Source organism: Silene latifolia, chromosome Y (genome assembly GCF_048544455.1).
Source record: "Silene latifolia isolate original U9 population chromosome Y, ASM4854445v1, whole genome shotgun sequence".
NCBI lineage: Eukaryota > Viridiplantae > Streptophyta > Magnoliopsida > Caryophyllales > Caryophyllaceae > Silene > Silene latifolia.
Genome location: NC_133538.1, coordinates 344,513,886 through 344,585,974, shown reverse-complemented (window position 1 = coordinate 344,585,974; position 72,089 = coordinate 344,513,886). Strand labels below are relative to the sequence as shown.

General features: G+C 36.9%; 2 protein-coding genes across 2 annotated transcripts; one reads left to right on the top strand and one right to left on the bottom strand.

Moving 5' to 3' along the window:
* Positions 1 to 17,026: 17,026 nt before the first annotated feature.
* LOC141626489 (protein indeterminate-domain 4, chloroplastic-like) lies at positions 17,027 to 55,217 on the bottom strand. The gene is made up of 3 exons (XM_074440269.1): positions 55,025 to 55,217; positions 53,636 to 54,035; positions 17,027 to 18,458 (listed from the first exon to the last, which is right to left on the bottom strand). Exons 1-3 carry the CDS (start codon positions 55,215 to 55,217, stop codon positions 17,105 to 17,107), a joined length of 1,947 nt encoding a protein of 648 aa, XP_074296370.1. The 3' UTR covers positions 17,027 to 17,104.
* A 582-nt stretch (positions 55,218 to 55,799) lies between these two features.
* LOC141631539 (uncharacterized) lies at positions 55,800 to 57,533 on the top strand. The gene is made up of 3 exons (XM_074444198.1): positions 55,800 to 56,426; positions 56,501 to 57,025; positions 57,132 to 57,533. Exons 1-3 carry the CDS (start codon positions 55,800 to 55,802, stop codon positions 57,531 to 57,533), a joined length of 1,554 nt encoding a protein of 517 aa, XP_074300299.1.
* The last annotated feature ends 14,556 nt before the right edge of the window (positions 57,534 to 72,089 follow it).

Below are 72,089 nucleotides of genomic sequence, written 5' to 3'. Positions count from 1 at the left end.
ATCGCTCAAGTGCGGCACCAACCGACCCCGACGCTTTAGCCCCCGGGAGCACCGTCGGCCTTCAAACAATGAGGAAGGTGACCAACCCCACAACAAAGAGGCTGTGACCTCTCCAAAGGAGGAATAGCAAGGAAAGCGAGAGACATTGGGAGTAGGGTACTCGGTTTGAGAACTCTACTCATCAATCGCACACATAAGAGGTATGACTTATTATTTTCATTTCATTTTCTCACTAACAGGAAAAACATGCAGGTCAAAGAAAGAAATCAAAAGACTCACCTGTGGGAAATAATCTGTATACTTCCCTTAAAAATGAAGGATTATAACGAATTTAATTAAGACGATCACTAGTCATAAAATAAATACATAAACAAAGTAAAAGATTCAGAAATAACCTTCGGTCCTAGCAAAAACGGCCTAAGAACAATATCAAAATTGATATTCGCCTATCAGTTGCACCCAAGACGATATGAGATATGCCCTATTGATTGTGCTAGAATCGATCTAAAATTTTCTGTAAATTTAGTTGTTTTGTGTTTTTCTGATGAGAGAGGAGGCTAGGTCAAGAAAAAGAATTAGGGTAGAATAATTCTCTCCTTTTCATTCTTATACTGACCGAAATTTGGAGTCAATTAGGAAAGAATAAATCTTTCCTAATTTCGGCCTAACTGACCGAAATAAGGAGTATATTCTCCTTATTTTTGGTCTTTCCAAAAATATATAAAATGTGTTGAATTGTCATCTAGTGAGGATCGAACCCCTGACCTCTTGGTATGTGTACTCTCACTATTACCACTATGACACATTCATCTTGTTGATATTAAATATAACTGATTATATTTAATTATGAATTAACAGATTAATTCGTCCAAGCTAACATTACATATATTTAATTAAATATAACTTATTATATTTAATTTACGAATTGACAGTTAATTCGTCTCAACTTATATTATTTAATTTTCATTAAATAATTATCTCATCAACACATTGACTAACTTTTTAGTCATTTTGGGCATCAATGTGATTATATTTCTATAACCACATTTCTCAAACACATCCTATAGGTGTGACCTTTAGGGACCAGTTGATCACCGCCATCTGTATGATAATAACGTCAAACTTTCTAGCAAACCAACCGTTATTAGGTAAACGTTAATCAACTGATTAAATATACGAAGTATACCCTTGTGAACCTGTAAGAGATTTACAAATGTTATCACACTAATTTGTGGAGGACACAAGCTCCAACAAACTCCCACTTGTCCTCACAAGTGTATGTGCGATAACCGATTCTCATATCCTAAAATTTCTCCCACTCAATGTAAAACAATTTGCAAATCCGTATTCACAAAGGTCGTATTTTACAAGCGATCAATACCAAGAGTGGTTTCCCCGACTAGAGAGTAACTTAACTGATAAACGAATCAACATTCGAGCATGGCCATGCATTTCAGTTACAACTCCTCGAGTGGCCCTGAGAAATAACTATACCTGATAAGGGTTGGATATTATCCTCAACTCGAATCCTGCAGATGTAAGCACAGTATGAAATGACCCAGAGAAAATCTACTTAGCCTCCAGTTACGGCAGACCGTGAGAAAGAAACCAAAGTCACCCAAAAACTGCCTTAATCTCAAGAGACAGTCAATAGTCAAAAGAATCGACTCTAGGAACACAATGGATGTCCTATCCACGACCTGGCACCGAATGTTATTAAACATTTAGGACTCCATTACGTTGTCACAAAAAGTTGTCCTACGAGTTATCGTTATAATCTCGCATCTCTGATCGATCAATCAACCGTTTGACTTATGGCTCGTTGAACCCACCATCAATCGATCGCACAATATAATAGCCGAGTTATCACTCACATTGGCGATTACGGATCAAAACAAATATAATGTAATTCAGTTCACTTTGTATGCGTTCAATGTTGTCAAGATAATCCACATGAAAAACAAAATACTATAATAAAACGATGAAGTTATAAATAGTATATGAAAAAGATAATGTATCAAATCCAGAATCAAGTACTACAACTCAGGAACACGTTTAATTCCCATGGAAATGACGTGCCCTACATGCTTATCATAATTCAACGATTCAGTAGTAGAATCTGCTACAACACACTAAGAGTGAAGACGAACCGGACTGAGATCCGTTTGGAATCTAGCATCTGCACAGAATCAATTGCGCATAGCTTAGTATCTCCTCCATAAGTCAATACCCAATCCTTAGTCCTCCGTAGGTACCTGGATTCTTTTGGTACCGACTCGTCATACTCAATGCATGTACCACGTCTGGACGTGTGCATATCATGGCATACATGATTGATCCTATAGCTGATGCATAAGGAACACGATTCATGCGTTCAACCCCTTCAGCCGTCGTGGGTGACTTGAGACTTGCTCAACTGTATCCCACACGTCATTGGAAGGTTCCCCTTCTTGGAGTTGGTCATGCTGAACCTATCAAGAATCTTATCCAAATAAGACTCCTGACTAAGTGATAACGTCCGTCGTGATCTATCTCGGTAGATACGGATTCCCAAAATGCGTTGTGCCTCACCCAGATCTTTCATCTGGAAATGGTTCTTCAACCATCCTTTAACCGAAGATAGGAGAGGAATGTCATTCCCAATCAAGGGTATGTCATCGACATACAATATCAAGTATACAATCTTGCTCACACTCGACTTGATATATAAGTATGGTTCCTCGACCGATCGAGTGAAACCATACTCTTTTATCACTTGGTCGAAACGATGATTCCAACTCCGAGAAGCTTGCTTAAGTCCATAAATGGAACGCTTAAGCTTGCATACTTTCTTAGGATGTTCAGAATCTATGAAACCTTCGGGTTGCACCATGTACAACTCTTCCTCCAAATAACCGTTTAAGAAGGCGGTTTTCACATCCATTTGCCAAATTTCATAATCATGAAATGCGGCAATCGCTAAGATTATCCGAATGTAACGTAGCATGACTACAGGTGCAAAAATCTCATCATAATGCAATCCGTGCACTTGAGTGAAACCTTTAGTCACAAGTCGTGCCTTATAGGTATCTGGTTGCGCGTCTACAGAACGCTTTATTTTGTAAAGTCATTTGCACTGTAGAGGTTTTACCTTATTAGGTAAATCAAGTAGATCCCATACGTCATTCTCATACATGGAGTCCATATCGGATTGCATGGCTTCGAGCCATAGCTTTGAGTCGGAACAGGTCATAGCACCTTTATAGGTAACGGGTTCATTACTCTCTAGGAGTAAAACATCATTCTCCTCGACCATACCAATGTATCTGTCCGGAGGATGAGAGACTCTACCCGACCTCCTAGGTTCCACAGGAATATTAACCGTATCATCAGTTGGAGGAACATCTTCCTCCATCCGTTCCTCGGTTGTTGATTCTGGAATCTCCGACAGCCCGAAGGTTCTATTACTCGTCTTGTTCTCGAGAAATTCTTTCTCTAAGAACGTCGCACTAGCCGCAACAAAAACTCGATGTTCGGCAGGCGAATAGAAGTAATGACCAAATGTTCCTTTTGGATAACCTATAAAGTATGTCTTGACCGATCGCGGGCCGAGCTTATCCTCGTGTCTCCACTTGACATAAGCCTCGCAGCCCCAAACCCGAATAAAGGACAAGTTAGGGACCGTTCCCTTCCACATTTCATATGGAGTCTTGTCGACAGCTTCAGTCGGACTTTGGTTAAGTATAAGAGCAGCTGACAAAAGAGCATAACCCCATAATGAATCAGGCACTACTGTGTGACTCATCATGGATCGAACCATATCGAGTAAGGTTCGATTTCTCCATTCGGACACACCATCCAATTGAGGTGTTCCAGGTGGAGTTAACTGTAGAACGATTCCACAGTCTTTAAGGTGTTGATCAAACTCATTTGAAAGATATTCGCCACCCCGATCTGAACGGAGTGATCTTTGTCACCAACCTTTATTTTCTTATTATTCACGTGTAATACTTCTGTGGTTTGGTCTAAGATATAAATTCTATTCATGGAAACTGCTTTGCCATAAATCATTTCATTGAAAGAGAAAATACAGCTATTATCCTTTATTGAAAATGCAAAACCGTGTATATCAAGTACGGAAAATAGAAATACTGTTCTTATATAAATTGGGTACATAGTAACAGTTATTTAAAAATAACTCAAAACCACTAGGGAGTTGGATTACATATGTTCCCTTCGAGACTGCAGCAACTTGTGCTCCATTCCCGACTCGCAGGTCCACATCACCCTTTTCGAGAGGTGTGATGTTCTTAAGGCCCTGCAAATTATTACACAGATGAGAACCACAACCAGTATCTAGTACCCAAGTTCTGAAACTTTCATGGTTAATCTCAATCATATGAATATAAGATGACATACCAACAGGAATGACGCGGCCTGCTTTTATGTCCTCACGGTACACAGGACAGTTCCTCCTCCAATGTCCAATCTTGTGACAATGGTGGCACTCAATGTCACCGCCCTTGCTCTTTGTCTTACCCTGTGAGCCACTAGTCTCACCAGGCGCACTCTTACCATTTCCTGGCTTTTTAAACTTTAGCTTACCTACAGCTAGGTCGCCATGAGCCTTGCCCTTACCTTTACCCTTGTTTGAAATCATGAGAACATCCTGCTTCATGCTCCCACTCAATTTCATACCCTTCTCGGTCTGTACGAGAAGGGAGTGTAGCTCATGAGGACTCTTTTTCAAGTCATTCATTTAGTAGTTCGCCCTGAAAAGGGCAAAACCATCATGAAGAGAATGAAGCATTCGGTCAATGACAATGCTCTCACTGATTTTACAATTAAGAGCCTCCAGCTTCTCGACATTCTCAATCATGTGAAGAATGTGTGGGCTAACCGGTTGGCCCTTCTGGAGTTTCGCATCAAAGAAGCGACAGGTATGCTCATATGTAACGATTCTCGATGCCTTTGAGAACTCGTTAGTGAGCGTGGTGAAAATCTTGTTTGCACCTTGGGCAATGAAGCATCTCTGCAAATTGGTTTCCATTGCAAAGATGAGTACGTTCTTTATCGCATCCACTTCCATAACGAAATCACTATAAGCGAGTGACTCGTTGGCTCCTACATTTGGGCCTGGGTTGACCGGTATTGGCTCAGTTAAATACCTGAGCTTACCGTCAGCAATGGCAGCATTCCGTAGTGCCGCCTCCCAGTCCGCAAAGTTGGACCCGTCATTTTTCAGACGTGTGAACTGATTCATGTTGTCCATAAAAACTTTCAGCCAGACGCGCGATCAAGTGTGGCACTTGGCATTGGGATTTCGTTATTTCCACATTTGTTGTAACAAGAAATTAACGTGTTCTACACTGCGAAAAGAAAATTGAATAATAAGCCTATGCATCGATTTGATTTTTAAGTCTAATGCAATCACAGTATAACGCAAGACTCATGCATTTATACAATTGACCTCCCTCAAGAATTATATAAATGATCCCAAGACTCAATTCTCTGTAAATTGATAAGCTAACCTTTTAGCTAATTCTACCGTTAGAATTCTTGGTCGATAAATTTCTGTAAATACTATCTTTAGTCCATCATAATCACGAGAAACTCTTCGGACTATGATGTTAAGGTAAACTAAGTCAATACAACTACTTACCCAATGTAGAAGGGGTCATATTAGGCCTACCGACGAAGAAGGGATTCATAGATGTTTGCCCTTATAAAGACTAATCTCAATTTCCGTTTTAGAGGAAGATCCCATCAACTTTATTTTAATTCATTTTAAGTGAACTAATATCTAGCATGCGAGAATGAATAAACTAAGGTGATGGCTTAATAAGACTGTGACATCTGTATGTCCATGAAAACTAACATACAACCTAAATGAGTCAATTTTCATGCATTTTAGTAGTAGGTGGTTTGGTTTTAGGCGGAATATGATGCATAAACTAACATGTGAATGAAAAGCAATAGAATGAAAAACGTAAAAACAATAAAAGTCCTAGTGTGGCCTATCCTATCAAAATGAACAATAAATACAAGTTTGGAATCCATCCTTGGACCCGAGAAGCTTGTCTTGATGTTCCATCTTGATCCATGTAGCGGGAGTGAGCTCCAATCTCCATCTTTAGTCTTCTTTGAAATTACAATAAATAAAATTACATAATAAACCTATTTATTACAATCTAATTTTAAAACCCAAAACTAAAATAAAGGAGATTCGAGATCTCATAATTACATAAAAATCATGTTTCCTTCATTACGAAAACATAATTTGACTAAGGCCACACTAAGTATTACAATTTACAAGCGATTGCAAAATTAAATACGTAAATAAAATTCATTCATTCGATTTATTCAACAAAATTAAAAAGCATCAACTAAAAAAAATTAAACATACATGAAACAATTCCTTAATTATGTTGATTAATTTATCCAAACCACCTATTTAAAACAAATTAAGTGACAATTCCTCAATTAATCACATTAATTTCATTCTTAATCCATATTAAACTTGTAATATGAATTCTATCCGTCAAAATTTTAAACTGCTTTATAATAATTCGGTATCTTTAAATTGTGAACCGTTTCACAATAACTAATTGGCCAAAATCAAAGTTAAAAACCTATTTTTCTTCCTTTTGGGTCTCGGCAAAAGAAAAAAAAAAACCATCCTTTTTTTTTCTTTTCCGCAAAACAACAAAACAAAACAAGCCTGTTTCTAATTTTATACACGGTTTTATCTGTAAAAACCGCAACAAATTTTTTTTTTAAATATTCTGTCCCCTGTGAACAGTAACACGTGAACAGTAACAACAAAAAAAAATCGGATGCTTTTCAAATCGGCATAAACAAAACAACCGCAAAAAAAACTTTAATCGGTTTTTCTTAGAAAAAACCGAGAGGAAAAAAAACAGCAATTTTTTTTTTAAAACACTGTTCATCCGTGAACAGTACTGAAACAGCAGAAAAAAAAAATTCACGGTTGCCTTTTTAATTTTAACTTAATCTGCATTAAATCAAACATGACGATTCGATTTTTGTTTTAACTTAATCTGCATCAAATCAAACATCTACCAATTCTTCATATGATAATTTTAACTGATTAAAACAACCTTATGAAAAATAAAAAAGCAAATCTCGCATCAAAAAGACAAACACCGGCTGCAAACAAATTTTTTTTTTTAATCGGCATTAACAAAAAAAACAGCCGTGCCCTAATTTTTTTCGAAACCCTAAAAGTTTACATACAATTTTACGAAAATCATCAAAATTAAAATCCGTGGCCTATGCTCTGATACCACTTGTGGGAAATAATCTATATACTTCCCTTAAAAATGAAGGATTATAACGAATTTAATTAAGACGATCACTAGTCATAAAATAAATACATAAACAAAGTAAAAGATTCAGAAATAACCTTCGGTCCTAGCAAAAACGGCCTAAGAACAATATCAAAATTGATATTCGCCTATCAGTTGCACCCAAGACGATATAAGATATGCCCTATTGATTGTGCTAGAATCGATCTAAAATTTTCTGTAAAATTTAGTTGTTTTGTGTTTTTCTGATGAGAGAGGAGGCTAGGTCAAGAAAAAGAATTAGGTAGAATAATTCTCTCATTTTCGTTCTTATACTGACCGAAATTTGGAGTCAATTAGGAAAGAATAAATCTTTCCTAATTTCGGCCTAACTGACCGAAATAAGGAGTATATTCTCCTTATTTTTGGTCTTTCCAAAAATATATAAAATGTGTTGAATTGTCATCTAGTGAGGATCGAACCCCTGACCTCTTGGTATGTGTACTCTCACTATTACCACTATGACACATTCATCTTGTTGATATTAAATATAACTGATTATATTTAATTATGAATTAACAGATTAATTCGTCCAAGCTAACATTACATATATTTAATTAAATATAACTTATTATATTTAATTTACGAATTGACAGTTAATTCGTCTCAACTTATATTATTTAATTTTCATTAAATAATTATCTCATCAACACATTGACTAACTTTTTAGTCATTTTGGGCATCAATGTGATTATATTTCTATAACCACATTTCTCAAACACATCCTATAGGTGTGACCTTTAGGGACCAGTTGATCACCGCCATCTGTATGATAATAACGTCAAACTTTCTAGCAAGCCAACCGTTATTAGGTAAACGTTAATCAACTGATTAAATATACGAAGTATACCCTTGTGAACCTGTAAGAGATTTACAAATGTTATCACACTAATTTGTGGAGGACACAAGCTCCAACATCACCAGCCACACAGGCCTCATGATTTAAATACGCCATGTCAGGACCCACGGAATTGGTCCTGACAAACATATAGCCAGCAGCCTAGCCCTTATCATGGCCACTATCTAAATTACTCAGGAGAGGAGTAGTTGACGCCCTGACCTTAAAACTTATACGGCCAGGACTGTTTGTTTTAACAGCATAACAGGTCTTCAAATCGTCAAGAGAAAAAGAAATATTGTGTTTTTTTACAGAGATTCTCAATAGAACATACAACTTTCCACACCATCGGCATTAATTGATAAGAGGGAACACCAATCTCGCTCCTTAATAACCTCAACCATAAGAGGAGAAAAAGGAAGCTTACAGCCTGCCCTGAAGGCCCAATCATGGATGCAAAACCAACCAGGACAAGCCCAGTCGGCCCTGATAGGAGAATCCTCAGGGATCCAGACTTGAAGATCGCAGGAATAATCCCCTTATCCTTCAAAATCTTCTCGAACTCAGGCCTCAAGCGGTTTGCAAGAGATCGATCCTCATTTAAAGCCTTGGTAGGCTTGAATTGAAAAGCGCCATGAGATATTGAAATCATCTCCAATGGGGGATCACTTGACTTATCTACTCATGGAGATGGAGCAGCGAGAAGACGCAGCAAAGTTTCAGAAGAAACTTCCTCAGGATTCTGAGGAGGAGGAGTTACAGGAACCGCTGCCCTGGTAGATTTTTTCTTTGCAGCCATTGTTTGAAGAATTATGGAAGATTGATTAAAAAGATTTGGGAAGTTGGGAATTAAGAAAACTGAAGACAAGAAAAATTAAGAGAAAGAAGACGGAGAAGTTGCATTGATGAGTTCAAATTAAATGAAGCACCCAAGTATTTATAGCAAAGAAGATTAGGGTTTCAAATAGCAAAATAATTAAGGAAGTTGCGAAAAAATAAACCACGCGTCGGCGATTGCGATAAAAGAGCCGCCGTTATAGAAACTGATCAGGGAAAATTTAACCGTTGGGTGATTTTATCAAAATTAAAGTTATCTCCTCATTTTTTCGTCCTGGCACTACCAATAAGGAGATAAGGGGCAATTGTTAGGCCTGGAAATCCGCAGACCACCCTGATCAGCATTTCATCTAAACCTGACTGCCAGGCTCTCGGGTGCCAGGCTCTCATGGCACATGAAGTTAGGCGCCAGGCCATGGAGAGGACAACGGTCCAAATATCGTGACAATATTTGACCATATCCGCGTATATTAATGGAAATAAATACGCAGATTAAGTATAAAGATTATGCGTAATTACGGTAATTAAGAGGGAAATATTCAAAGCAATTATTGCCAGAATTATGGAGAATATTCACCTTCAATACTTGATCATACAAATTGTTCAAGATAGGAAAGCTATATAAGAGACACTTTGAAGATATTGGGGACACATCATTCGTACACAAGAAGAAGAACACATATTACTTAGAAATACAAGCATTGTTGTTATCATAAGAATATTCTCTCAAATCATATAGTGAAATCCTCTCCTGGCTTGGTGCCCGTGGTTTTTTCCCATTCAAGGGTTTTCCACGTACAAAATTATTTGTCTTGTTATTTTTGTTATCTTATTTACAGCTTAATATCGTACCCTGTCAACCTGACCAGAAATCTAATTAGAGCTAGTTAACCCTGCACGATATCACCCTGACCTGATTTCGCCTTGCGCAAAATCCACACAAAACAGAGTACATTATTGTGAGTATGACTGTACCTATATAATACTATACTAATTTAATTAGCTATAGTATTATTGAGTTATTGTATTTTAGTCTTCAGTTTCTAACACTATACAAAATTTTATTTGTACTCTACTTATAATTTTGTTGCCAAAACATGAAAACACGTATATATATAGCGATAAGTAATGAAATATTTTCAATTATTATCTATAATTGTTAACTTTTTTCTAGTATATCTTAGTCCATTTGTAGTACGCCCTTTTATCTAACAATTGGCCCCGTCACTACGTACATACAATTATCAAAAATAATTGTAGTTATAAATTATGATAATTTGTCACAATAAAATTGGATTAATGACTAAAATAATATAATACTATAAGGCCACACATATAAGCACAATCAGGAAATAATAATAGTTCTATAAGAAAACAGATATGAGGCACTGGTTTTAGGAAAGGAATATGAGTTCTTTACTTATTCCACGTAAACTCTATTATGGTATCTGATACTATATAATAAAGGGTTCTAGGGTGATGGAAAAAGATGATGAAGTTTTCCCATAAGAAACCACAAGGGAGTAAACATATTACTCTTCATATATACCGTTTGCCTCAAGCACCCCTAAAAGTAAGAGAGTGATATTGATCATTCTCTTCCGTTCTAGCAGACGTGGGTTTCTGGATTGTGTTTGTGGACTGAGTAGAGGAGCAACAAGTGGGGCTCTCAGATCTCTTCTATAAGCTATTTGTGGAAATTACTCTTCAAGAGGTAAATATTCTTTTCGCCTTTTATTATGTTTCATATTGATCCTAGGGTAGATGTTAAGAAATTGTAATTGTTTACTAAAATTTTGCTTTCGCATATATATAATCCTACAGTGGTATCAGAGCCACTTGCATAAGATTCTATGATCATAATCATATGCTAGTTTATTATTTTTATTCAATTATGGAGTAGACTTTAAACATGGAATAATTTGCATAATTAATATGGTTATATTAATTGATTGGTAAATTTTTGTTTAGATTGGAAATATTTGCATAATTAATACTGTATGTTGATATTAATTGGTTGGTAAATTTTTTATTAGGATTTAATTTAAAAAAAATTGCTTTTACTATTCACGCGGGTACTGTTCATGGGTATAATTCAGACCTAAATTTTTATCATCAGGTCCGAGTGTCGGTTTTTGTTGAAAAAGTAATATTTTTCGAGTGTAAACGGCGTTTTAAACAAGACTGCAATGCAAGGTTGACGCTTTTAAGCCAAATTTGAACATTTTGATTGACTTTCAAACCGTTTTATGTTTAAAAATTGTGTTTTTTGACTTTTTAAATTTGTTTTTGAGATTTATTCAATTTGATTGATATTTACAATGGTTAAATTGATTCTAATTTGATTAGAATATCTTAGAAATCCTAATTTAATTGGGAGAGTTATTTAAATCATTTTAGTTCTATAATTTGATTAAGTACAAAGCTAAAACAAAATAAAATTCCAATTGTGCAAATTATTGTTAATAATAATGATTATTCCATGTTAGAGTGATGATAATTGAATTAAAATAATAAAAGATTCATTTAGTTTATTACTTAATTGTTAGGTAGTAGAACCATATTGTTAGTATTGTCTAATCGTTAATTAGATAATGTTTGCATTTATCATAAGTTAAGATTAATATGATTATATTCTTTTTTATCCGTCTTTATTGTGATTCAATTATAATCTTGAGTTTATCATGGGAAAATATGCATGACTAATATGGAGATATTGGTTGATTGATTTTTCTTAAGGAAACCGTAAATTATGAATTTTACGTCAAAGATTAAATTTTTCTTTTATATCTCTATGATTATAAGATAATTCATAGTAATTCTTGACTTTATTAAAGCCAAATTCTATAAAAGAGTTTTGTATGAATTTGGGTAACAAATCTGAAAAATCGTTTTTCTTTAGTTTGTTATAAGTTAATGATTAATGATTCATGCTAATTCTTCCCCAATAAAATACTGGTTTGTGTCAATTAGATAAAATTGTTTATCTATTGGTTACAAAAATGAGTTTAATTTGATTTTGTTTCTCTCATCATTCGGTTTTGAGAAAACCGATTAATGATTAGGGAAGGAAGGGAAGACATGTGTTTTATTTATTTAGCTCACTTTAATTGATTAAATTTGATTGTCATATTGAATAGGAGAAGTGTTCTTTTATCAAGAAGAAACGTGGTTTTTCCTTAAAGAAAAAAAACAAATCTTTTTTTTCAATTATGTATTTTTTTGTAATTTAATTTCTCCCACGATAAAATATTAATGATTGAGTCATAATAAATTCGTTGTTTAGTTTATGACTTAATCGTTAAGTCGTGTTACTATTTTTCTTTTTAGTTTTATTCTAAATCGTTAATCGTTAATCGTTAAGTAGTATAATGAATGGTTCAATATTATTACATATTTTGAATGCGGCGCTTGAATATATGCCGTCATATTTAATATTGTAATTGCTTGAGGTGACTAATATGGCCCAAATTAGGATGGTTTACGATCTGCATATCGTTATTTTTTGTAATGGTTTACGATATGCGTAACGTTAAGCGTTGTAATAATTTATTTTTTGTCTTGTTATCCAATTAATGTGTAATTATTTTAGTTCATACGATTGCGGGCGGATCGTATTGCAATGTAATAATTTATCGCTTTATTACAATTTTTATTAGCTAGTTATTAATTAGTAAAAATTAATGTAATTCGAAGATAAAGTCCAAAGAAGATGGCGGATAGAGATCCAGAAGATTCGAGGGAGGTTTCTTGAAAGATGGAGATCTAGAAGAAACTTTTGGACCTAGTTAGTTTAGGGGCCATACTAGATCACTGTTTTTTATACTTGCATTTAATTTTGTTTTATGCTTGCTTTTATTTTGTGAATGTGGTTATTCTGTTATGTGTTCACCGTAGTATGACCGACATTTGATCCCCAAAATTGAAATATTGAGTCTTAATGTTTTCCAAACAACACTTATTAAGCCTTAGAACATTACTGATAGGTTGCCAAAGCAGAGTGTCACTTTTATTTCCATGGATAATAGGATGGGTTTATGAAACCTATAAGTTAATGTTTGGTTTAACTCAACAAAACTATCGAAAGACAAAGTTTTGGGTTTTGAAACAAAGTTGGTGTATTAACAAAGAGTTAATATATCAATCAAGAGTTACAAATTGTTATAATTAGTAAATGGTTTACTTACCTCAAACACCATTTATTAAAGGCAGGGCCAAAGTCCATTTGATGAATAGTGGGAGAGGATATTGGTTAAATGCTTTTTTAGAGGATAATTTTTAAAAGGCGTTTAGTAGTTTAAAAAGTTGTTTTAAACTGCTTTGATGAACATTTCGCTTATACTCACATGTTCTTATATTTATGTAGATATAATGACTAATACCAACTTTTTTTTTAATCTGTACTTTATCCTTAAGTAGGAGAAATTGAATGCTAATAATATCCTGGAATGGGAAAGAAATCTAAGAATTGTTCTAAGATGTGAAGGAAAGGAGTCTGTTTTGAGCACTCTCTCTCCGGTGAACTCCCCGAAACAAAATTAAATGTTGAAAGGAATGCCATAGAGCAAAGCATTGCGATAGTCGTGCAAGTTACGTTTCTAATGCTTGTATGTATATATGGAACTAGACTTTCAAAAATATTTTGGTGAAATGGATGCATTCATTATTATGGCACAACTGAAAACGATGTTTCAAGAACAATGTGATATGATTGCATGAATGATATGGTTCTTGATAGGCTCTTGTATGTTTTTAGTTTCATATGTGTATGAATGGATTTGCATGTCTTGACATCTCTTGGAAAATGATACTCCCATTCCGTTGATGTATGTTATGCGGTTATCTAATGCTTGATAGGGTTTTTGTTGGTATATAGATGGCAACATTTCTCACTTCCTAATTTGTAATAATCGTAATTGAATTGATTAATCCAAAACATAACTGGATAGCTGAATGATACTGGAGACACAATGACCATTTCTCAATTTCTTTAACATATTTATTTAAATATTTAATTTAAGAAGGTCAAATATTTGACCCACATGCAAAACTTTCTAAACTTTTAACTGTCATAGACAGTTAGAAACATGACGAATACGTGCATGAAATAAAACATACGTAATGGTAAAATTTTGACGTACCTTTACTTGGATTTTTGATTGCTGTAATAAAAATTTCTCTCTCCCAAAATCTTATCTTCATAAATACAAGATCATTTAAAGACTTTCTGTGCGTCCACGTCATTTCATACAGCTTTTTTTTTTTTTTTAAATTGTGAAATGCGGGACCCATATTAAAGTCCCACGTTCACTCATCCTCTTTAATTACTCTCTCTCCTCTACTTTCCTTAATTACTCTCATCTCTCCTTTTCTTAATTAAAAATTAATTTCCATAACTAATTAATTTTTTTTCCAGAATCACATTTAATTTAATTCACTCTTATCTTATGATTTGAACATCCAAAAAAAAAATATTTTAAGTACATCCAAATATTATACTCCATAAACTACAAATTACATTCTCTAAAACTATAAATTACAGTCCAAATATTACAACTACACAGATTACAAATTTCATTACGCCCCCTTGAAATTTTAAAAAGAAATTAAATCACGACGACAATGGTATTAAATAAAACAATCTCCGAAGATTGGAGAAAAAAACCATATCATCGAGATTAGACGAAGACCGGTAACCTTAACTCAAAATGGTGACACAAGCCATCCGTTCATCTCGGGATATATTGCAGACTCGGTAACATTCTTCCGGCAGTCATACATGTACCAACAACACGATAACGAACATTAACATAATTAACATAAAGAAGAAATAAATGGCAATATTTGATTTCAATTGAATTGAAAATTGAATATCTTAGAAATTTTTTAGACCATTCAAACAAGTCGAAAAATTGCTGCATTAACAAAAAAACACCAGTGAACGAAACAGGTGATTATCAAAGAGTCACATGTTCCTTTAATGAATACATGAAATTATTGATCACAAAATTATACAGATCAACAGATAATTTCATGTTTACATTAAACGGGTTATTATCAAAAAGTATCTCAAATTCCGTTTCATCAAATTCCATTCATCATTCAAATACATCAATTTTAATACTTGATTGTACTTATAATCAATGAAACGGGTGATTAATGTCTATAAAAATTTAAATAAAACTAAACTTATGTTATAGAGTTCATATATTGTTAACTCAATCAATGATATAATGTCTGTGCAAAATTGTACGGGTTATGTAGGATTAAAAAGACGAAAGAAATATGTTTATAATTAAAATACAAATTAAAATGTGTATGTATAACCCATGTGAGTCGGGTCCGTTCAGACCAAACAAATAAGCAAAAATGCGACTTGCTTATTGAGATTAATTAATTTCATAGATCAAATTAAAAAGTAATATTTTTAAATGACTTCAATCAAATGAAACTACAAATTAAATAGCCTATTTATTTAAATTAATTAATTAAAAAGTCCATTTGTGATTAACTAAATTAAACAATTTACTAATCAATAATAACCCCTAGATCTGTTTATTGTGAGCATTAAAATCGACAGAAAAATTAAAACAAATTCCGCAAATTTTTATTTTATTTTACTAAGCAACAATAATACCCCAAATTTGATTATTGAGAGCATTAAAATCGACATAAAATTAAAAAAAAAAGACGAAAATTTATTTTAAATTAAAAATAAAATAAACATAAAATGTGTTCATCATAGATCTACTTATTTCTCAACTAAAAACACTTTATTGCATAAAAAATCATTAATTTTACATAGTGGAAGAAAATTTGTTTTAAATTAACAATAAAATAAAATAAAGAAGTGTACACCATATATCTACGTATTTTTCAGCTAAAAACGCTATATTGCATAAAAAATCAAATTAATTTTATATAGTGAAAGAAAATAGGACCCTATTTATTTGGTAAAAAATAGGACCATGCTTTGAAGGTGTTATGTCGGAAATTCACCATGCATGTCGGAGTTATTTGTAATTTTAACCGAAGGTGGATGATAAATTTATGGATAATTAATTGCATGTCATTAAAAAGAGGGAGAAAGTAAGTTTGTTTACCTTATTCATCTTGAATCTTGATCTCCATTTTTCATCGCACTTCAATTCTTCACCATCATATAATCGACCTCCATCTTTAAGCATTTGAGGACGACATTTTGTATGGGTTAATGATAGATCCATTTTTTTTAAAGCTACGGGATGAGAGGGAGGCGGAGTGATCGAGGGAGAATGAGATGTTGATTGAGAGGATGAGAAATAGATGTTATGATTGAGAGGATGAGGGAGGCGGCCGAAATTTGGTGTTAGGGTTAGGATTGTAGAGAGTGTTAGGCGAGGATGAGTGTGTGGTTATATATACAACGAATTTAGGGTTAGGATGAGTGTGTTTTGGTCGAAAAGTATATGGGGTGTTTCTTTATTTTTTTTTGTTTGTTCGGCCCATTTCACGCACTTCGACATGTTAAACATTATATCATGCTTGGTCCATTTATTTGTAGGGAGTTTATGGTATGATTGTTAACATTAGTTATTAATGTTATCGGACCATATTAGCAAATTTGGTTTAGTAATGTAATCGGTTCATTTATCAATACTAGCATATTCGGGCTGGTTTTTTGTTTCATAAAATTTATCGTTTAATTTAATTTTGATGATTATAGTTGATTCGAGCCAACAAATAAGACGGGTGATTGGTGACACAACTCAACATCCAATGTCAAATTCCCGTCCTCCGCTCTCTGACATTACGAACGATACTCCACTCATTTTTTTAATGTTAAATCATTATATTTATTTATGTTTCTAAAAACATTGACGTGCATTCATTATAGTTGAAGCTTTTGATTTGCAACAGTATACATTTTCTACTATACTATGTGTACATTCTATTTGTTTTATTTTGTTGTGAGGTATTTTTTAGGATTTTAGATTTTGCTAATTATTGTATTTTTTTATAAATAACATGTATTTAATTCAATATAGTTAATAACAATTTTAAGTAGTAAATCCGCGCAATTTTACGCAGGTTAAAACTAGTTTCACTGAAAACTATTTCCACCGTTGTTGTTATTGCCCCCACCATATGCTTGGCTATTTGTTGCTCCACCAGGATTAATCACATTATTACTATTATTGCTACTTCCATTATTATTATTATTATTATTATTATTATTATTATTATTATTATTATTATTATTATTATTATTATTATTATTATTATTATTATTATTATTATTATTATCCAAATTTCCCATGCTAATTCCTTGATGGTGTTGTTTTCTTGTAGCAAACCCTCCTCCACTCATGCTCCTCACGATTTCCCCTACTCCCAGGAAATCCCTCGTCAGACGATCCGATGAGCCAGCTCCAATCCCGCTTTGGACGCGTTTGCCATTCGGGTTGAACCCGCCATAGTAGTTGTTGATGTTGTTGTTATTGTTGTTGTGGCTGGTTCCAATATTATCAAAGAGTGAGGAGTTCATTAAAAGATTATCTCTTGATATGTCTCTAATGAGCAAGTCATGGAGGCTGTTTTGGTCATTTTCACCATACAATCCTCCAAATCCATCGCCGCTTGTCGGAAGTGGTGGTTGTTGTTTTTGTGGTGGCTTGGATTCGAATCCCTTTAGTAAGGCGGTGGAACTAGCATTGGTGGTGGAGGTGGTGGATCCCATTTGAGCCGCCTTTTGAAGAAGAGCGGTTGCTGACATGGCTGGCTGCTGGAGGGCATGACCGGCATTGGTGTTGGTGTTGTAGAGCGAGGAGAGGCCACCGCTTGAGCCTATTCGTGGCGGCCCACCAAACATGCCACCATTAGGAGAGAACAAGGTGGAGTGGTCTCCACTCCCAGTACTTCTAAAGTTCATCGTGTGGGTATCAGTAGTACTATTATTATTGTTACCGGAGAAAAACCCCAGGTTAAAAGGGTGATTCGGGTTGCCCTGGAGATCGTAGAGTTGGTTTAGTTGCCCATGAAATAACCTATTAGAGAACATTCCTCCTCCGGAATTTTGCCCTTGGTTTTGATCTTGCTCACCGATATCATAACCAGCACTAGCACCACCGCCTTGGTTTGCCCCAGTTTGATCAGATAAGTAAAAGTTGGATTGAGATTGTTGGATATTCTGTTGTGGCCGAAATGGTGTACCAAAGAGATGATCAAATTGACGGGAACCACCACCAAGGCGGAGAACATCAGAAGACATCTGGTGGTCGGTCAAAGAAGAAAGGTGGCTAGCCACTTGATGAGAAAGTCCCACACCTAAGCCCATGTTGTTTCCAACTCCGGTCCCAGTTGATCCAAATAAATGGCTAGTTAAGGTGGTTGGATGTTTAGCACTCTCTTGAGCTAGGGCATCGCAAAATGCTCTATGAGTTATGAAACTATCTCGCCTGTCACATTAATAAAATCACACACAATGAATCATTAATACGATCAATACAATGATAATTGTAATGCTAACAAAATTATTACAATAAGATACGGAGTAGTAAATAAGATGATAAATAGGAGCATGTAATAATTAAAGTTACTTAATGGTAATATTATGTAGTAGTCCCTCCACTTTTTAATACATGACGTTTTATTTTTTCTAGGCGAGCCTTTGACTTTAATATTTACAACAAAATATTTGGTACAAAATTATAAAAATTATACCATTAGATTACTTATGAAATACTCTTTTATATGAGTATACATATCACTATATTTAAGCATATAATTTGAGAAATATTGAAAAGAAAAGTGTGTGTCTCAAAATGTGAGAAAGTCATATAAAGAAAAATAGAGGGAGTACTAGATTGCATGACTAATTGATCACACGTGAGTGTGGTACCAATGTGAATAATATGATTTCATGTGAATATACGTACGTACATCTTATTAATTCGCTGTCTAGGTAGTATCTGAATTCAGTCACTCGTGACCTCTATGTTATCAGGCTGTTCCACAAGATTTACAATGAAAGGTGCATAGTAATATTGCAGAATTTGGATTGTCAATTGATTGAATAAAACAGAAGTTTACGATAATTTTACTGAGTTTCGTATTCAATCTGGTTTTAAATCACAAAAACTTATTCTCATATTTTGGATTGTTTCTTTTGACTAAATATGTGGACAAATGGTTTAAAAAAAAAATATGTGGCCAAATATGAAAATATGTTTTCTTTTTCTTTATCATATACATTACATTTCATTTCTCTACATTTATTTAAAATCTATATATATATATATATATATATATATATATATATATATATATATATATATATATATATATATATATATATATATATATATATATATGTGTGTAAGGGTGGACTTGGGGTGCGCACAAACACCCCACGTGCGCACCCTCAGATCTTTTTTTTTATTTATGTTTTTCAAAATGCTTAAAAGGTTCTTATATAATAATTTGTTTGTATAAGATAAGGAATTTGATTGAAAGAATTGCTTAATTAAAGATGAAAAACTACAACATATATATACTAGAAGGAAAGCTACTAGAATTACATAAAAATAGAAAACAAAATAACTAATCCTTATTCTAAGCCTAATACTAAGGAAACAAATTATCAATCATATATTATATTAAAGCAATAACCGTCCACCCCGTTGATTGCCACGTGCCACACCCCATCTTATTGCCACGTGTATGCAGGCCCAAGAATATTTGACAATAAAAAATAAAAAAGTCAAAGTAAAGATTTTAGTATATATTAATTATGGTACTCCCTCCTATTCGGGGTTTTCTTCCCCTTTGATGTGGGCACAAGATTTTAGAAGACGATTAAAGAATGAATAAAGAAAGATGGTGGGGTTTGTGAATTGTAGAGAGGAATGAATAATTAGGAATTAAATAAGGAGTTGTGAGTAAGGTAGGGTTTAGTGATAGGAGAGAGGGATGAATAAAATAAGAGTAAAAGTTAGGTGGGGTTTGGTAATAGGAGAGAAGGATGAATAAAATAAGAGTAAAAGTTTCCAAAATAAGAAAGGGGAAGAAAACCTGAATAATCCGTTTAAGGAAATAGGGAAGAAAATAGTGAATAGGAGGGAGTATATAAATTATGGAAAAGATATATTCCAAGATTTAAAAATTATGCAATTATACATGGGTTTTTAAAGAGGAATCTTATAAAGTTAAAAATATTCTACCGAAATTGGTGTCTCAAAAAAAAAACATTCTACGAAAATTCTCTACAAAAATAGGACACAAATTTGATTGACTGAAAATCATTCTGATAAAAAAAAATTATTAACTGTCATCTATAACAACTAATTAATTGTCTTTAAAAAGGAATCTTATCAAGTTAAAATCAAACAAAAACGACTTCACTTTTTGAAAGATATTTACTAACCTAATTAATGTCAATACCATTACCTAATTAATGTCAATAACTTCCCCTAATTATATACTATAATTTCCCAATCATAAATCTATATTCATAAAGATAGCTTCCTTTTAAAGTTTTAATCAAAATTCGAGCCTTAAATCTCGCCTAAAATTGAGCATAATACTACTTAACTTTACTTTTTTTTCCTCTATACACATTCTGTAAATCATAACATTTAAAATATCAAGCTTCCAACACAAATTTTTCGTATTTTACATTAAAACAACTCCATTGTAGTAAAAAAACAAAAAACAAAAAAAAAACACTCCATCCACTTTCATTTCAATATGTCCAAAAGAAGTATGCTACCAGAGTTAGTGAGTTACCATTATGGGCACTATCATCGAAAACATGCATCAGTTAGTGGGAAGCTATGAGTCAAACAAAAAATTGTGGTTAATGATCTTATAACAGTGTGCAATTCACATAAGCAAAGTAACTACGAGTACTATGTAACATTCTATAATGCTAAGACGTCACATTTTTTATGTGTAAATACGATAATAATAAAATTAATAATGTATTGGAGGTGTCAGTGGGGGTTGTTCAGGTCATATATGATTATGGCTACGTTCAGGTTGGATTAATTGGATCGATTCTTAGCTTGGGTATGGGTTGGATTCAAATCATTGTCGGGTAAGATTGTTTAGATAAATTTGTCGGGTCGGATTTGGTCGAGTCAGTTATTATCAGGCAGGCTCATTGTTGGGACGGTCGTTATCGGATCATGTAATTATGATAATTTGAAGGGTTTGGGACCGAGTTTTACTTGGTTTCGGGCATCAATTCATTATAAGGTCAATTTTCTTTTTGATTATATTAACATTTTAAGTTGAGTTATGGTCATTATTGAACGAGATTATAAGGTAAGTTACTTTTAAGTACTTTATAAGTCGTTCATAATGCTGATTTATTTTTTTCTTTATCAGCTTGACTTTTCGTTTGAGTTATATTTCGAGTAAATGTCAGATTAGATTTCGAATCGAGTCAACTTCGGTTACCTTTTGAGTCAATTTCGGGTTCTCTTTCGGGTCAGGTCAGATGTCAGATAAAGTTACGTATGGTAGAGTCAAAGCATTTATCGGATCAATTCGTGAATCGTGATACATGTCATCTCAGATCGGGTAGGACTCGGTTTCGGGCCGTACTCAGTTTCGGGTCATCGTTAATCGGGTCTTATTGGGTTACGGGTTATCATCGGTTCAAGTCGGGTCGATTTCATACTTTCACGGGTTACTGAGTATCATCGGAAACGCTCGGGTCGATTTTAGTTTGCAACATTTTCAGATCCTATCAAATCGGGTTTGCTCGGGTTCGAGGTGGATCTCACTGGAGTACTATTTATCAATTTGGTGTACTTTCAGCATTTAATTTTTTATTGTGTTATACTTTTATTTTCTTATCTTTGGATAATTTAAGATTATATTAAAAAAAATTCTTCTAGCAAGATTTAACAAGTTAAAAAAAAATCACAAAGTACTATAAATAAACTTACGAAATATAACTTCACAAATATATGCATAAACAAAATAACTTTTAGAAGTTTATTTAAAATCTACTAATGAACTAAACTTTGTCTTTCACAACAAAAAAAACATACGCAATATCTACTTCGATCAACACATTTCATAGCCACCCGTGCAGTGCACGGGTACAAAAACTAGTAAAGATTACAATAAGATACAAAGGATAACAAGAATATTAACAATAATATTACAACTAATCAGGAGGATCATGTATCCTTAATACGGCCCCGCAAGTTGGACAAACCGGAGGATAAACCAATCTTGTATAGCAACGAGACAAAACGTAGTCGCGGGAGAGGTTTATTTAGAGCATCTGCCAATTGATCATTAATATGTAGATGTTGAACCCGAATAGGGTTTGTTTGACAGTATATTCATCTTCCATAGCCGCTTGCCAACGCGGATCGAGTAGGATTTGTTTGACAGTATAAGGGAGAGTATAAGAGGAGGAGTGAAGAGTGGCTACCTTGGCGTACTTGGGGTTCGGTTTAACAATATTGTTTGTTAGACGAGTGACTATGGAGCAGGAAGGGGGTTAAGCAGGAGATTCTGGGGTGGTAAGGGATTTGGGAAGGTAGGATAAATCTGATGAGGGAGATTCTTGGGAGCTAGACGAAGTACTGGAGAGATATGAGTCTGGAGTAGAGGTGGCGGGTGAACTGGGGGACTGAACTAATGAGGCAGAAGATATAGGCGAGACAGGGGATTCAGGTGGAGTAGGAGTACGGGGTGTGGGATCAGAGGAGGAAGTGGATAAAACAGTGAGCGAGAAATCGCACCATTGAGAGGAGGAGGGAAGGATGAGGGAGTCGTGGTTTGTAGGGTGTGATAGGGAAATTTATTTTCAACAAATTAGACATCACGAGAGGTATAAATCCGATTTGTCGTAGGATCAAGACAATGATAGGCACTTTGCGAAGAGGAATATCCAACAAATATACATGGAATAGAGCGGGGATCGAGTTTATGAGAAGTGTAGGGGCGAAGCCAAGGGTAACATAAGCTTCCAAAGCTTCGCAATTTAGCATAATTAGGTTGAGTTTGAAATAATTTGAAAAAGGGGATTCATTATTGAGGGTGGGAGTAGTCATTCTATTAATAAGATAGGCAGCGGTTGCAAAGGCGTGAGGCCAATGAGTCGTGGGTAGTTGACTGTGGGATAGAAGGGTGAGCCCGGTTTCAACGATATGCCTATGACGACGTTCGGCATAACCGTTGTATTTGGGAGTGTGTGGGGGGAGAGGTGAGATGTCCTATAACATGGGTGCCAAGAGTTGGGGTGAGTTTTATTTATTCACCCCCATCGTTGGAATAAAGTTGAAGTGTGGAGCGATTAAAATATTTTTCAACGAGGGCTTTAAATCGATTAAATGTAGCTTGAGTGTCGGACTTAAGTTTGAGAGTATATAACCATATATACTTTGTGTATTGGTCAACGAAAATAATGTAATACTTAAAGGAATCATAAGATAAAATCGGAGAAATCCATACATCGGAAAAAATAAGTTGCAAAGGAGCAGTAGAGGATAATGAAGAAATAGAAAAAGGGAGCTTATGGCTCTTATTAATGGCACACGCAGGACATGATTCAAATGAAGAGTCTTTAAATGAAAATTTAGCTAAAAGACTAAGATTATTAAGAACTTTGGAGGACGGATGGCCTAGTCGATGATGCCAAAGCTCAAAGAGACGGTTGAATTGGAGTAGACTTTCGGTGGGTAGGGTGACCATTCAAAGAGACCGTTTCGGTTAATGGCTTGATGAAGGAGCGTCCCGGTCTGAATATCATTAATAAAACAAGAAGAAGGTGAGAAGATAGCAACTACATTATTATCAAAGCAAAGCTTAGGAGTATAAATAATATTACCGGATATAGTTGGAACATGAAGAACATCGTTGAATTGTAAAGGAATAGTAGAGGAGGAGTAAGAGAAAGAACCTATATTTTCAATAGATAGAGAGGACCCATCCCCGATGATAAGATCATCGACGCCATCATACAGATTATATAGAGCAAGGTTGTTGAGGTCATTGGTAATGTGATGTGTAGCACCGCTATCAAGGAGATAGCTGTGACGGTCTAACGAGGCAGCAGCTGCGGCGGTGTGGGCTTGGGGTTGGTTGGTATGGTGTGGCATGGGAGGAAATTGTATATTGGGGAAATGACGTTTAAAGTCACGACAGATATCAACAAAGTGGCCAGGTTTATGGTACCATTGGCAGCATCCCTTAAAGTTGATAGTAGGGGGATTGGTGTGGTTCTGGTTGTAGAAAGGAGGGGCAGATAGTTTGGGGAGAAGACCAGGGGAGTTGTTGGGTGGTGGAGGACGGCGGTTATTGGCAGCATAATGGGCAGAGGTAGGGAGAGAGGATGAGGGAGTTCCGGTTTGTAAGTGAGATCATGATGTAACAATTTCTCATGAAAAGCATCAAAGGGGATAAGAGTGTCGCGAGCACTTACCGTGTCGATTACGGGTTTATATTTGGCGTAATCAAGTCCTTCAATTACCTGTGCGATGATATCTTCAGCGTCCATCGACTTTCCTAAGTGAGCAAGGTCATCCGTGCACGTACGAATGACTTGCATATAGTATGTGGCAGATTGGTCACCTTTAGAAATAGACTTGAGTCAGTCCTTGACTTGAAGAATATAACTCCTAGACGGATTGCCATATGTGGAATGGAGAGTAGTCCACATGGCATTGGAGGTCTTATCATTGAGGAGAACAGGGGTTATGGACGGATCAATCGTGCCTAGTATGGCACCCTTGATAAGCCTATCTTGACGAACCCAAGTGTGATAAGCCGGGATCGACACTTCTTTCTTTTCTGCATTAGTTGTGGTTGGGGATGGACATGGGTGGGAACCATCAACAAATTTGAACAAATCGAAACCAATGAGGAGATCTTCGATTTGAGTAGTCCAAGAACGATATATTTGGGGAGTTCAAATTGAGAACGAGGAAAGGAGAGAGTGCTTCAAATGGGTTTGGGATTGTGGAACTAGAAGAGGCCATCGGTAAGGTGTTGAAAAAAAATTTTGAGGAAGAAATGATTATAGGCTCGATACCATATTAGATAAGGAATTTTATTGAAAGAATTGCTTAATTAAAGATGAAGAATTACAATGTGTATATACTACAAGGGAAGCTACTAGAATTACATAAAAACAGGAAACAAAATAACTAATCCTTATTCTAAGCCTAATACTAAGAAAACAAATTATCATTAAAGATTACAATAAGATACAAAGGATAACAAGGATATTAACAATAATATTACAACTAGTCTGGAGGATCATGTATCCTTAATAGAGCTTGTCATGAAAACAAGAAGATTGAGCGTGCTGCAGTGGATAGCACTGTGGGCTTTTCGCGTGAGGGCAGGGGTTCGAGCCCTCATGGGGTGTCATTTTCAAATTAAATTCTTTTCTCATCATCCCCCTTTTCTCTTTCTGGTTCAATTACTCCACACAATGAATGAAATTGAAAAATGCGCCTAATTACAGCGTTGAAAACCTAATATTTTTTGTAATTCAAATTCTTAATTTTAAGTTCTCTTTGCTAAATTTCATCTATCATTTTTTTTGTTTTACTTCTTGGCTGTGAATGTTAATGATTCCGTAGTTGTTAATTTAACTCTTATCCCCAATTACATAAACTATACTTTGGAAATTGGCAATTCTCGAACCCTAATTTCATACTCCTTACGTCTAATAATTTTATTCATTTGTTTACCTTTTTTATGCTTTGTGATGTTATTTAATTAAAGGTAAAAAAAATGATTCAGACGGAGGAAATATTATTGTCTAATCCAAATAAATTATAAATGTTATGTTTCATTTGAAATTAATGAAGAAATACAAAAGTTTAGAGTTATTTGAGATCCACGAAAATTAATATAATATTTCCCATGACTTTCTCCCCTAAAAATGATTGAAACTTTTAAGCTTATTAAAAAAAAACAATTAAGATAAGGATCAATTGTATAAAGGGTACTTTAAGTTTTACTTTCTACTATTCAAATCAATTTTTCGTTGCGGAAATTTCTATTTTGGTTGATTGACTCCGCTAAAAAGTGCACCCCTGGCTTTGAGCTCTTGGTCCGCCACTGTATATGTGAGAGTAATTTTGAAAAATAGTATGCAGATAAATTTAATTGAGTAAATACAAAGTAATACTCAAATCATTTTTAGTTGATTTAATAGTATGATATTGAACTTTGAGGATTACTTAAATAAAAATAGGTCACTGACGGGTCACTGGTTTCAATGAAGGCAGTATGCCTTTTAGATATTTGGGGGTCCCTATTCAGGCTGGTTGGCTCACAAAGAAGAACTGTACTATTCTCACTGAGAAAATGGTTGGCATGCAGGATCAGAAATCTTGTAGCAAAGAAATTGTCCTATGTTAACAGGTTAACACTGATCAACTCAGTTCTGAATACTCTATACAGCTATTGGGCTTCTATTTTCACCATTCCAAAGAGTGTTATTAGCATAATTAAGGCCATTTGTAGGAACTTTTTATGGGATGGCAGCTCTGAGTATCATAGAGTTCCCCTGGTAGCTTGGGATAAGGTCACTTTACCTAAAGAATAAGGGGGGTTGGGGATAAAGAAGGCTGCCATTTGGAACATTGCAGCTGTTGCAAAGCTGGTAAACTAGACATACTGTAAGTCTGATAGACTCCGAATTCGATGAATCAACCAAATATACATTAAAAACCAGGAGTGGCATGACTAAAAAGCCCCAACAGATGCTACATGGTCATGGAAGAGTATGGCCCTGTTCTTTCTGGCTTTTTAGAGAGTCGAACTGAGTGAAATGAATAACCAATGGAGCCGAGCCAATCAAATCAATTGAGCAATCAATCGAATGGAGCTGAGTTGAATCAATTGAATCAATGGAATCGAAATAATTGAATCAATCGAAAGGAGCTGAAATAATCGAATCAATAAAGTCGAATCAACTAAGTCGATTGAGTCAATTGAATCAAATAACATTAATATTAATATTAATACTAAATAATAATAATAATATTATTATTATTATTAAATAATAATAATAATAATAATTTATTATTATTATTATTATTATTATTATTATTATTATTATTATTATTATTATTATTATTATTATTATTATTATTACTACTACTACTACTATTAGTTGTTGTTTTTTTATAAAAACGCAAACTTTTATTATTATTATTATTATTATTATTATTATTATTATTATTATTATTATTATTATTATTATTATTATTATTAATATTATTATGATTACTACTACTATAAGAAGAAGAACATTACTAATAATAATATTACTACTAGTAATTATACTAATTTGAGTGATTAACTAGGTAGCCACCATAAACCACAGTACACCATCAATTTTATTAGGTGAAATAATGGGGCACCGATTTGCTAGATTGTTGTTCAAAGTCTAGCCATGTATCATCCTAATTTGAGTGATTAGGTCGTCACCACAAAGCAACAACAATCCAAATTTAATAATTAGATAAATAAAAATCGACAACCCCTAATTTCATCTTTAACAAACAAATAAAATTTGATTGATTAATTAAAACTCAACAAATAATATTAATAATTGATAAACAAGTAAATTAATTTATTATTTGATAAATTAGAATCCATCTTGTAAGTTTTAAGTCATTTGAGCAATTAAATTAAGTTTTAGGGAAAAAAATTGATTCAAAAGTCCATTTGGTTCAGTTTTAGGTAAAAAGGGTACAAAATAGAACGTTTATAAAAAAGTGTATGTGAAAGACTAAAGTTCATATATGAAAAAATAATTAGGTATTAATAATATTAATATTAAAATTAACAATGTTATTAATAATACTATTAATATTTAATATTCATATTCATATTAATAATAATATTAGTAATAGTATTAATTTTATTAATTTGAATATTATTGATTTTAATAACTATAATATTCAAAATGATAACAATAATGAGAATGATTAATTAATAATAAATTGATGATGATGATGATGATGATGATATTAATAATAATAATAATAATAATAATAATAATAATAAAATAAAATTTGATTGATGGCATGATGGCTCTCTTCGTCCTGCGGATTTGTTGCTTTATTCTTGGGACAGAGGGCGTGATGTGTGCATTGACTTGACAGGGTCTTCTCCTTTGACTCAGACTGGGATGACGGATTTTGTGTCTGGTCGGGTTGTCGCTGATGCTGCTCAGCGTAAGTGTGCTAAGTACGGGGATTTGTGCGCGACAGCGGGTTATGGTTTCCTTCCTTTCTCTTTCTCTTCCCTTGGGGAGTTGGGTTCGGATGTTGTTGCCTTCCTCAAGCGATCCGAAAAATTCTCGGTATCTCGGATACTGAGGCTCGGAGGTGGTCTTACATTTTTACTAGACTTAGCTTTCATTGTTGCTAAGGGTGTGGAGCCCAGTTGTCTTTCACTCCCCACCAATTTCATGTAAACTTTTATTTTCCTTTTAATGAAAGTCACAGATCCTTTTTTTTTTTTTTTTAAAAAAAAAAAAAAAAAAAAAAATAATAATAATAATAATAATAATAATAATAATAATAATAACGAAATAATAATAATAATAATAATAATAATAATAATAACAATAATAATTATAATACTAATAATAATAATAATAATAAATAAATCAATAAATAAATAAATAATATTAAAAATATTAATAAAAATGATTAAGTTTAAGTTTAAGATGTGCAAAATTAAAATGCGCTGAATTTAGTGGAGTCCGAATCAACTAAGCCGAATGAGCTAAACCGAATGGAGCCGAGCCAAATCGAATCGAATGAGCCGAATCAATAGAGTTGAGCCAATCAATCGAGCCGAATCGAATCGAATAGAGCCGAGCCGAATCAAGTAAGTGAAAATAAGCAAGAATGAACAGGGCCTATATGTAAACTGGAAGAAAGAATTAAAGATTGGTATGCTAATGGACATTTGAGTCTCACTCTCAGGGATATACCATCAGTAGGGGATATGAATGGCTTAAGCAACCTCAACCATCACAAGCATGGGCCATAGTCGTATGGAACAATTGAAACACACCTAAACATTCCCTGATTACATGGATTATTATGAATGGTGGACGGAACACCAAGGTAAAAAAAGATAAGCTCTTTAGATTTGGATGCGGCTCAGATAACAGTTGCTGCATCTGTGACATGGAACCCGAATCTGCAGACCATTTATTCTTTGATTGCAACTACAACAAGCACATTTTGGTGATTATTGAGAACTGGCTTGGTAGGAGTGTCCCTACTGTTAATGCTTGGCTACTGCAAGGGGCAAGAGTATCCAGTGGAAGATAATGACTCTGATACTGAATGCCTGTTACTACACTATTTGATCACAAAGGAACAATGCTCGTGTTAATAGTATGCTACTCAGACTAGAAATAGTTGTCCAACAACTTAAAGCAGATGTTAGACGAAGAGTTAAGCATAAGCTTGGTCACAATATTGATCAACATGTCATGGATTGGCTTAGGAATATAGGCTTCTAAATATTCCTTACTTAGTTTATCTTGCTTATATTTGTTGGGTTGTATATGGCTTCTATTTGCTCTAAGCAAATAGCTCTCCTTCATGGACTTCGTAATTATGTTGGTTCTTTGATATATTATATACTCACATTTTACAAAAAAAAAAAAAATAGCGAAAATATCACATTGATTTATATTTAGGATTTAGGAAACATATATTTGCTCCACAAAATGGTATAGTACAAATTTCTTCAGTATCATATTTATATATTCTTATGCTAAAAAATAAGAAGGTTTTAAAAAATGAATACTCTCTCCGTCCCGGTCAATTGTTGTCTTTTGATTTGGCACAAGATCAAGGAAAGAGAAAGGGGCCAATTACTAAATGATATGTGGAACAAATTAACCAAGTGGTGTTAGTCTAGTGGTAGCCGGGTTAAACCTTAAAGCTTGCAGAAATGCAGGAGTTGAGAGGTCCCGGGTTCGACTACCAGCCCCCGAAGGGGTGGCTTACATGGTCCATGTGGTGGTGCGGGAATGCATGGAGGGGGGGGGGGGATTCAACCCCCTCATCATCAAAAAAAAAAAAAAAGAGTATAACAAATTGAGTGTGAATGATTAAATTGTTCATCAAGTTTATTCTTAAAATAGAAAGGACGATAATTGACTGAGACCTCCCAATATGAAAAAGGACAACAAATGACCGGGACAGAGGGAGTACATTATTGTGAGTATGACTGTACCTATATAATACTATACTAATTTAATTAGCTATAGTATTATTGAGTTATTTTATTTTAGTCTTCAGTTTCTAACACCATACAAAAGTTTATTTGTACTCTGCTTATAATTTTGTTGCCAAAACATGAAAACACGTATATATATAGCGATAAGTAATGAAATGTTTTCAACTATTATCTATAATTGTTACCTTTTTTCTAGTATATCTTAGTCCATTTGTAGTACGCCCTTTTATCTAACAATTAGCCCCGTCACTACGTACATACAATTATCAAAAATAATTGTAGTTCTAAATTATGATAATTAGTCACAATAAAATTGGATTAATGACTAAAATAATATAATACTATAAGGCCACACATATAAGCACAATCAGGAAATAATAATAGTTCTATAAGGAAACAGATATGAGGCACCGGTTTTAGGAAAGGAATATGAGTTCTTTACTTATTCAACGTAAACTCTATTATGGTATGTGATACTATATAATAAAGGGTTCTAGGGTGATGGAAAAAGATGATGAAGTTTTCCCATAAGAAACCACAAGGGATTAAACATATTACTCTTCATATATACCGTTTGCCTCAACCACCCCTAAAAGTAAGAGAGTGATATTGATCATTCTCTTCCGTTCTAGCAGACGTGGGTTTTCGGATTGTGTTTGTGGACTGAATAGAGGAGCAACAAGTAGGGCTCTCAGATCTCTTCTATAAGCTATTTGTGGAATTTACGCTTCAAGAGGTAAATATTCTTTTCGCCTTTTATTATGATTCATATTGATCCTAGGGTAGATGTTAAGAAATTGTAATTGGTTACTAAAATTTTGCTTTCGCATATATATAATCCTACAGTGGTATCAGAGCCACTTGCATAAGATTCTATGATCATAATCATATGCTAGTTTATTATTTTTATTCAATTATGGAATAGACTTTAAACATGGAATAATTTGCATAATTAATATGGTTATATTAATTGATTGGTAAATTTTTGTTTAGATTGGAAATATTTGCATAATTAATACTGTATGTTGATATTAATTGGTTGGTAAATTTTTTATTAGGATTTAATTTAAAAAAATCGCTTTTACTATTCACGCGGGTACTGTTCATGGGTACAATTCAGACCTAAATTTTTATCATCAGGTCCGAGTGTCGGTTTTTGATGAAAAAGTAATATTTTTCGAGTGTAAACGGCGTTTTAAACAAGACTGCAATGCAAGGTTGACGCTTTTAAGCCAAATTTGAACATTTTGATTGACTTTCAAACCGTTTTATGTTTAAAAATTGTGTTTTTTGACTTTTTAAATTTGTTTTTGAGATTTATTCAATTTGATTGATATTTACAATGGTTATATTGATTCTAATTTGATTAGAATATCTTAGAAATCCTAATTTAATTGGGAGAGTTATTTAAATCATTTTAGTTTTATAATTTGATTAAATACAAAGCTAAAACAAAATAAAATTCCAATTGTGCAAATTATTGTTAATAATAATGATTATTCCATGTTAGAGTGATGATAATTGAATTAAAATAATAAAAGATTCATTTAGTTTATTACTTAATTGTTGGGTAGCAGAACCATATTGTTAGTATTGTCTAATCGTTAATTAGATAATGTTTGCATTTATCATAAGTTAAGATTAATATGATTATATTCTTTTTTATCCGTCTTTATTGTGATTCAATTATAATCTTGAGTTTATCATGGGAAAATATGCATGACTAATATGGAGATATTGGTTGATTGATTTTTCTTAAGGAAACCGTAAATTATGAATTTTACGTCAAAGATTAAATTTTTCTTTTATATCTTGATTATAAGATAATTCATAGTAATTGCTTGACTTTATTAAAGCCAAATTCTATAAAAGAGTTTTGTATGAATTTGGGTAACAAATCTGAAAAATCGTTTTTCTTTAGTTTGTTATAAGTTAATGATTAATGATTCATGCTAATTCTTCCCCAATAAAATATTGGTTTGTGTCAATTAGATAAAATTGTTTATCTTTTGGTTACAAAAATGAGTTTAATTTGATTTTGTTTCTTTCATTATTCGGTTTTGAGAAAACCGATTAATGATTAGGGAAGGAAGGGAAGACATGTGTTTTATTTATTTGGCTCACTTTAATTGATTCAATTTGATTGTCATATTGAATAGGAGAAGTGTTCTTTTATCAAGAAGAAACGTGGTTTTTCCTTAAAGAAAAAAAAAATCTTTTTTTTTTCAATTATGTATTTTTTTGTAATTTAATTACTCCCACGATAAAATAATAATGATTGAGTCATAATAAATTCGTTGTTTAGTTTATGACTTAATCGTTAAGTCGTGTTACTATTTTTCTTTTTAGTTTTATTCTAAATCGTTAATCGTTAATCGTTAAGTAGTATAATGAATAGTTCATTATTATTGCATATTTTGAATGCGGCGCTTGAATATATGCCATCATATTTAATATTGTAATTGCTTGAGGTCACTAATATGGCCCAAATTAGGATGGTTTACGATCTGCATATCGTAATTTTTTGTAATGATTTACGATATGCGTAACGTTAAGCGTTGTAATAATTTATTTTTCGTCTTGTTATCCAATTAATGTGTAATTATTTTAGTTCATACGATTGCGGGCGGATCGTATTGCAATGTAATAATTTATCGCTTTATTACAATTTTTATTAGCTAGTTATTAATTAGTAAAAATTAATGTAATTCAAAGATGAAGTCCAAAGAAGATGGCGGATAGAGATCCAGAAGGTTCGAGGGAGGTTTCTTGAAAGATGGAGATCCAGAAGAAGCTTTTGGACCTAGTTAGTTTAGGGGCCATACTAGATCACTATTTTTTATACTTGCATTTAATTTTGTTTTATGCTTGCTTTTATTCTGTGAATGTGGTTATTCTGTTATGTGTTCACCGTAGTATGACCGACATTTGATCCCCAAAATTGAAATATTGAGTCTTAATGTTTTCCAAACAACACTTATTAAGCCTTAGAACATTAGTGATAGGTTGCCAAAGCAGAGTGTCACTTTTATTTCCATGGATAATAGGATGGGTTTATGAAACCTATAAGTTAATGTTTGGTTTAACTCAACAAAACTATCGAAAGACAAAGTTTTGGGTTTTGAAACAAAGTTGGTGTATTAACAAAGAGTTAATATATCAATCAAGTGTTACAAATTGTTATAATTAGTAAATGGTTTAGTTACCTCAAACACCATTTATTAAAGGCAGGGCCAAAGTCCATTTGATGAATAGTGGGAGAGGATATTGGTTAAATGCTTTTTTAGAGGATAATTTTTAAAAGGCGTTTAGTAGTTTAAAAAGTTGTTTTAAACTGCTTTGATGAACATTTCGCTTATACTCACATGTTCTTATATTTATGTAGATATAATGACTAATACCAACTTTTTTTTTAATCTGTACTTTGTCCTTAAGAAGGACAAATTGAATGCTAATAATATCTTGGAATGGGAAAGAAATCTAAGAATTGTTCTAAGATTTGAAGGAAAGGATTATGTTTTGAGCACTCTCTCTCCGGTGAAATCCCCGAAACAAAATTAAATGTTGAAAGGAATGCCATAGAGCAAAGCATTGCGATAGTCGTGCAAGTTACGTGTCTAATGCTTGTATGTATATATGGAACTAGACTTTCAAAAATATTTTGGTGAAATGGATGCAATCATTATTATGGCACAACTGAAAACGATGTTTCAAGAACAATGTGATATGATTGCATGAATGATATGGTTCTTGATAGGCTCTTGTATGTTTTTAGTTTCATATGTGTATGAATGGATTTGCATGTCTTGACATCTCTTGGAAAATGATAATCCCATTCCGTTGATGTATGTTATGCGGTTATCTAATGCTTGATAGGGTTTTTGTTGGTATATAGATGGCAACATTTCAGTAAGATGAGTGCGAGTGTAGATGTAAGAAGTAGGGATCGACAACCTTGGTGTTGCATGAGCTAACTCGGGATGAATCATCGATAAGTGGTGGACTCCTGAACCTTATATTGTCTTGTAGGAAATCCGTCGATAAGTCCTTAGTGGGGATTTGAAACCCAACGGGGTCACTTGACCGAGTGCGAGAGCCAACTCGGCCGAGTAAGCGAGTACTCGACCGAGCGGACCCTTGACTCGACCGAGTGGACCTGGTTCCAAGGGGTTGTACATTCTGGGAAATCCGTCACATGACCGAGTGGGTCATCCGCTTGACCGAGTGGACTCGCACTCGCCCGAGTAGACCTAACACTTGACCGAGTGAGCTAAGTTACAGGGACTTTTAAGTCGAGCACTCGACTGAGTAAGGATGTCACTCGACCGGGTGAAATTTACTCGGTCGAGTGACCCGAGTCACTCGACCGACTGACTGCTGGACCGAGTGAAAATCACACGGGTTGCTTTTATCACCCTATCTCCTCATTTCTTCACTTTTTGCACTTTCACCTACCTCCACACAAACCAAATTTCCTCAAAATTTCCCCAAGAACTCCATTGTTTCTAGACATTAGTTGAGTCAATGTTTTATTCATCATTTTCCGTCTCAATTCTACCTTAATTAACAATGTAAGTAACCTTTAACTTGTTTTTACTCAAATTTAATCACTAGTTTTACATTAATTTGAGTAAGATTTGTTAGTTTCTTACATGTTTTAATTTAATTCATGGTAATAGTTAGATTAGTACACCATTGTTATTGCTAGAAATTAAAATTTCATATCATTTTGGCCTAGTATTTAGATAATTTGAAAATGGCCTTAAAATGGGTAATAAATTGATTTCTTATGCTTGTTGTTGGGTATAATTGAACACAAAGGCTTAACCTTTGTTGTTAGTGATAGATCTTGCTTGAATGTGTGGAAAAATTTCGTCTTAGAGACTGTCTTAATTTTCGAAATTTCGGGGAGGTCATGCCCAAATTTTTTTTTTTTTTTTTTAGTATAAAACTTGGTTTAAGAGTGTTAGAAGACCACCATTCTCACTAGTAAACCCATGTATAATCTTAAATAAGAGATTTTCATCTTAAAATACTAATAGTTAGAGTCTTAAGTGTCTTTCTTACATCACAAAGCTTTGGTTTTATTACCTCAAAGATGGTTTAATGACATTAGCAGGCATTAATCTTGTCAAATGTTGTTAGACAAGAACCTATTTTGGAAATTTTGTCCAAATTGAATAAAAAAATCTCGGTATTTATGATGAGTTTAAAGGGACCAAATTTGAATCTTTATGCATAAACTTAATGTAATAAGGTTGAAAGACTACCCCCTTGTTATAGGAACCTATGTTTAGTGTAAAACCGAAAAATTTCCGTCTTAAAATGGTATGGTAAAACCTTTCATGACAAAATATCATCTTTCCACTCACAAGGACATGTTATAATGGCACATGGCCAACAAATTTTATGAATATGAATATGATTTTGTAATATAATTTTCCGTCTTAAAAACTTACTTGATGCCAAATATGTTGTGACAAATAATTCTAAGTTCAAATTTTATGGCGTAACCTTTGATTTAATACATAGTAGAGTATTAAATGACGAAATTCAACCGTCAAAATTTCCGGAAATGAATAGTGTTAACCTAAAATTTCGATTATTTCAAACAAATTGGACCTTAAGTAGTTTCCTTCAACTTGGTTAGTGATGTTTCTTGTTATTAGTATAATTCCATCCTTAAATTTTCAAAATTTCGGAACAATTACCGATATACTAATGTCTTACGTGTATTTTATACTTAAATTCATATTACATGTCAAATGGGAGTCTAATCTTACACTACTTCAAAGGAGAGCTAAAGTCTTGAAAAATTCTTTTATTTTATCCTCACGATCAAGAAATTCTCCATTCACTACAGATTGTTTGCTTCTCACACTTTCTACTTGGTACCTTCTTGTATATTTTGATCTTGTAGCATGCCGAGGAACACTAGGACCGCTCGTGGGAGGAATGTCCCACCACCACAACAACAACAAGAGGCACCACCCGCTATCACACTACCGGGATATCCGGAGATTGTTTTTGAAAATGAGGAACACCGGGACCGCTTCGAAATCCTAGCCATGAGGATAATGGCCGCTACAAAATGTGTGTCGGTAAGCACCCTTCGACCATTGGGGTCGGAGACACAAGTCCATGCCATGTTTTCGGAACTTGGTTTGGAAGGCTTATACAACCTTCAAGTGGTGAGCTACCATAATTTGACCCTTGAATTCTTAAGCTCCTTCTCTTACGATGAGGTCGACCATTCAGTACACTTTAGGGTTAGGAACACCACCTTTGATTTACCTTGTGACACCTTAGCCGACCGTTTAGGGATTAGTAGGTGAGTGGATGGGTACCACGACAAACTTCTCGAAGACATGAAAGCCTCTAGGTACTTCCACCTCCTTACTAGTAAGGGTAAGACCGTGGTGAGCGCAATGAAGGTGAGTGACATAGAGCACCCCGCCATCAAAGTCTTTATCCGTTGTTTGACCAACCTCCTATATAGGAGGAAAGACCCAAGCAAACTTAACTCGACCGAGGTACTACTAGTGAGCTCTTACCTAAACCCTTGCCGCCAAAGAGGTTTCCGTTTCAATGCCATATCCACGGTGTGCCTAGCTCTTGAGAGAATGACCGCGACGGACAAGTGCTCATTAGATTATGGGGCCTTGATAACCCGTCTATCTAGGGGGTTACTAGAGTATGCACCGGAGGCGGTGGATGGACCGATGTCCATGGATGTGGTGTACTTCGACCTCACTTGGTTAAAGGATAATAATTGGGTAATTTAAGATGACACCAGAGGTACCTTTTCGTGGAAGATCGACACAAATTGGTACATAAAGCTTCCGAATGATAACCTACCCTCAACCGCACCCTTAGACCCTATGGATGAACCTCGTCCTCGTGCCCACCATTTCATCATCCCAAGTGACCTCACCTTTGACTTGAATGATGCGGACGAAGTACGGGTTACCCCTCCGCTACCCCTTTCACCTCCTATTACCGCTGGGCGAGCCTCCGTCTCATTCCCTTTTTCGGGGTCGACCCCGAGGATGCCTCCACCCTATATCGGAGACTTTGACCGATCCCGCCCTAGTTTCGACTCCATCTACCCCATGTCCTACTTAATTAACCGAGTGAACACTGACCTGGTCCTAAGGGACACACATGAGATGACTTGGAACCAAGGAGTGCGACCCACCCATTGACCTAGCTTTTGTTCCGGGGAAGGGAATACATCGGGCGTCTTCAATGCCTACAGCATTAACCCTTCGGATTGGAGCACCATCATCTCCATTAAGAAGGGACACTTGCGACCAATGGATGGGTACCGGGGGTACCCAATTTAGCACTACCCCCCAAGGTGGTCATGGAGAGGGCACTTCCGGTGCATCTATGAGAACCGCGGGGCATGATGTTGGAGACCTTGGTGGGGGTAGTGGTAGCCACTTTGGAGGGGGATATGACTATGGTAGTGGTAGTCTTTATGAGAGTGGTTATGACTATGGGGGCGGTAGTCAATATGGGAGTTGGCACGACCGTTGCATGGTGGGCGAGATAGAGCACGAACATGCTTGGGAAGAGGCCGCACGTAGAGGATAACAAGAAGAAGAAGGAGATGAAGAAGAAGCCCTTGTGGAAGAGCGAAGAGAGGACAGCATGGAAGAGGAAACCGGTAGCCAAGGTAAAATGGCAAAGGGTAAGTCCGGTTGGGCGAAATGGGTGACAAACATCACCAAGAAGCGAAAGTCGTCTCACTAGCTTGGTTGTTTCTCTTATGTGTCGTATTCGTTGTTTGGAAAATTTAAATTTGTGTTGTATAACCCGGCTATAAGGCTAAAGATTAGTAGACATTGCATGTTAAGATGGTGTATCAACTACCATTAAGACCCTCTTGGTAAGTGTATGTATTAATAGGTGAGCTTGGATGAATTTAATGGTCGAAATATGAGACTTACAGCTTTACTCGACCGAGTAACACTCTTACTCGATCGAGTGGGAATCCACTCGGCCGATTACGTCACTCACTCGACCGAGTGCACCTTTGGACAGGGCCTGGAAATTTATCCACTCGGCCCAGTACATCACTCAATCGACCGAGTGCCTTTCACTCGACCGAGTGACTCCCCCACCCGACCGAGTGAACTCTGTTTAGCTACGTTATGATGAAATTCAAACACATTTAGGAGTATTTGACCTTCTTTTATGCATGAATCGACCTAAGACTAATGGGACGGCCCTAAGAACCGTATAAAGACGCTATGGTGATTTATTTACGTGTGTTTGCATTATTTCATCGTTCCATGTGCATGAATGTCTACTTTTAAGAGTAATTGATAAATAACGTGACAATGTGACAATAGATACATATAGATGCATATATGTGAATTCCATGGTATAATAAGAAGGGTAAATGATAACAACAGTTATGGCAATGGTTAGATTGCGGGAATGTGATAATTGGATGAGTATAGATGATAACTAGGCTTAGTTATGTAATGGCATGCGTACATACATAGTCTTACCGGGTAAGGGTACCATAACGAACTTCAGGACGAAGTTGACTTTTAGGGGGATTGAATGTAATAATTGAGAGTTTAAAGAAGCAAAACAACATCGTATGAGTACAAGTATGAGAGTCACGAGCATGAAGCCGGAAAGGGAGAGACGTGAGATCGAGTGGTTAACGAGACGGGAAGAGACTGGAAGGGTATGATAGAAAAGAAAGACTAGGGCGAACTTCGGGGACTAAGTTCATTTTAATGGGGGAAGATTGTAATACCCGGTTATTCTAGTAACCCACAAAGGACATCGGGTCACGTAAGGGGACCCATGACTACTCGAAAGTGAGGAAACGATCATAACCTAGACCAAGTAAGACCCAAACTAGACCAAGTTGAAATTACAGTGGACCGAGTAGAGTGTCAGTGGACCTAAAGAGGTGCCACTCGGTCGAGTAAGTGAGCCACTAGATCGAGTGGAGTGCACTCGGTCGAGTGAACCTGTCACTCGGCCGAGTGAAACTGTTCAGTACCCGTGAACCTTTATTTCGGGATTTCCTTCTTATCCAAACCCAACCCCACTTCTCCCACCTATTTTCTGTCACTCTAAACTTTCCCCTTTCTCTCTAAAAACCCTCCTAACCATCCTCCACCATGGCTAAGCGTGGATTAATGGTGAAGCTTTATCTCTAGTTCCGATCCAACTCTTTGTAAGTGATACTCTATCCTTCCTCTTATCCTTTAATTAACCTTAATCTTGAGGGTTAGGGTTAGTAGTTAATTAATTAGTAATTAGGGTTAGTAATATGAGTGAGTAATGAATGTTATTAAGGGGTTTTATATCGTATTATAGTTTAGGATGTATTATGATAATTGTTATGTGATTTGTTAGGATGAGACGATGTTTATGAGACAGAATCATTTGGATTCGGTATAGCTTATGAAGATGCAAAAAGGTAGGTTAATCCTACTCGGTTTTCAATAATATGGTTGTTCCATGATTAGAGTTAATTGAGTAATTAATCTCATATGATTAGTTTAGTTGCATCATAACATGATTAGTCACTAATGGTATCATTAAGGGGGTGATTATGGTAATTGTCAAGCATTATGGTACATGGGTGGTCAATGTGACTTGATGAGTCGATATTGGTACATATTTAATGTGGTCGACATACTTTTATTGTTCACATTGTGTATTGGGTAGAGTGGTGATGATATGGTGGTTGTTGAGGAGACGGAAGGCGATTGCGAGATCGTCTTCCGTTTAGGTCGCCCTTTGGAGCTTCCCACTCCAAAAGGGATGTCCACATTAATGGCTTGAGTCTGGAGGGACTCGTGTGGGCGCGACACGACATCTGGCAGGGGACCCGAGTCGCTCTTGGGCCCGGTACCACCGACGTGATCGGATTACCTTGTGAGAGTAGTGTCGTGGACGTGTTCCTGGCACTAGTCGTTGTTTGGTACGCCTGGGCGTGTCCCGATACCGGTGTGGTGATTAGAGGACGGTATTACTTCCATGTCTTGGTCATATTGCATATTTGTATATGTAGAGTCATATTCATTGTTATTATTGAAACTGGCGTTTGTTGTGTCGTGTAAAATGTCACCTATTTCCGGGGTGGCATGTGTCGATCCATATGATATTTCCGATCATATGGGGAGCAGTTGTTTACAGGTTAGCTTTGGTAGCACGCGGGAGAAGGGACGTGGCTTTATGATCTCCGAGTCAGACATGTTCGATTAGATTAGTTTAGGAGTCATGACTTGTAATCTTTCATTATTCATTTATTTTAACTAAACCATTAAACATTCTATTTATAAAATTTTTCTTGGATTGTATCTCCGATTTCACTACCTCGGGAAACCGAGATGGTAACGCTCCAATTATCTTGGCCGGATAGTTGGGGTATTACAAGTTCTATGCAAAGTACCCTCGCAGTTTATATGTCTAAGGCCGAGTATATAGCAGCGATAAATACAATAAAGGAAGTTTATTGCAAGGTTCACAGCAATGCAAATGTCGCAAATTCATTTGACTTAACCGGTCCCACAATAATCTAAGTATGAGAGTCGTACTAGGTTTATAGGAATTAAGCTAGTGGGAGATTAGCATTAAAATTGTATTTGGGGAAATACAGTTATTAAAACATGGTTGATGTTTTGGAATGTTCATCTATAATATAGTATAATATTGATTTCTTATTTAATTGTTGGTTTAGCATTAAATAAAATGTCAAGAAAGCATGTGATTTCTCTATAGGATTATTAAAAGTGTTTTCATAAGTGGAAAACTATCGGCGAACAGAGATCACGACTTAATTTTGTCCCTAGTCAGTATCACTAAATTGGACATAAGTGATGCAATGAAAGACTAGCATGAGATTGTTTGATGTTCACTCAATCGTGCGGATATATTAGATATATTGTGACTTGACCAAACTAGATTCTAACGTAGAATCAAAATCTATATTTAGTGGATTCCTTTGAAATGAGTATATTATTCCAATCATGATATGATTAGTTATGCATTGACACTGTTAAACATCGCGTCTAAAATGAGGTTATAAAGGCAGTAGTCATGGTGACTAAGAATTGAGTGGGAGTTTTGATAATAAAAGATTGATAAGTCCTCCTATGCAATAGGATTGGTGTCTAGGCCTCTTGATGAGCAAGAACTCTGAAAATGCATGGTCATATTCGATTGGATTAAGAAGTTAATCCTTATTTAAGCAGTTTGAGCATAGGATCAAGGAATGTAATTTTGATGGAAGACATAATGAGCATTGGATGTTAATTATGTTATCAAAATTGACATAAAGAGCAATGGAAATAGAAGAACTTTATATAAAGTTCTTTTTTTGCCATGTCATATTTTAGTAATTTCAATGTTTAAGAACTTTTGTTTACAATAAATCTCATTTATATAAAGTTCTTAAATTGAAAATAGATAATATGTAATTGGCCTTTCACAAGTTTCAAAGTCATATTTATTGGTCACCAAATTCCAATATGTACCAAACTAAATTCTTATTTTAGAACTTGGTTCTTTATTTTAAGAACAACTTTTAGTTGCAATAGAGGAACTTTATAATTTGAGGTTCTTATTGAAGACCCCAAAAATAAGAAACACTTTTGCTATTGCTCTAAGAGACTTAAGGAATTTTAGTATTGCGATATTGTCTAAGGACAAGTGGGAGATATGAAGGAATTGTGTCCTAAAACATTTCCAGCAATTACTAAATATAATATAGGATATAATATGGAGATAATTATTACATTATTTTATTAAATCATAATTACTTGCTAGAGAATAATTATGGTAATTAGTCATAATAAGATTGGTTAATAACTAAAATAATATAATCCTATAAGGTCACACATATAAGAACAATCAGAAAATAATAACAGTCCTATAAGGAAACAGATATGAGGCACCAGTTTTAGGAAAGGAATAGCAGTTCTTCCCTTATTCCACCTAAACTCTATTATGGTATGTGATACTATATATATCACAGATATGAGGCACCAATTATAATTTTTTTTTTTTGCACAGGTGTTTTTTTTTTTGTGATATTTTATCGAATTACCTGTGATATTGTATTGAAGAACCTCTGATATTGTAACGCAATCCTCAATCCACAAAAAGATAGTGTATCCTCATATATATATATATATATATATATATATATATATATATATATATATATATCTATATATAGAGGGTTCTAGGGTGATGGAAAAAGATGATGAAGTTTTTCCATAAGAAACCACAAGGGAGAAAACATATTATTATTCTTCCTATATACCGTCTGCCTCAAGCACTCATAAAAGTAAGAGAGCGATGTTGATCCTTCTCTTCCGTTCTAGCAGACGTGAGTTTCCGGGCTGTGCTTGCGGACCGAGAAGAGGAGCAATAAGTGGGGCTCTCATATCTCTTCTATAAGTTATTTGTGGAATTTACGTTTCAAGAGGTAAATATTCTTTTCGCCTTTTATTGTGATTCATATTATCTTATGCATGTGATCCTAGGGTAGATGTTAGGAAATTGTTTCCTGAAATTCCGCTTTCGCATCTATATAATCCTACAAGATAGACTTCTACTGAAACTATAACGGACTGTATAAGATTCTCTGTCCCGGTTATTTATTTAGCTTTACTTTTAACATAAAGATTTAGGAAAGGGGAAAGGAGCATTTGAGGCCTTGAGGGTAGTGTTATTAGATGACGAGTGGACAATAATGAAATTAAGTGATTAAACTATCCATTATGGGAAGGTTAACAAATAAATGAGACACATTAAAATGAAAATGGTAAATAAATGACCGGGCCGATGAAATACTTTGGTTAATTTTTTTTTTTTTTCCTATATAGCTTCTTTCCATTTACATCAATCTACTGCTCTTTTTGAGCAATGATTATCATTTGCCACTCAAAGAAACTGCTAGAACTAGCTACTTATAAAGTTTCAAATTTCTATTTATTTTTCGTTAAGACATTAGGCATACACCCGAAAAAAAGAAATGTATAACTATCAAAGGGCAGATTTAGGAATCTCATTTAATTACATTTTAGGGCAGGCTTTGAATAGTTATGGAAACAAATCAAATCAACTTGCTCTAGGGTATTTAATGTACTGCTTTGTATAGATAGGTCCATAACATTTTTTAAAAGGAAAAAACCCAAATCAATTGATAAGAGTAAGTAACACTCCCTAGGTCTCAATTACTCGTCTACCTATTTTTATTATCTGTTAGGGATATTATAATTAAAGGTAAACGAATAATTGAGACGGAGGGAATAACTTATACTTCATTCATAAAATAGAAACAAATTAAAATATCACAAGAAATGTTTATAGTTTTATATATGGTCAAATTAGACATATTTTGCTAATATCATATAATTTTTTATTAATAAAATGATCTATTCGATCACAAACCAACATTATACAGTAAGAAATCACGATCCAACGTTAATTAGTAAGAAATCACAATCGAGCATTAATTAATAGTCAACTTTTCAATATGAAATTCAGGAAGAAAATAAGGAAAATACTCTTGTAATAATTGTAATAAACCAACCTGAAAATTGATAGAGAACATGCATGCAATGGTGGAGGTAGGCCCCCCCCTCCCCCCGGCGGTTGTGATTTTTTAAATTTTTAGTTAAAATTTTCGAATTTTTTTAGTGTACCTTATATTATTAGTCATCCGTTCCTCCTAAAATTTTTCGCCCCCTAAGCTCAAATCCTGGCTCCGCCACTACATGACACCATACAAAAAAGTTACCATATTATGAACTGACCCATTCATAAATGCAACTAGAGAATAATTGTCTAATTGCTGAAATAAATCAATCAATGATTGATGAGTAAGAGTATTCACCAGAGACCATCCATTATTCATAGTAGTTCTAGTTCATATGACTCTAATTAACACACATTTTCAGAGAATGTGACCTCTAATTCAATTGTTGTCAAAAATAACACTCAAATTCACTAGAGCACTCACAATAGAGAGGAGGTTATCTTCCTCTTATTTTTTCATTCACCCTCTATTTTTATAACACCTCAATGTCTTTTCATTTACCTTATTTTTCATTATTATCATCCTCTAGTTTTCTTACCACAATAGAGAGGATCCTCTTAAATTATAAATCTTGCTTTAAATAATCTCATATTTGATAAATAAATAAATTATTAGACACAAAGAAAGTAATGGTTGGTTAGTGGGCATTAGGGCCAATGTTTACTTTCCTCTAAAAGTAGAGGAAGTAACCATTTTTTTCTTGCTAAGAGGACATGTAACATATGCCTCACAATAGAGAGGATATCCTCTTAGAAGAGAGAGAGGGTTAAGAGAATGCTCAATCCTCTCTATTGTGGGTGCTCTTAAGTTCGATGCTTATCGGAGTATATTTCTACCACCCGATCACGTTTATATTTTATGTATTAACGAAAATAAAAGGAATTTAAAGAAAATTACTCGTATTATAGAGTACCAACTGGTGAAACTATACCGTCATCCTTTTTCTATTGTTTTAAAAAAGGAAAATAACACTGAAATTCATAAAGTTTCGATGGTACACTATCATACTCCCTCCTATTTTAAATAACTCACCCTATTTCCTTTTTCGTCTATTCACAATACTCTCCCTATTTCCTTATTTGACAAACTTTCAAAGTTAATAAAAACATCACTATCTCGATTTCGTCCTAGTTATATAGACTAAATGTCTAACTACATTGATGAGGAGCATCAAGAAAACAACTCGTGAACCATAAAATTTAGCACAAATGGTGTAAATCTAATAAAATTAGCTAAAAATAATAAAATTTCCTGAAAATGAAGGAAGAAGAATAGCCCACCAAATAGAGAGGAAAGAGAAGAAGAAGATGCTAACGTTATCATGAAAAAGAGTACCTGCAAATTAGAGCAGCGCTCATCACTTCTATCCAACCCACAACACAACAAATTCAGTAACCACCCTTCCCTTTTTCACTCCTCTCTCTCTTACATTTCATTGCTACACGTGAATGGGGGGCTATTTTTTAAATTTTTTATGATAGGGTGATCATAAGTATTCCCTACCGATAATTAGGGTAGTTTTTGAGTCCTTAACACAACTTAAAGATCTTATGCCAAAAAATATTTTAAATAGAAAAATGAGTTAGCGCCACCCGGTGGTGTCCGATCCCGGCGCCACCCTCTCACATATCCTAAATTTATAAGTAATGATACGGCGCCACCAGGTGGCGCTCAATTTCGGCGCCACCCTCTCATATGCATCCTTTTTTATGGAGGTCTCAATTTATTTTATGGGATTTATCCATTATTTTTGGGGTCCACATTTATTGTTTGTGAGAGGGATTAATGATAATTTTAGTGTGTTTGTGACTTCTTAGTTTCAATTTGTCTTCGCTAATTAAAGTCCTCTAATATTTTTTTCAAAATATTTTCTTTAAATGTTTTCGCTTTGTTAATTTTCTAAAGAGAGATATTTTTTTTCGTTTTCTGCAATAGTTAGTCCAATTAAATTGTATTCAATGTATTTCAAAGATTATACTTTGTTAATGTTCTTAAGATTTTCACGTTTGTACATAAAGTGAATGATTGATTGATAATATCATCTGATCCTTTAAATTTTTCTTTGAATCAATTTTTTTTTTTTGCAATTTTTTTTCGTTTTTTTTTTCTTTTTCAAAATTCATTTGATGTATAATCTATAGTTTTTAATGTAAGCATAATATAAAGAGGAATTATAATGAAGAGAGGAAAAGTGTAGTAGCAAGAGTCTTAATTAATTCTATAGCAGTGAGGATCCTTTGTCATTTGGTGTCCCATTCCGTGTCCCACTTCATACACATTTTAACACATCAACAAATTACCACATTTATTGTGTATTTTTTATTTACAACAAATGATGTGTCAAGATGTGTATGTAATGGGACGCAAAATGGGACACCAAAATGAGACAGATGATCTCACTGATTCAATAGACATCATGGGGGACCCCACATTAGAAAAAAAAGAAAAAAAAACCAACAATCAATAGAAATCCTTTAAAAAAACTCATCTTTTATACTATGTAGATTCTAAAATCATATTATTGATTATACTGAACATTTAAATTTTGTTTCATACTCCGTATTAATTACCTTAATTATCCCAAATACCTAAATTTCTTTTATTTACAATATTTTAATCATTAGATAAATTTCTTTTATCTTATTATTAATAGGAATATTTATAATAGTCGGGCCTCAACCATAACCTTAAGGTTTTGGTTGAGATGGTCTATCTATCAACCTGTGGCATCATCGTCTAGGACACCCCTCAATTGCTACTTTAAAATTATTGAGTTCAAATTTTAATTTCCGTATTTCCCAATTTTCGCACTGTAACGCTTGCTTAATTAATAAAAGCCACAAACTTCCATTTTCCGTTTCAACCCTAATTTCATGCGCTCCACTTGACCTAATTTTCTCCGATGTTTGGACCGCACCCATTCTATCTCACGATTCATATAAATACTATGTCATATTTGTTGATCATTTTACACATTATTTTTGGTTATATCCACTAAAAAAAAATCCGACACATTAACCACATTTCATCGTTTTAAATTCATAATCGAAAAATACTTTAACAAACCCATACGCCAATTCTACTCGGACAATGGCGGAGAATATAAAAAATTAAACCCTTCACTCCTTGACGATGGTGTCACGCACCTTACCTCCCCACCACACACACCCGAACATAATGGGTTCGCTGAACGTCGCCACCGTCACATTGTCGAAACTGGCCTTGCTCTTCTTACCCATGCTCGGCTCCCAACCACATTCTGGCCCTATGCCTTCTCCACCGCAACCTATCTCATCAACAGACTACCCTCCGTCACTATCAAAAATGAAACACCCTACAAACTTCTATTCAACCAAATTACCTAATTATCAAAAACTCCACTCCTTTGGATGCCTCTGTTACCTGTGGCTACGGCCTTACACTAATCACAAACTCGACCCAAAATCCACTCCATGTATTTTCGTTGGATACTCCAATACTCAAAGCGCATATTTTTGTTTTGACCCATCCAACCAAAGGCTCTACACTTCACGACATGTTCGGTTTGTCGAAACCGAATTTCCTTATCCGGACCTCGTGAAACAACCAGTCCCTTCCTCCCTTTCTTCTAACCAATGGTGTGACCTTACCATTCCTCTACTTGACACACCACCTCTCGTCATCACCTCTCCTGCCCAGTCCACACCTCTTGACCCTACCTCCCCACGTTCCCCACCCTCTACTGCCACAACTTCACCACTATCTCCTTCCACTGCCGCCTCCTCCCCTGACCACCAAGTCAGCTCTCCTCCACCTCTCAATCATCCACCACCACTTCCACATCCAGCCCTATTCCCGACCCCCCTCCACCTCCACCAATCCCTACCCGAGTCACCACCCGCTTGTCCAATAATATCATTAAACCCAACCCTAAATATGTTAAAACCGAAACCCTTCCCAGTCCCCATGTCACCCCCACCACGACCAAGCAAGCTCTCATCGACCCTCGCTGGAGAGCCGCTATGGTCGATGAACATGAAGCCCTTCTACGCAATCAAACATGGACACTCGTACCTCGCCATAATGCCCCTAATGTTGTTGGATGTAAATGGGTGTTTCGAATTAAATATAATCCCGATGGTAGTCTCAAACAACACAAGGCTCGTTTAGTTGCCAAAGGGTTCCATCAACGCCCCGACATCGACTACTCTGAAACATTTAGCCCAGTTATAAAACCCACGACAATTCGTCTCATCCTTACCCTTGCCGTCACTAACAGTTGGCATTTGCATCAAATAGATATTAACAACGTATTCCCTCAAGGGAACCTCACTGACACGGTATTTATGATCCAACCCCCTGGTTTTGTCAATTCCGACATGCCTGATTATGTTTGCAAGCTTAACAAGGCTATTTACGGCCTCAAACAAGCCCCGAGAGCATGGTATACGAAACTCAAAAATTATCTCCTCACCTCAGGTTTCAAAAACTCCCTCTCAGACCCTTCGCTATTTATTTTTAACACCCCCACCACACGTCTTTTTGTACTTGTTTACGTTGACGATGTTATCGTCACCGGACCAAATGTTCATCACATTCACTCGTTCATTACAAAAATTTCTACAAAATTCTCACTTAAAGACCTAGGCCCTCTATCTTATTTTCTAGGAATTGAGGTAACACCCACAAAAAATGGTTTGCATCTAAACCAAACAAAATATTTGTCTGATGTCTTACACAAATACAAAATGCAAGATTGCAAGCCTGCCTCAACACCCATGCTATCCCACCCACCACTTATTAAAGAACCCTCTCAACCCATCGAAAATGAGACTGACTATCGTGCTCTAGTCGGTAGCTTACAATACCTCTCACTCACTAGACCCGACATTGCTTTTTCTGTCAACAAACTCGCCCAGTTCCTCACTCACCCTACCTCGTCTCACTGGTCAGCTCTAAAAAGGCTTATACGGTACCTTCAGGGAACTCTACATCTCGACATACACTTAACGGATTCCTCTCCTCTCGGTCTCCATGCGTTTTGCGACGCTGATTGGGGTGGTGATCCCACCGACTATGTGTCCACCTCTGGTTACTTGATTTATTTAGGGCGTAATCCCATTTCATGGTCTTCCAAGAAGCAGAAAGCCCTATCATTATCCTCGACGGAGGCTGAATTTCGTGCCATAGCCAATACTACCTCCGAGTTACTTTGGTTGCATTCACTTCTTCAAGAGCTCGGGTTACCTCAGTCTCAAGCTCCCACTATCTATTGTGATAATCTAAGTGCCACGCATTACTCGGTCAATCCCGTCTTTCACTCCAGAATGAAACATTTTGCCCTATCCTTCCATTTTGTGAAAGAACATGTTCGACAAGGCACTATTCGGATTCAACACATAAATAGCACTGACCAACTAGCCGATGCATTAACGAAACCGCTCCACAAACCGCGCTTCCTTGAATTATCTTCCAAGATTGGACTCCATCGAAGACTGTCCATCTTGAGTGGGAATGTCAAAGATATTACTCAACCAATTCCTTAATTGGTGGAGAATCCTACGTACATATTTGCATAGTCTTAGCTACTGTATCTTCTTGTTAGTTGTTATCATATTAGGTTTAGTTGTTCCTATTTTCTAGTATCCTATTGACCAACAACACCTCTTGTATAATTATAAATACTCTTGTACTCATGCCTCTTATTTGTCAATAACATTCATATCAAAACAATTATCTTATATGGTATTAGGTTTTCATCGATCCTTATACCGACTTTGCTTTGCTACTGCCATCACCCTCCACTCGACACACCCATGGCTTCCAACAACAACCTCATTCCAAACCTTGATGAACCCACCAAACCCCTCCTCTCCATCTCGTTCCCACACTGTACCAAACTCACGGCAAACACGTACCGATCGTGGAGCTATCAAATTACCCGTCTCCTTCAAGGCTACGGTCTCTTTTCGTACCTTGATGGGACCAAGACACCACCACCCAAAACCGTGACTCCCACCGCCACCGGGCTGCCGGACCCCGAACCCTTACCCAACCCAGCCTACAACACCTGGTTTAGACAAGATCAACTCATCCTCGGTGCTATTGCTGGCACTCTTGATGAGTCGGTCTCCTCTATTCTCCTCGATGCTAACACGTCCCATGAAGCTTGGACTACCCTAGCCACGACTTACGCCAACCCCTCCCGTGGACATATCCTGCAAGTTAAGGATCGTCTCCGTGGTATCACTTTAGGCGACAAACCCGTCTCTGAATACATGCTTGCCATTAAAGCATGTACAACCCAATTAGCCCAACTTGGTAAACCAATGGACAACGAAGATATTACCTCTCAAATTATTAGCGGCCTCGACCCCGTTCTATACAAACCCGTCATTGATTCCGTCAGGGCTCGTGATTCACCAATTTCTTTCGAACAATTTCACGAGAAATTGATCCAACATGAACTGACTGTCAAGGATCAACCCTCTGCCACCACCTTTACACCCTCGGCACATGCTGCAACAACTCGTCCCTACACCCAAAACCAACCACTCTACTACCCACAAAACCACCAACCCACCTACTACCACCAAAGTCGTGCCCCACACCACAACCACGCCTATAATCGTGCCTCCAACACCTCTGATTCCCAACCGAAACCGTTTAAAGGGAAATGTCAATATCGTAGGTCCGTGGATCATGTCATTCGTGACTGCCCTAACTTTAAACGAGACTATCCCGATGTCGTTTTTCCACCACCACTACAAAAACAGTCTCACCCTCATGCCCACACAGCTACAACTTTGACCAACCCTACCTCCTCCTACCTTATTGATAGCGGAGCCTCTCATCATATCACTAACGATCTCGACACACTTGCTCTTCATTCCGCGTATGATGGTCCCGATGACCTAGTCATTGGCGATGGCTCCACCCTTCCTATCACCCACCACGGTTCATTCTCTATCTCCACTTCCTCTCACACTCTTAATTTTAATAATGTTCTTGATGTTCCAACTATTTCTCGTCCCTTAATTTTCGTATCTCAGTTTTGCAAAGATAACCATGCTATTGCTTGCTTCTCACACTCTTCCTTTTGTTTTAAGGACCTTAAAACCGGAGCTGTTCTTCTTCATGGCCAATTTGTAGACGACTCATACCACTGGCGCCGCCCTACCTCCTCAACGCCTCAAGCTCACGCAACCATCACCTTAAAGTTTTGGTTGAGATGGTTCATCTATCATGGTATCAGAGCCAGTGTGACCAAAGGTCACGGGTTCAAATCCTGGCAACCTCAAAACTCCTCAAAAACTCGAAGTGGAAACCCGGCACACGGTGCGGGGGAGCCGGTGCACAACTAACCACTCTTCAAGCCCAACGGGCATTTGAGTGAGGGAGCGTAATAGGAATATTTATAATAGTTGGGGCTCAACCATAACCTTAAGGTTTTGGTTGAGATGGTCTATCTATCAATTATTACTTCCATTCACCACTATTATTTTAAAGTAATGATACGGCGCCATCGGGTGGCGCTCAATTTCGGCGCCACCCTCTCACATGCACCCCTTATTATTGGGGTTCCCACTTATTCTATGGGATGTATTCATTATTTTGTGGGTCCCCATTTATTGCATGTGAGAGGGTGGCGCGAGATTGGGCGCCACCGAGTGACGCTAACTCATTTTTCATAAATTTATAAATCATTGCATAGGATTAACCCATACAAACAAATAACTAATGAAATTCATAAAATAAAAATAAAAAATAATGGTGGATGAAAGAGGTGGCTACATTTAGAACATAAATTAGGAGAATCAGTATTTTACATCCTTTAATTTCAGAAGAAGGATGAGAATAAGACCACCTCTAACCAAGGTCAATTGGAGAAGGGGGGGGGGGGTCAGTTGGTGAAAGGTCACCTTAATCCACATTTAAGCAAAAGATTAGGGTGACCCAAGGGTTGAAAAGGTGAGAAGAGGTCAATTGGTGACCTTTACTTGCTCAAATTGACCCAAGAATTGACCATACATGTGTCAAATTGTAATTGGTTACAACATTTAAAATCCAATAAAAAAAAGAAAACTAATATATTAACATTAAAAGTACAAAGAGTATGCGGTTTTTTTAATGTATGCGGCTTTTTAAATTATGTATGCGGTTTTTTTAATTATGTATACGGTTTTTTTTAATGTATGCGGCTTTTTTTAATTGCTCAAATTATGTATGCGGCCTTTTTAATTATGTATGCAGTTTTTTTTATTGTCAATGAAATCGGCTTTTCGATTATTAAATTTTAACTTTGTTATTTAATAATTTTTTTCCGAAGTGTACGTCATTAAATTAATGTTTATTATATTGGAGTACTTTTATTTTTTTAAAATTACAATAAAAACTTGTGTATAATTAGTTAGTAAATAATAATTGAAAAAAGTAAGAGAGATGTTTTAGTGGGGTAGAGTAGGGGTGAACAAAAAGTGGTCCGGACCGGCAAACCGGACCGACCCGGACCGGCCGGTCCGGTCCGGTCCAGACCGGATACATACCGGTCCGGTCTCCGGGTCCCAAAAAATATGGTGACCGGTCTTCGGCCCGGTCCGGTCCGGTCCACATAAAAAAAATAAAACTAAATTTCCTTATAAATTAGTACCGGTCCGGTCCAAAACCGGAAAAAACCGGATCTAAAGGGTTCCGGTCCGGTCCGGTCCGGGTCCCCTTCTAACCGGTCCGGTCCGCGGTCTTGGGATATGTGGTTATCCGGTCCGCGGGTTCATCCGGTCCGGTCCGGTCCGGTCCGGTTTTGGACCGGTGAGCACCCCTAGGGTAGAGTGTAGAAAATAATTGGAAATGTTGGAAAGTGGAAAATGATTGGATTAATTGACCCAGGTTGTGACCTTTTGCTTGGGAGGGTGAACATGGGTCAAGTTAATAAGGAGTGATTAAGAGTAAAATTCTAATTGACCCGATTAAGTCGATCTAACGTATCCTATACAGGGTTATTGGTGGTTTTGTGATAATTATTAATAACAAAGTTATACATTTTATTTTAATAATTACATAAAGTTTTATTTTAATAGAATAAATTATGAAGAGATAAAATTACATATCTATCCTTAAAATTTTGGTGCAAAAATGAAAACTCATGTTTCGCTTTATAATTTTATTTTTCTTTAATTAAGGTGGCACCCTATCGCTGTTCGTAAATTTATCGTCAATTCGTCAAACTAGTACCTGCATTTTTTTAGGACATTTGTAAAGCAAAAAAAAAAAAAAAAAAGCACAGAAACCCACAACACGCTTAACTACAAGAAACACACAGTAACAATCAGAAATTGAAATCATATAATACCATCGATATAAAACAAACATATAATCATAAATGTAGTACTCGTATGAAGATTTTTCCCTAGACGGGTTGGGTCTGTTCTCGAGTCAGTTAGATTTTAACATTTCTCGACTCAAAAATAAGCCGTCATTTTAAAAATAGGCCAACATTGTTAAGTGTTACTCATTTCAGTACCATCATATTCACGTACAGCTTTTTATCATACTTTTTATCAATCTTATTGCCAATAATACTAATAAAACGATCACAATAGTAATAAGTTGTATGAATAGTTTTCGTTAGTCGGGTTGGATCGATTTTTGAGTCCGATAGATTTTAATATTTCTCAGCTCAAAAATAAGCCATCATTTTAAAAATAGGCCAACATTGTCAAGTGTTACGCATTTCAGTACCATCATATTCACGTACAGCTTTTTATCAATTTTGTCGACAATAGTAAAAATAAACTGGTAAAATTGACTGACCTTGAAAATAAGGTGCCACAATCACAACGGTACTCTCTAGTACCACAAGTCTTAGAATGAGCTTTCCAATCAGATTGAACAGCATAACGCTTAGAACATTTCTCACACTTGAATTTCTTCTCACCATGTTTCCTTGAGTAATGTTTCTTGATACCGGTGAGGTCGCCAAGGGCACGAGCTGCGTCGTGGTGGACGCAAGTCGGTTCAGGGCAAAGGTACACCTTCTTACGGACTTGGTCTTTGTTACTCTTTTGCTTTAACTTCCATGGTAGATTATGACCTCTTCTATGAAGTTGAAGATTTTGTTCTCTTTGAAATCCTTTGTTGCATACTTCACATATGAATCGATTTGTGGCCATTAAGGTCTTTGGTGATAGTGCTATCACTTCCGCATCTGGATCTGAGAATTTTATCGCAAAATTATAAATTTTAATTCATGTCCGTAGACCTGATCGACTTATTGGATTTAGAAAAATCGAAATTATTAGAACAAATTTTGATTCGTATCCATAAAACAAATTGTTGCAATCACACACATCTGAAAATGGTACACTCACATATAGGAAAATGGAGTTTTGTGTTCAATTCATGTCCATAAACCTGATCGCCTTAATTAGATTTAAGAAAATCGAAATTATTATGCATAAAATAAATTGTTTCAATCACACATATTCAAACATGTTACAATCACATATAAGAAATTTATGTTGATAATTTTTTTGATTAATGACGGTCCAATTATTAAAAAACAAATGACCAAAACAAAATGGATCGAACTTAACAAGGCCATTAAAACACCACAACACTTGGAGAAACACATAGACACAAGATAAATGTTGTTAACTTTATAGATGTAAGAAAACTTAATGAAATAAAACATGTTGTAAGGGTTTGGAAGTTTTAGTACTCCCTAGCTAGCTAAAAAAGGAGAGAAAATCCAAAATAAAATAGACATCATTATTTTCATTCAGTTTCTTTTGTATTGTCAACACATAAAAACATCATATTTATGTGTATGTGTGTATGTATGTAGCTAGGTGTTTATGTGTACTAACAGATAACACAAAGAGTCATTGCAGAAATGAACAAAAAAGAGAAGAAAAATCCATAGTCAAATTAATTGTTTAGCTTCCACAAATTAGGGTTTTCTTTTTCAAGAATTCGGTTGTTTTTATTTAAATAAAAATAAAAATAAAAAAGGGAATAGACTAAAAACACCACACAAAGACATAAACCAAATTGATGTAATAAACAAAAAGGCAAAAAATACTTCACAACCATCATCTAGCTAGATTGCAAATATATTTTGGTTTATATATGTCTATAAATATATACGATTGAAAATATTTGGGATTTTTCTAGAGTTAATAGTAGGAGTAAACTACTAACATTTGCTTGGTGTACCAGGAAGGCTCCTTTTCTTCTTATTAGGTAGTGTTGATGAAGATGATGGCGGTGTTGGGACGGCTGAGGAGAGGTGATGATGAAGTTGTGGTGCTTGTTGTCGAGGTTGTGGCGGTGGCGGTGGTGGAACTCCTTCTCTAGTACCAAAGAAAGGCGATGAAGATGAAGATGTTGCCATGATGATGAACAATTATTTCTACAAGATGTATTCTTAGATATTTTATATTTTATTTTTTTAAACCTCTCTCTTTCTATCTCTATGTATCAACCACTTTACTAGCTAGTTCTATGAACTTGTGATAGTAGTACTTGTGCAAAATCTAATATATATTCTGGGAAGAGGGATGAATTTAATCTCTAACCCCACATGCAAATTCACTCGTTTTAGAATTGTAGCAATTAAAGGGACCTTCAAATAAATTGTTATTCAAGCTTTAGTTAATGGAAGTTGTTGATTAATGATGAACCCTAAAATGGCAATTGAATGGGGGGGGGGGGGGGGGGGGAGCTTATAGTATTTGTATTAGAGATAATATCGTAATATACTTTATACCTTATATTGTTCCGAGAATATTCCTATATGGTTATGGGAATATCTCTCTATGATTTAGTCTTTCTAATTATTAGCAACCTCTTGTATTATATAAACGTTATACATTAATGATAACGATACACTTTCGGTTCCATTCTCTTAACATGGTATCGAGCCAGACATAAAAATCCCTAAAAAAAACCTAAACGCCATCATCTTCTTCTTGCCATGGCAGGTGACGACGTTATTTCCACTGCACATATCTCCGGTAACTCCGACACTCACGAAAAAATCGATCCCTTATCTCCGTTTTTTCTTGGGTCTCACGATATACCAGGCATAACTATTTCCCAGGTCAAATTGACTAGCAATAACTATGAAGATTGGAGCCGTTCTATGCGGATGTCTCTCAAATCCCGTCGCAAATTCGGATTTTGTGACGGCACCATAAAAAAACCGACTGATAAATTACTGCTTGAGCAATGGGAGATTTTCAATTGCATCACTGTTCAATGGCTTCGAAATACAATTGACTCATCTGCTCTAGAAAGTGTTCCGTATGTTGAAGATGCCGCTGCTTTGTGGGGTGATTTGGAGGAACGTTTTTCCGTGGTTGATGGTACGTTGATCCATTCTCTCAAGACTGAACTCGTTAATTGCAAACAAACTAAAGGTATGTCCGTTACCACATACTATGGGAAACTGAAATCATTGTGGGATGCTCTCGCTGTTCACGAGCCACCTTTTGCGTGTAAATGCGGGAGGTGGCTTTGTAACATCGCTCCACAAGCAATTAAAAGACTAGACAATGAAAGACTTCCCTTATTTTTTAGGGCCTTGATAGCTCTTTATATGGTAATCTTCGAAACCAATAGTTCCAACTCGAACCCCTACCCACCCTCAATCGTGGATATTATGCCGCGTTACAGGCTGAACGTTTACTTGGTGAAGCCTCGCCGTCGCCTGATGTCCTTGATATTGTCGCGTTTGCTGTCCCTGGCGTGTATCACACTTCCACTGATTGGAAAGCCCTGCGTGAAAAAGAAAAGATGGAACGTCGTAAATTGTTTTGCTCTCACTGCACTATACATGGTCATGATTTAAACTCTTGTTTTATTAAGCAAAATAAGTTCCCGGATTGGTGGGGTAGTCGGCCTCGTACTTTAGCAGACTTTCACCATGGAAAAACTAATGGGGCCGGGGCAGGGAACTCGGGTGCCTCGGGTTCAGGGTCCCATCGTAATACTGGTGGTTCTCTTGTTCATGCTAATGTTGTAACTACTGCGCCATGTGATGCTTCTTATTCTATTGCTTCTTCTGATCGGTTATCGGGTACGTGTAATAATTGGATTATAGATACCGGTGCTTCTAATCATGTTACAGGTAACCCGGCCATCTTTACGGAGCACACAACAATTTCACCTAGGCCTGTTGGTCTTCCTAATAGGCAGCAAGTAATGGCTACCGTAAAGGGGGACAGTGTGCATCACCGATAATATTATTCTTCATCGGGTTTTGTTTATTCCGAGTTTGACTGGTAACTTAATCTCTGTTTCACAGTTAACTACTGATAATAATTATGTCTTGAAATTTGCTAAAGACTTTTGCTTCATACAGGATCGTTCCTCGAAGACGATGATTGGAGTAGGTGAGCTACGAGATGTACTTTATTTTCTACATTTGGAGGACAAGCTCTCAACAGTTCATATAGTAGGCACAATGGGGATGTACAAACTGTGGCACTATCGACTTGGCAATCCGGGTGATCAAGTGGTTAAATTTATTCCTTTAGCTCATACTTTTAATTTGAATAAACGCTTGGTGTGCGATGTGTGCCACCTTGCTAAACAACATCGTCATAGCTTCGATTTAAGAGACAACATTGCCAATGCGGTTTTTGATTTAATTCATTGCGACCTATGGGGGCCGTACTGTACTCCTTCATCTTGTGGTGCCAAGTAGTTTTTGACCATAGTCGATGATTGCTCTCGTTCTGTATGGGTCTATTTATTGCTTGATAAAACTGAGGTTACATAAATGTTTACGTCTTTTCTATCGATGGTACAAACCCAGTTTTCTAAGTAGGTCAAGATGGTACGGAGTGACAATGACAATGAGTTTAATTGTATCGTATGATATTTCTTGAATCATGGGATTCATTTTCAGACGTCTTGCGTCGGGATGCCTCAACAAAATGGGCGGGTCGAACGCAAGCATCGTCACATACTTAATGTCGCACGGGCTTTACTCTTTCAGGGTCATCTTCCTAAAAAAATTTGGGGTGAATGTATACTTACAGCTGCATATTTAATTAATCGCACTCCGACTGCTCTTCTTGCTAATAAGACACCCTACAAGGCATTATTGGGCACGCCTCCCTCTTATACAAATTTACGAGTCTTTGGTTGTCTTTGCTTCGTTGACAATCATAAAACATGGGGAGATAAATTCAAAAAAAGGAGGCGTAAATGTATTTTTCTGGGCTATCCTCATAATAAGAAAGGGTGGAAAGTTTATGATCTTGAGACGGATACATTTATGGTTTCCCGTGATGTTATTTTATATGAGGACCAATTTCCTCTTGCTGCTACTGGTTCCCACGAGCCCAGTCCTCATGATGTTCTACTGGTCCGTGATGAGCCTGAAACCGAGCTTCCTTCTGAGCCTGCTACTGAGTCTCCATTGCCGCCAGACACTGACCATGCTGCTGATCAGCTTGACACCACCGTGCCCACTTCATCTGCTGTGTCTAATACGGTTGATAATATCGCATCTGCTGACCTTGGCCGTGGACATAGGCTCAAATTTCCCAATTCCAAGTTACGGGGGTATGTTCTTGATACTACTCACAGTCCATCTCCGCCTATCTCACCTAGTCCGTCTTCATCGCCTTCAGGTACTCCTTATCATTTTGCAAATTATGTTAACTGTAAAAATTTTTCGACTCGACGCAGAACTTTTCTCGCAGCTCTCATTGCAGGTGTGGAACCCACTTCGTTTAAAGTGGCTATTCATGACGAAGGTTGGTGTCGTGCCATGCAAGATGAGATTACTGCTCTCGAGAATATTGGCATTTGGGAATTATCCGATCTTCCTTTTGGTAAGAAGGCTCTTGGTTGTCGTTGGGTCTATAAAATAAAGTATAAGTCATACGGGTCTGTTGAACATCTCAAAGCCCGTCTGGTTGTCTATGGAAATCACCACGTGGAAGGCTTGGATTATGGTGAAACCTTCGATCCTGTTGTCAAAATGGTCACCATACGGGCCTTTCTTGCTATTGCTGCTGTAAAGAAATGGGAATTACACCAAATGGATGTGCACAACGAATTTTTACATGGAGACTTAGCCTAAGAGGTTTATATGAAGCTTCCACCTAGTTTTACTCATGCTAAAGAGGGAAAGGTATGTCGATTGAAGAAATTTTTATACAGCCTCTGACAAGCTCTTCGCTGTTGGTTTGCTAAGTTTATCGGTGCCTTACGTGACTATAGGTTTCAACAATATTATTCTGATTACTCTCTCTTTACCTACTCGTGTGCTGAGGTATGTTTATACGTCTTAGTTTATGTCGATGACCTAGTTCTTGCGGGTAATGATTCCCTTGCCATCACTATTTTTAAGACATATTTGAGCACATGTTTCCATATGAGGGATTTGGGTCCTTTGAAATATTTTCTTGGTCTTGAGGTTGGCCGTAACACAGAAGATATATATCTTAATCAGCAAAAATATGTGCTTGATATTGTCACTGAAACTGGCTTATTGGGTGCAAAACCCGCCACAAGGCCCATTGAGAAAAATCATCACCTTAGTGCTGCTACCGGCCCACTCCTTACTGATCCTGAACGTTATCGATGACTGGTTGACCGTTTGGTCTATTTAGCAGTGACTCGTCCTGATTTATCCTATGCCGTCCATATCCTGTCTCAGTTTCTTCAGCAACCACGTGAGGCAAATATGGAAGCCGCCTTGCGTGTGGTACGTTATCTTAAAGGGAGCCCTGGTCAAGGCATTTTATTACGCGCAGACAGTGATTTTACGGTGTCTGGGTGGTGTGATTCTGATTGGGGTACTTGTTCCTTAAGTCGACGTTCGGTGACAGGGTGGTTTATCTTCCTTGGCAACTCTCCCGTCTCATAGAAAACTAAGAAACAACACACTATTTCTTTATCTTCTACTGAGGCCGAATATAAGTCCATGGCTTATGTCGTCTGTGAATTGAAATGGCTTCAAGGACTTCTTGCTAGCTTAGACGTTTCTTTATCTTACCCTATGCACTTGTTCTGTGATAATCAATCCACTCTTCATCTTGCCTAGAATCCTGTTTTTCATGAACGAACAAAACATATTGAGATCGACTGTCACTTTGTTCATGATGCTATTACGGAAGCTTTGATTAAGCCGTTTCATGTCTCTACTACTGAACAACTTGCTGATATATTCACTAAGGCTCTTGGAGTGAACCAATTTCCCTATCTTCGTTACAAGTTGGGCGTTCTTGATCTTCATGCTCCAGTTTTGGGGGGGGGGAGTAGTAGACATAATATCGTAATATACTTTATACCTTATATTTTTCCGAGAATATTCCTATATGGTTATGGGAATATCTCGCTATGATTTAGTCTTCCTAATTATTAGCAACCTCTTGTATTATATAAACGTTATACATTAATGAGAATGATATACTTTCGGTTCCATTCTCTTAACAATTTGAGAGAAAGGGGTGGATTCAACCATTGAAGAGAGAGAGAGAGAGAGAGAGAGAGTTTGATATTTTTTTTTTAAATAACAAGATGAAAGAAATTGAGGATGGATGCAAAATGAAGATAAAATCAACCGATAAAACATAAGGGCAATATTTTTTCCTTGAGTTTAATTTATGGGTCTTAGTTAAGTACCTTAATATTTGGTAATGTTTTTGAGTATCCCAAATGTTAAAAAGGATTGATAATACTACACATATTAATAAATAAAGGTTCAAGATAAATGTTGACGCGGCCTTCTTCCCCTCCTCTTCCATCGCTAGTATTGGGTGTGTTATGAGAGATAGTGTAGGCTCTTGGGTCATGGGTTGGTATACCCATTTTGTTGGACCAAATCCGTTAATTTGTGAGATTCTTGCGATTAGGGAGAGTCTGCGTGTTGCGATTCGGTCTACTAGTAATTTTGTGATTGCCTCGGATTGTCTTAATGCGGTCAATGCCATATTGAAAAACGACCACCCTTGTGATCCCTTTACTAACATCATTCTCGAGTGTAGGGAACAATTAAAGGACTCGCCTCGTTTGAAGATTCATTAAGAAAAAAAACGGCCAACACGGTTGCAGATGCAATTGCTAAGTACTCCATGAACGACACACGTAATTGTAACGGTTGTTTTAATTGGGCAAATGCCCCTTCTTTTTTATTAAACTTATGTACATTTGATTTCGTCTCGGGTTTCACGCCGCTCACCCCCGACCCCCTCCATGATGTAATCGAACTTTTTTCTCTTATTTATTTATGTTCCTTTCACCCAAAAATAAAACAAAATAAATAAAGTATCCTTTCTTTTTACGAACTAATGTGTTAAGAATTCTAAAGGTAAATGTGCTTAACACATAGCAATTTTAGGATAGATAACACCTGCAAAATAATCGTGTTCTTAGGATAAGTGATTTGTGTACTCAAGATTTCAATTAATGATAAATGTCATATACACCATCCGTCTCGGTCATTTGTTTGCCTTTGGTTATCTTCTCTCACCTCCTGTTCACAGACGACATCCTCCTATTCGGACATTACTCCGAACAGAACCTCTTCGCCCTTCAAGACACCCTCCTCTCCTCTTGCTCTTCTTCTAGCCAAAAAATCAATTGCCTTTAAGAGTAAGATTGTTTTCTCTAAACACACTCCCTTAGAGGAAATTAATATGTTTGAAGCCTTCCTTGCGAACAAATGCACTAAATGTAATACTACGGTTTTCTATGTCTATGGGTACTCTATCGAGTGGGGTTTACTCTGTCGAGTAAGTAATTTTTGACGCAAAACAGTAGTCTTTCTGTAGGGTACTCGATCGATTAAGTTGGGTACTCGATCGAGTAAGGGGCACTCGATCGAGTAAGTGCCTTACTCGATCGAGTAATTTAGTTTATGGGCTTAGTTTTGACGGGTTTTGTTAATGATGCGATATTGATATATTAAGACATCTGTCACTTTTCTTAAATCTTTTTATCATTCTAAAAACCTAATTTGAGAGAAGCAAGTTACGTAAGTTGATTCATCACATCATTAGCAAATTCCCAAGGCTAGGAGAGTCGAATCATCGTGTTCTTTACGGCGTTGCGATCCTTGTGTCGAGGGTAAGTTATTTATACCTTTTATGTTGAGATTCGTTAAGTTCCTTTAAAATCCTAATTGGGTAATTTGGGGGTTTTGATGGTATATGTGATTATGGTAGTAATTGTATGCATGTATGTTATAGTAGGAGGTTTCTTTGAGGAAATATTCTGATTAGCTACTAAGACCGTCTGTGGTGTTTGCTTTCCAGGTAGGGTTTCCCTACTCAGTATTAGTTACATAATGTGTGGTGGTGGTTGTTGTGATTAAAGATTGATTGTATTGTTGAGTTGTTAGACGTTTGTTGTTTTCATACTGTTGATTGGTTTGTATCTGTCTGTGATCTTTGGGGCGCATCCCTGGCTGAGTGGAGTCACTTGCGGGAGTGGCTTCACGCCCTTGGTTTGCTCTCTGTGGAACCCGCCACAGGAGGGGATGTGCACATTAAGGAAACTTGGGTTTATCGCTCAGTGGTTGATGAACGGGGATTTGGTGGGTACGGCAGCGGTCCCCCACTGGCGGTGTGGAGTGCTTGTTGCGATGGGTACTCTGGTAGGACTACACACTTTAGTGTGTAGTCAGTTGTGTGGAGATTGATTATGGAGTTTGGAGGATTGCTGTGTTGTTGAGCTGTTTGTGTACTTATTCGTTATGGCTTTGTTTTATGCGATTAGTACTGACTCCGTTTAAATGTTTTAAAAATTATGGTGATCCATTCGGGGATGGTGAGCAGTTATTGAGCAGGTATGATATGATGCGTATGGGATAGCTGGGATGAGTCATCATGTGGCAGTTAGAAGTCTTCCGCTGTGTCAGACGATGTTTTGTAGTTTTGATAGTGTAATACTACGGTTTTATGAGCCTTTGGGTACTCTATCAAGTGGGCCTTACTCTGTCGAGCAAGGGTGTTTTGCGTTTTAAAACAGTTTCTGACCTGTTGGGTACTCGATCGAGTAACCTCGATACTCGATCGAGTAGGCGGCACTCGATCGAGTATATCAGCTACTCGATCTACTAGCCGGTTTACGGGGGATGATTTGTCGGGTTTTGTTAATAATGCGATTTAATATATAATCACCTCCGTCACTTTCTTAAGACACTTTTACAAACCTAATTACTTTCAATAGAGAAAACAATCTACGTTCTTCGCATCAATCGTATTGTTGGCAAATCCTGGAGCTTGGAAGGTCGGAATTCGTCTTTTTTTATACCTTGGTAATCCTTGCGTCGAGGGTAAGATCTACGTACTGTTTTTATGGTATTTCGTTAAAGTTAGTTAAACCCTAATTTGGGGATTTGGGGGGGGTTTTGTTGTATTTCTGGTTTTGTAGTAATTGTATGATTGTATGTTAGGAGGAGGATTCGTAGAAGAGGCTTTTTGATAACAGCTGTTGAGATCGTCTGACTGTGTTGCTTTCCAGGTAGGGTTTCCCTACTCAGTATTAGTCCCATAATGTGTTGGTGGTGATTTGTGATTGTTGATTGTTATCATACGAGTATTGTGACGGTTGTTGGTTTTGATTGCTGTTTAGTAGTTGTGATTGTTTGTATCTGCCTGTGTTCTTCGGGGCGCGTCCTTGGCTGTTTGGAGTCACTTGTGGGAGTGGCTTCACGCCCATTATTCGCCTTCTGTGGAACCCGCCACATAAGGGATGTGCACATTAAGGAATTTGGGTTTATCGCTCAACGGAGATGAGTGGGGATTAGGTGGGAATGGCTGCGGTCCCCCATCGGCGGCGTGGAGTGACTTTGCGATGGGCACTGGGAGGGCTACACACTTTAGTGTGTAGTCGATGATTGAGAAGTTGGGAATGGAGTTTGGAGTATATCGTGACGATTGATTGAGTCCGTGTTGTTTGTTGTATTGTTGGATTATATAAATTGTGTGATTAAGTCGACACCGATTATTGTTTTAAAAACGTGGTGATCCATTCGGGGATGGTGAGCAGTTGTTGAGCAGGTATGAGTCGAGTTACATGGGATAGCTGGGATGTGCCACTTTCAGATGATAGAGTCTTCCCCTGTAGCCTGAGTAGTTGTTAAACATTTCATTAGTTGAGTAGACAGTTGGTTTTGAGAACATGTAACCGTATTTTGGTATTTGGTTTTGGATTGTAACCTTTCATTAAACTTATACTATTTAAATACTGTTTCGTTATTGTCTTATGATTATCATTGCCTCGGGCAACCGAGATGGTAGCATCTTCATACCTGAGTGGTCCTGGTAAGGAACTTGGAGTATGAGGGTGTTACAAAATGGTATCAGAGCGACGATCCTGAAACCTGTAACTAATGAATCTAATGAATATAGGGAGTCAATTAAAATGAACCCAGGGTAAAGGTTGTAGGAGCTAATGCAAACGCTTGGGAGACGTCCTAAAGTCGGGAACTCGCCCTACAATTTTGAACCGGTCACAAGGGGGGGGGGGGGGGTATATGTCAAGGTCATATGTGGTGTTTGTTAGCTTGTATGTGAATGTGACGATATATGTTGTGAATTGATGGATGTTGGGAGTAGAAGATTGATATGGTGATTGAAAAGTTAGTGAAGTATATATATATATATATATATATATATATATATATATATATATATATATATATATATATATATATATATATATATGTCAAGGTCATATGTGGTGTTTGTTAGCTTGTATGTGAATGTGACGATATATGTTGTGAATTGATGGATGTTGGGAGTAGAAGATTGATATGGTGATTGAAAAGTTAGTGAATTATATATATATATATATATATATATATATATATATGTTGTTTGTATAAGAAGCATGATGATTGTTTATTACATGGCATTTGATAACATGAAATAGTTGTTTTGATGATTGAATGAGGAGTTGTGTAGAATTGCATGGGTAGCTAGATTATAATGTTGAGTTTATAAAGTTGTACAGTATGATGGGATATGAGAGATAACTTGCGCGTAGTATATACGAGTCAGCATGACTCGATCGAGTAGGGGGTACTCGATCGAGTTGGTGAGGTACTCGTTCGAGTGGTTCTGACTCGATCGAGTGGATATTTGATGTTTTTATAACCAGAATCGTGTTTTTGGGTACTCGATCGAGTACATAGGGCACTCGATCGACTACATAGGGCACTCGATCGAGTAGGGGGTCACCCGATCGAGTGGCTGTGCTACTCGGTCGAGTATGTTAGAGATCAGAAGGTCTGTTTTGGGTCTGATGTCGGGGCACTCGATCGAGTATGGTGGGCACTCGATCAAGTAGCCTCTACTCGATCGAGTAGGTTTAGGCACTCGATCGAGTGGGTTCTGGGCAGTCTGTTTTCGTGTTTTGGGGTTATAGTGCGTATGTTTATATCTACCCTTTCTTATATAGTTTCAAGATGCCGCCTAAGAGAAACGCTTTGTATGCGAGAGCTGAGAGCATGAACATCGATGATGTCATTAAGATGTTGGAGCATCAGGATGCTTTTACGGAGGCCCTAAAGAGAGTGGGAAAGGATAAAGAGGTTGATCACTCTAAGATCAACCTTTATATCGCGAGGTTTAACCCAAAAGAGTACAAGGGGACTAGGGAGCCAAACCTTCTTGACAACTGGCATCGTGAGATGGAGAACATACTAGACCTGGTACACTGTCCTGATGAGATGAGGGTAGAACAAGCTGCATTCTACCTGAGGGAAGCGGCTGGTGAGTGGTGGGACAAGGTTAAAGTGAGTGCTAGAGAGATGTATACGAAGCAGGGCTTACCTGCTATACCTTGGGAAGAGTTTCGGAGGGCTATGAGGAAAGAGTTTGTCCCTGAACATGTGAGGAGTAAGCTGAGAGAGGAGTTTGATGGGTTTAGGATGACATCTGATATGTCAGTTGCTGAGTACTACAAGCAGTTTAATGAGAAGTCAAGGTATGCTGAGGACATGGGTTTGAGTGAGGAGAACCTAGCGCTGAGATTTAAGAGGGGGTTGACCCCCAAGATCATGGACAAGTTACCCGTGGGAGTCCTTACTGATGTTAAGGAAGCATATGAGAGGGCTGGGAGAGCGGACAGGTTGGTGGAAGGCTCAGGAGAGAGTAGTTGAGAAAAGAAAGGCTGAGAGTGAAGGTGGTGGCCAATCTAGCCACAAGAAAGGCAACCACAATTAGGCTAGAGCGTTTTCTTCTGGGTCAGGGTTCATTGCTGGGGCTTCCTTTGGGCGTGGCCGTATGAGTGGTGGTGGTAGTTGGGGGATGACCTGCTATGGCTGTGGTGGTGTAGGCCACAAGAGATATGAGTGCACGAGTGTACCTGGAGCTTTTCAGAGATCAGCTCAGGGGAGCTATTCTCAGGGACCGGCACAGAGTTATGCGAGCAATAGACCGACAAGGTCATGGTCTAACCGGGGAGGTTAGAGCTACCAGGGTGGAGGTAACCGCAATGGCGGTAATTCCTATCAGAAACTAGCTACGAACAACAACAACAATCAGGGGTCGGGTGCTAAGCCGACCACATCAGCCAGTACTGTCCAGGGAGGTGGATATAAGACCAGTGGAAAGCTGTTCATGATGGACAAGAAAGCAGCTGAGGACGATGCACATGTTATCACTTGTACTTTTCTTGTTAACGGTATTCATACCTTTGTTTTGTTTGATTCGAGGGCGTCTCAGTCGTTTGTATCTTCGAGTCATGTTAAACGGTTGGGTTTGAGGGTATATGCATCTGTAAGTGAGAAAGTTTTTATACCTTCGGGTGAGTCTGTATCATGTGGGAGGTTGTATAGGGATGTATCTATGATAGTTGGGCAAGTTGATCTACCTGTAGACTTGTTAGAGTTTCCTTTTGATGGTTTTGAGATGATAGTCGGGATGGATTGGTTGGGAAAGTACAAAGCTAAGATAGACTGTTATCAAAAGAAAGTGTCTTTAAGAGGTCTTAAAGGTGTTAGTGTGTCTTATCGTGGGTTTGTGGTCAAACCCAAAGTTAAGTTGATTGCAGCTGTTACCTTGAAGTCTTATCTGAGAAAGGGATGCCCTTTGATCTTATGTCATGTGAGAGATGACCGGATAGAGAGTCTGACGGTTGATCAGATACCAGTGGTGGGTGAGTTTGCAGATGTCTTTCCAGAGGAAATTCGGGGTTGCCACCGAAGAGGGAGATAGATTTCACGGTTGATTTGAAACCGGGGACGGGGCCAATCTCTAAGGCACCGTACCTGATGGGTCCTAAAGAGATGGAGGAGCTCAGGAAACAGTTAGATGATCTGATAGAGAAGGGATACATTAGACCTAGTGTATCACCGTGGGGAGCACCAGTTCTTTTTGTGAAGAAGAAAGATGGGAGTTTGAGGTTGTGCATAGACTACAGGGAGCTGAACCGAGTGACGGTGAAGAACAAGTATCCTTTACCAAGGATAGATGACCTGTTTGATCAGTTGAGTGGTGCATCAGTCTTTTCCAAGATTGATTTGAGGTCGGGGTACCATCAGGTGAATATTAGAGAGGTTGACATGGCGAAGACAACTTTCACGTCGAGGTATGGCCATTATGAGTATGTGGTGATGCCGTTTGGGTTATCTAATGCACCGGCTGTGTTTATAGATTTGATGAACAGAATCTTCAGACAGTTTTTGGACAAGTTTGTGGTGGTGTTTAACGATGACATCTTAGTCTATTCCAAGATTAAGGAGGAGCATGAGGAGCATCTGAGGATTGTGTTGCAGACCTTGAGGGAGCATGAGTTATATGCTAAGCTATCTAAGTGTGAGTTCTGGTTAGAGAAAGTTGCTTTTCTGGGGCATGTGATCTCTAAGGATGGGGTAGCTGTGGATCCGGCAAAGATTGAGGCAGTGACAAAGTGGAAAGCACCAAAGAATGTTGTTGAGATCAGGAGTTTCTTGGGTTTAGCTGGATACTACAGACGGTTTGTGAAATATTTCTCCAATATTGCTAGACCTATGACAGCTTTGATGAGGAAAGAGAACAGGTTTCGTTGGGATGAGAGTTGTGAGATGGCGTTCCAAACATTAAAGGGGCGTTTGACTACATCTCCTATCTTAGCATTGCCTGAAGGGATCGAGAACTATGAGGTTTATACAGATGCCTCAAAGAATGGGTTGGGATGTGTGTTGATGCAGAACGGGAAGGTGATTGCCTATGCTTCTAGGCAATTGAAGCATTATGAGGAGAACTATCCTACACATGATCTAGAGTTAGGTGCAGTGGTGTTTGCTCTTAAGATATGGAGACATTACCTTTATGGGGCGACCTTTAAGGTATTTTTAGATCACAAGAGTCTCAAGTACATCTTCACTCAAAAGGAGTTGAACATGATACATAGGAGGTGGATGGAGCTGATTAGCGATTATGACATGGATATTATCTACCATGAAGGGAAAGCCAATGTTGTTGCAGATGCTTTGAGTACGAAGAGTGTACATTCTTTGTGTACAGCTCTATCTTTGATGAGGTTGAGAGATGAGGTGGGGAGGTTTGTGATACATATGATGCAGAGAGAGGATGCCATGGGAGATTTGACAGTGCAACCTGATCTTTATGACGATATTTGAGGTAAACAGGCGTTGGATCCCAAGATAGTTGAGTGGAGAGCTGGAGTAGAGAAAGGGACAGTGTCTCGATTCTCTATTCATATAGATGGTAGTTTGAGGTTTGATGGTAGGTGGTGTGTCCTTAATGATGAGGAGCTGAAAAAGACAATCGTGACAGAGGCACATTGTACACCGTATTCAGTACATCCAGGTGGTGACAAGCTGTACAAGGATTTAAAGAACACGTTCTGGTGGCCTGAGATGAAGAAAGAAACAGCTGAATTTGTGGCCCGTTGTTTGACATGCCAGAGAGTTAAATGGGAACAGCGACGACCACAAGGTAAGATTCAGTCTTTAGAGGTACCTGAGTGGAAGTGGGAATCCATTTCTATGGATTTTATCGTGGGTTTGCCAAAGAGTCAACATGGTAACAATATGATATGGGTAATAGTGGATCGACTGACCAAGTCAGCTAACTTTGTGCCAATGAAAGATACATGGACTAAGGCACAATTAGCTATGGCTTATCGGAAGAATGTGCTAAAGCTACATGGAGTCCCTGAGGACATAGTATCTGACAGAGATGCGAGATTTATCTCAAGGTTTTGGAAAGAGTTGCAGGAATCTTTGGGAACAACTTTGAAGTTGAGTACAACATTTCATCCTACGACAGACGGTCAGACTGAGAGAACGATCAAGGCTCTTGAGGATATGTTGCGAGCTTGTGTGATGGACTTTGGTGGTACCTGGTAACAGGGGTTGGATTCGATAGAGTTTTCTTACAACAACAGCTATCACACTAGTATTGGTATGGCACCGTTTGAGAATTTATATGGGAGGAGATGTAGGAGTCCGATTTGTTGGGACGATAGTGCTGAGGCAGTGGTTCTCGGACCAGAGATGGTACATGAGATGGTTGAGCAGATTAAGATGATCAGAGAAAGGATGAGAGCGGCTCAGGATAGGCAAAAGAGTTATGCAGATCTACATCGCCGGGATATAGAGTTTCAGGTTGGGGATAAGGTTCTCCTGAAAGTGTCTCCTATGCATGGGGTTATGAGATTTGGGAAGAAAGGCAAGCTGAGTCAGAAGTTCATAGGGCCTTATGAGATCTTAGAGTGGGTTGGAGAGGTTGCATATCATTTGGCGTTGCCAGCTGCGTTAGAGAGGGTGCATAATGTGTTTCATGTATCTCAGCTGCGGAAGTATGTGAGTGATCCGTCACATGTGTTAGAGGCAGAGAGCTTAGAGCTAGATGAGTCTTTGTCATACCTTGAGGTGCCTAAGCATATTCTTGACCGGAAGGTTAGGAAGACTAGGAGTGGTGAGACAGTTTTGCTTAAGATCCTTTGGTCTAATGACGAGAGTGAGGAAGCTACATGGGAGGCAGAGAAGGCTATGAGAGAGCGTTACCCTTTCCTTTTTAATCAGGTATGTATGGTTACGGGGACGTAACCTTGTTTCTTTTAGGCGGTAGAAGATGATCGCGAAGATTTTTTAAGAGCTTTTATACCTTTTTCAGGTTGTGTCGGTATGTTTGTTGTGGTTGAGTCGGGTTGAGTTTGGGTAAGTAACATGTTTTATGTTGAGTTTTGTTTCGGTTGTTGAGTCAGGAGTGTAGTAGTGTGTGTCTTTTTTTGTTGTGGTTTGAACTTCGGGGACGAAGTTCTTTTTAAGGAGGGAAGACTGTAATACTACGGTTTTATGAGCCTCTGGGTACTCTATCGAGTGGGCCTTACTCTGTCGATTAAGGGTGTTTTGCGTTTTAAAACAGTTTCTGACCTGTTGGGTACTCGATCGAGTAACCTCGATACTCGATCGAGTAGGCGACACTCGATCGAGTATGTCAGCTACTCGATCGAGTAGCGGTTCTGGGGATGATTTGTCGGGTTTTGTTAATAATGCGATTTAATATATAATCACCTCCGTCACTTTCTTAAGACACTTTTACAAACCTAATTACTTTCAAAAGAGAAAACAATCTACGTTCTTCGCATCAATTGCATTGTTGGCAAATCCCGGAGCTTGGAAGGTCGGAATTCGTCTTTTTTTATACCTTGGTAATCCTTGTGTCGAGGGTAAGATCTACGTACTGGTTTTATGGTATTTCGTTAAACTTAGTTAAACCCTAATTTGGGGATTTGGGGGGTTTTGTTGTATTTCTTGTTGGGTAGTAAATGTATGATTGTATGTTAGGAGGAGGATTTGTAGAAGAGGCCTTTTGATAACAGCTGTTGAGATCGTCTGAGTGTGTTGCTTTCCAGGTAGGGTTTCCCTACTCAGTATTAGTCCCATAATGTGTCGGTGGTGATTTGTGATTGTTGATTGTTATCATACGAGTATTGTGACGGTTTTTGGTTTTGATTGCTGTTTAGTAGTTGTGATTGTTTGTATCTGCCTGTGTTCTTGGGGGTGCGTCCCTGGCTGAGTGGAGTCACTTGTGGGAGTGGCTTCACGCCCATTATTCGCCTTCTGTGGAACCCGCCACAGAAGGGATTTGCACATTAAGGAATTTGGGTTTATCGCTCAACGGAGATGAGCGGGGATTAGGTGGGAACAACTGCGGTCCCCCACTGGCGGCGTGGAGTGACTTGTTGCGATGGACACTCTGGTAGGGCTACACACTTTAGTGTGTAGTCAGTATTGAGGAGTTGGGAATGGAGTTTGGAGTATATCTGTGACGATTGAGCTGTGTTGTTTGTAGTATTATATAAATTGTGTGATTAGTACTGACCCCGTTTATTGTTTTAAAAACTGTGGTGATCCATTCGGGGATGGTGAGCAGTTGTTGAGCAGGTATGAGTCGAGTTACATGGGATAGCTGGGATGTGCCACTTCCAGATGATAGAGTCTTCCCTTGTAGCCTAAGTAGGTTTTAAACATTTCATTAGTTGAGTAGACAGTTGGTTTTGAGAACATGTAACCGTATTTTGGTATTTGGTTTTGGATTGTAACCTTTCACTAAACTTATACTATTTAAATACTGTTTCGTTATTGTCTTATGATTATCATTGCCTCGGGCAACCAAGATGGTAGCATCTTCATACCTAAGTGGTCCTGGTAAGGCACTTGGAGTATGGGGGTTGTTACAGATAGTTTTATCAGTAGACCGTCTTGAGAACCTTGTATTTCAGTTTAACAGTTTTGGATTTGACATGTAATCACTTTAAGCCGTATTTGCTTTTAAATATGTTTCGTTATTGTCTTATGATTATCATTGCCTCGGGTAACTGAGATGGTGACGTTTCCATACCTTAAGTGATCCTGGTAAGGCACTTGGAGTTTGGGGGTGTCACAAAGTGGTATCAGAGAGACGATCTTGAAACCTATAACCAATGAACCTAATGAACGTAGGGAGTCAAACTAAAATGAACCCGGGTAGGAGTTGTAGGAGCTAATGCAAAGACTTGGGAGACGTCCTAAAGTCGCGAACTCGCCCTACAATTTTGAACCGGTCACTATGGGGTGTCATGGGATCGTTATGTGTTTACTAATGTTCTATTGCATATGTTGGATGATGTGTTGTATAAAAATGTTGGCAAATGATTGTGGTGAATGTAGTAAATGATAAAGTGTTGTGAATAAACATGTTGCATGATAGTTGGTTTACAATGTTATTTGGAATTGATGGAAAAGTATTTGAGAATGATGAATGATTCGGTGCAAAAAGGGGAGTAGTTCATATATGAGTAT

What these genes read in the sequence shown, in the direction of transcription:
- LOC141626489 (XM_074440269.1), bottom strand. Translation starts at nt 55,217, where the DNA reads ATGGCAACATCTTCATCTTCATCGCCTTTCTTTGGTACTAGAGAAGGA. An exon ending in TCCTGGTACACCAAGCAAAT is followed by an intron (nt 54,036 to 55,024) that starts GTTAGTAGTTTA and finishes TAAAATTCTCAG; the next exon opens with ATCCAGATGCGGAAGTGATA. An exon ending in TGTGGCACCTTATTTTCAAG is followed by an intron (nt 18,459 to 53,635) that starts GTCAGTCAATTT and finishes TTAATGTGACAG; the next exon opens with GCGAGATAGTTTCATAACTC.
- LOC141631539 (XM_074444198.1), top strand. Translation starts at nt 55,800, where the DNA reads ATGGCAGGTGACGACGTTATTTCCACTGCACATATCTCCGGTAACTCC. An exon ending in CCTTGATAGCTCTTTATATG is followed by an intron (nt 56,427 to 56,500) that starts GTAATCTTCGAA and finishes GCCGCGTTACAG; the next exon opens with GCTGAACGTTTACTTGGTGA. An exon ending in GTCTTCCTAATAGGCAGCAA is followed by an intron (nt 57,026 to 57,131) that starts GTAATGGCTACC and finishes TCTGTTTCACAG; the next exon opens with TTAACTACTGATAATAATTA.